Source organism: Dromiciops gliroides, chromosome X (genome assembly GCF_019393635.1).
Source record: "Dromiciops gliroides isolate mDroGli1 chromosome X, mDroGli1.pri, whole genome shotgun sequence".
Lineage (NCBI taxonomy): Eukaryota > Metazoa > Chordata > Mammalia > Microbiotheria > Microbiotheriidae > Dromiciops > Dromiciops gliroides.
In genome coordinates, this window is record NC_057867.1 from 27829524 (window position 1) to 27901268 (window position 71745).

Below are 71745 nucleotides of genomic sequence, written 5' to 3' on the forward strand. Positions count from 1 at the left end.
CAGGGTCACACAGTCAAGTGTCTAAGGCCAGACTTGAACTCAGGTACTCCTGAATCCAGGGCCAGTGCTTTATCCACTGTACCACCTAGCTGCCCCGCCCACTTCCAAGGGACCTTTTTATAGGGGAAAGTAAAAAGCAGAGGTCTCATGGAAAGAACTGGGCAACCCTTCCCATAGGCAGCCTCTAGGTAAGGCCCATCCTGTTCTCCAATGACTTAGAGTAGGGAGACACATGGGTCTGGATGCCAACTTAACCACCTTCTAGTCCTATGATCATGCTCTGGTCCAGGGCAATGAGGGTTAAGTGACTTGCCCAGGGTCACACAGCTAGTAAGTGTCAAGTGTCTGAGGCCAGATTTGAATTCAGGTCCTCCTGAATCTGGGGCCGGTGCTTTATCCACTGTGCCACCTAGCTGTACCCAGAAACTCTTGATGTGCACCCCTGGGTAGCTTCTGGCCTTAGCCTTGGGAGAGGTGGCAAAGTAACTTTCCAACCTGAGCCATAATTACCATGGAGAGGGGAACTCTTTTGAGAGGTAGCATGATAGATTGAATAGGGCACTGAACTTGGAGACACAAAGAACTGCATTCAAACCCTGTCCTTACTGACTACCTAGCTGTAACCTCCATGTGCCTCAGTTTCCTCATCTGTAAAATGAGGGGGTTGGAAGCCATGGCCTCTCAGGTCCTATTCAGCTCTATGATCCCAGATAGCCAGAGTGGCGAGAGATCTTGAGTCACAGTCACCTTAGATACAGGAACAGGGAGGTCCCAGGCAGTGCCCCACTTGGGTTTCCTGCCTAGCGCAAGAGTTTAGGAATCTAATGTTTTACCAAGAGAAGGGGAGCTCCTGAGCAGCCCAAACCTCTTGGATAGAGAAGATGAAATCTATGATTCCTGATGCACTGGGATCAATCATCATACTGGGGAGGAAAAGACCAGATGAGGTCCTCTGCCATCACCATATGTTATTTAGACACTGATGGTCCAATGAGACCTCTTAGAAACGCCCAAGTTGGGGACAGCTAGGTGGCGCTGCAGTAGATAAAGCACCTGCCCTGGATTCAGGAGGACCTGAGTTCAAATCTGGCCTCAGACACTTGACACTTACTAGCTTTGTGACCCTGGGCAAGTCACTTAACCCTCATTGCCCCACCAAAAAATAAAAATAAATAAATAAATTTTAGGGGCAACTCGGTGGCAGAGTGGATAAAGCACAGGCCCTGGATTCAGGAGGACCTCAGTTCAAATCCAGTCTCAGACACTTGACACTTACTAGCTGTGTGACTCTGGGCAAGTCACTTAACCCTTATTGCCCTGCAAAAAAAAAAAAAAGAAAAAGAAATGCCCAAGTTTTTTCTCCTTGGGGGGCATGAATCCAAATACCTTAGTGAAGTGCCATCTCCTTGGGTGTCACAATGGCTTCCTGGAATAAAATCGAACAGGCAGGTCAGGAGGTCATCTATCTCTCAACTAGGTACATCTCTCTTTTTTGGGGGGGGAGGAGACTCCAACCCCTAGGGTCTCACCCAAGTATTGAATGCAGTTTCAAAACCAATGGGTCTTTTTGGGGGGGCAGGGCAATGGGGGTTAAGTGACTTGCCCAGGGTCACACAGCTAGTAAGTTTCAAGTGTCTGAGGCCGGATTTGAACTCAGGTACTCCTGACTCCAGGGCCGGTGCTTTATCCACTGCGCCACCTAGCCGCCCCCAAAACCAATGTTTTTTTCCATCTAGAAGGTGTCCAACCCATAGGGTAGTGCTCTGACTCTACAGGACTTGAGGGCCCTGGGGGAAGGTGGGACTCAAGATAGAAGGAGGACAGTTCCATTGACTGGTACTTATATGACTTTGTATTTGCATTCCTCTACCACCAGGCAGACCAGTCCTATGGCACCGATATATTCATTTTGCCTTGAGAGTTGGGTCCCCTTTTACCCACATGTGTGACACTCAGAATCCATATTTGAGCTAGATTCTGTGATTTCCCAGAGTAAACTCTGGGTGGGAGTAGTCCAAACCCCAACACTGTTGATTTTGGGGTAGTCCCTGAGATCAAACCTGCTTCATGTAAGCCCGGGGTTCTTAACCTGGAGTCCATGGACTTGTTTTTCAAAAGGGATCTTGATAACTGTATTTCAAGGAAAAAAAAAACCCTGATGACCTCGGGGAGCCTACGCATGTTTTTTATGTATTTAAAAACCTGATTCTGGGAAGGGGCCCTAGAATTCCCCAGACTGCCAAAAAAATAAATAAATAAAATAAAAAGTAGAAGAACGCACCAAAAAGAGCTCCCAGATTAGCACCGAGATGTTGGACAGAAAGTCCCTTGTTAACTGTCAAGGGATGCAGAAACGTGAGCGGCTACTGCAAGAAAAAATGCATCTTTTTCCTATGCTTAAGCGTCTACAAAATTCTTGTCTCATAAGCCTTCTGTGAGGGAGGCAAGACAAGTATTGTTTGGACCATTTGAGCAGTGAGGGTCCTGAGGCTCAGAGAGAGACCATGGGCTTTCCCAGGGCCCCACAGCCATTGTGTTTCAGAGACAGGATTCGAACCCAGGTCTTCCTGGTTGGGAGGCCAGCTCTCTTGGTCACCCTGCCTCAAGGGAGGGGAGCCTAGCCTTATTAGCCCCATTCTCCGGCTGAGCAGCCTGCTATTTAGGTTAAGTGGCCTGGATGTGATCGCAGGGCTGGAAGGTGACCAAGCTGACACTCAAATCCAGATCTTTCCCTATTCTGGGTCTAGTGTTGTTTCTTTTTTCTTTTTCTTTTCTTGCTGAGGCAATTGGGGTTAAGTGACTTGCCCAGGGTCACACAGCTAGTAAGTGTCAAGTGTCTGAGGCCAGATTTGAACGCAGGTCCTCCTGAATTCAGGGCCGGTGCTTTATCCACTGCACCACCTAGCTTCCCCATCTAGTGTTGTTTCTTAAGGAAAACATGGATCTTCAGAGCACAGGGCCAGGCAGGTTCCAAAGGCTGGGTTAATAGGCACCAGGAAGAGGGACGTTGGGACCAATGGTTGTTATGAGGCTGTTTCTGGAGTTGGCTCCCATTGGTCCACTTCTCCCTGGGAAGGGACCAAATGGGTCATTCAGTCCAACCCTATCATCTTACAAATGAGGAAACTGAGGCACAGGATTAGAGGAAAGGACTTGCCCAAAGTTTCACATACATCTAGAGATCGAAGGAACTTCAGAGACCACCCAATACAATACCTTATTTGTGGGGTGACTAGATGGCACAACGGGTAAAACACTGGGCTTGGAGTCAGGAAGAAATAAGTTCAAATCCAACCTCAGACCCTTAGTATCTGTGAAACTCTAGAGGGGCAAGTCACTTAACTTCTATTTGCCTCAGCTTTCACAACTGTAATATGGGGATCATAGTGGCATCTACCTCCTAGTGTTGTTGTGAGAATCAGATGAGATAGTGCCTGGCACACAGTAAGCATTATAGAAATGTGAGTTAGTATTATTTATTTATTTATTTATTTATTTCTTTATTTATTTCTTTATTTCTTTATTTCTTTATTTCTTTATTTCTTTATTTCTTTATTTATTTATTTATTTATTGTGGGGCAATGGAGGTTAAGTGACTTGCCCAGGGTCACACAGCTAGTAAGTGTCAAGTGTCTGAGGCCGGATTTGAACTCAGGTACTCCTGAATCCAGGGCCGGTGCTTTATCCACTGCGCCACCTAGCCGCCCTGAGTATTATTTATTTTATATTGGATATGTCTATATGATATTTCTATCATATACATATATTATATGTGATATAGAATTATATATCGCCCATGTATATGACATGTCTTGCATATAAATATTTATATAATATATTTATATTTATACAGATTATATATTTTATAGATGAGAAACTGAGACCCAGAGGGGAAGTGACTTGTGTAGAGTCATATGGACATAAGCATCATTCAAACCCACTTCTTGTGATTTCAGGGTCAGTGGTCTTTCTCCCGTCTGAGATCTCATAGCTAGTAAACAGTAAGACTTTGACATCCTCCCTATTAGCTATGTGATAGTGGGGAAAGCACTTAACCTCTCTGGGTTTCAGTTTCTTCCTCTGTAAATTGGGCATAATCATGTCTGAAGTGTCTACCACTGGACAGTTGGCAGACTCAAATGAGATGTTGAGGGATTTTGTGAGTTGGAAGGTGCTATAGAAATCCTGGCCATTGTTGTAATGATTGCTTTCCTTTCACCATTTGAAAATAGACAAGAATGAATCTTCATCTTTACGCAATCGATCTTCCACTCGGGATGAGTTGCAGCCCTGCTATTCTTAATGTTCAGTGTTTGGTAAAGTCTTATTCCAGAGTGAAAAAGTAACTGATTTTTAAGAATTGAAAAATAGTATTGAGATGCAGGACGATAGTTTTGGTAGGCTGGACAAAAGTATCTTGGGACAATCAATCAATCAGTCAGCATTAAGCACCTACTATGTGCCAGGCACTGTGATAAACCCTGGCCATACAAAGACAAGAGACTAGTGACCCCTGGAGTAGAAGGGACAATGGGGGTGACACACAGGTATTTTCCCGCTCTCACCTGATTTTGTTTTCTAACAGTAGGGCTCTATATCTTGAGGTCTTTTCATTCCAAGTTATCATTATTGGTGATAACAATTCTCTTAACATGATAGGAGAGAGCTGGCCTTGGAATCAGAGAGAAGAGGGTTCAAATCTTGTCTCTGACACATATTGGTTGTATGACCTTGGCTAAGTCTCTTCATTCCTCGGTGTCCCAGAGAAGATGGAGGGACTCATTCTCCACCACTTCTCCTCTGGGAATTCCCCATACCAGTGAAAGTGCAGCCCTAGCACCTATTATTCTTTTTACTTTGTCTTTGTTGTTATTTAGTCAAAGGAGGTGGAGGTTGCATTTGAGATTGTTGTTTGTCCTTCATTTTGGAAGAGGACCATTACATTAGGACTCAACAGTGAATTGGATTTCAGTGAGGAAGGGCTGTGCAAAGTTACCAGCCTCACTCTCCTCCAGAGCCATCTGGGTCCAGGGGCAAGTGAAGGGAGACAGCCCATGGTGCAGTAAGAGACTTTGGCCTCTTTAAGTGAATTCCTCAAAGATCTGCCAGGGTTTAGGAGAAGCAAGAGAGATCCTGAAATCCAGAGACCCATATTCTCCCTGCTGGTATTGCTATTTGTCCTTCATTCTCTTTTTTCCTTTTGCAGGGCAATGAGGGTTAAGTGACTTGCCCAGGGTCACATAGCTAGTAAGTGTCAAGTATCTGAGGCTGGATTTGAACTCAGGTCCTCCTAAATCCAGGGCCGGTGCTTTATCCACTGCAGCACCACCTAGGTGCCCCCCAGTCCTTCATTCTTGAAGAAGACCACAACATGGGAGGTGATGTCATGACTTGCAGTGAACTGGATTTAGGTGAGGGAGGGCTGTGCAATGTCACCTGTCTCAATCTCTCTTCCAGAGTCATCTGGGTCCATTGGCAAGACATATATCAGGATGACTGGAGTTGGCCCCGGATGTTTGAGACAACTGGGGTGAAGTGACTTGCTCAGGTTCACACAGCTAGCAAGTGTCTGAGGTAAGATTTGTATTCAGGTCCTCCCAACTTCAGGGCCAGTGCTCTATCCACTGTGCCACCTAGCTGCCCCCACCCCATGAGTATCGAGTAGCCAGGAGGGATGGACCAGGCACATGAAGGTTAGTGGCATCTGCTGATAAGGAAGGTAGCCCTGGGCTAGCAGAGGTTTGACCCCTGTTCCTTTTCTATTTGGCCATCCCGACTCCTCCAGGTCCTTCAGGGTCTTTCCTAACTCAGGTCAACTACCACCTCCTGGGCCCCGTACGGGGCCCCAGAACAAGCATCGACCCATTGGCCCAGGAGTTCAAAGACTACTGAGCTTTGTTTCAAAGAAAGTCAATACCCCGGAGGGGGAGGAGGGAGGGGATGGCCTCCAACTCAGAGCTGCCTCCCTCAACCCCAGGGCTAACTCGCTCCCCCCCCACGCACCCTTATGACTCAACCTAGGAAGATAGGCAGTGGGACTGGGAACTGAGTGAGAGATAATAGGGAAGGAAGGAGAGCTGGCGAGGTACCAGACGCCGGCTTTGGACTCATCGGCACCAGGAGGAAGAAGGCAGCTGTGGGCTATGAATGCCATGGCGCTGTTCCTGGGGGTGGCTCTCCTGGCCCACCTCTCAGTCCATCTGAACGGTAAGTGCTGGGCTAGGGGCCCCGCTAGGCGTGCCGGCATCGGGGTGGCCAGGTGGGGTCCTGGGTGCTCTGTTCTCACTGGGCCAGCTCTTCGGCACAGGGAATCCTCTGGAAAGGGAAGCGGGCACCAAGGAGCCATCCAGCAACCCTGAAACAAGAGCTGAGCCTCCGGGGGTGTGGTCTGGGGCAAAGAACACCATACCTGGTGCCGGGAGAAGGGTCTCAGGTGCCAAGGGGCTCTGGGGCCATGCCCTCCTGGCCTGGATGCTTTTCCATCTAGAAATGGGGAGGAGGTACCATTTGGGCCGGCTTCTGGGGCTAGCTGGTCATTTTAATAATGTTCTAAGTCACTGCTGGAGCTGCCTATGGAAAGATCCAGAGATTGGGGGCCAAAGACCTAGAATGAAAGCTCAGCTTTACTACTCATTGACTGTGGGACTTTGGGCAAATTCCTTCCCCTCCCTGGGCCTCAGTTTCCTCCTCTGAACATTATTAAGACTACTATTTAGTCCTAGGCAGACTGGGTGACCCCTTAGGGATAGGGATTGGATGTGATAGCATCTCAGACTTGGAGCTGTGTGATGGTGGCCAAGTCACCTCGGTTCTGTTTCCTCTGGAAAAAGGGGGCTTGGACTCCATGACCCCCAAGGACCCTCCTTGGCCAGCTATGATCTTAGAAGTAGGTTGTTATTGCTATATGGAACTCCCGGGGGAGGAAGCTCCTTCCGTTAAAGCAAGTCAGCACCTTCTCTGAAACTCTGAGTCTTGCCGAGTTTCCTAGAGCACAGAGAGGTTGAGTAACTTGTGCAGGGTCACTCAGTGTCAAGAGGAGTTAAAGATGGGACTTGAGCAGAATCTTCTTGATTCAGAGCCCACTGAGCCTCCCAAAATGTTGAGCTTTCAGGAGATTCTGAAAGGTCTCCGTGCCTCTCCGTATTCCCGATGTGGGAAATTGACCCACTGGAGTTTCATCCCTTTAACAAAGGCCGTGATCCCTGTTAAAAAAAAAAAACAATCCCCCAACAGGGCTAACATTTGAAGCTGTTAGCTGTCATTGACACACAGGTGGTGATGAATTCTGTAGCATCACTGGGAGGTCTGAAGACTTTAAGCTGTAGTTCCAGTTGTTTTTATTACCTACTTGGACTTAGACAAGGTCCCTCTGTGCCTCAGTTTCCTCATCTCTAAAATTCTCCAGTTAGAGGACCTCCGTTGGACTGATTGGTTCATAAGGTCCCTTCCAGATCTGACTTTGTGTGTTCTATGTTCTAAGCGGCCCCCAGTGCTGCCATTCCAAGTTCTAAGATCCCTCCTAGTTCTGCCATTCCATCATTTATCATTGTAAATGGACATTTTGATAAAGAGGGAACAGTAGGGCATTTGGGAGCTGTTGTGAAGACTGTGGGGCTTCACTGGGTGGTAGAAAAGGGTGAACAAAAAGGAATCCATTGTTAGGTCTTCCTGGCAGGCTGGGGATGGATGGAGGTGCCCTCCCATATTTCTAGCAATTGTCCAGCAATGGTTAGTCCTGGGTCAAAGAGCCTACAGTTTTCCCCAGGCTCTCCCCAGACCACATTTGTGCCATAGGGAATGCCAACATTATTATCTGCCTTTTATAAGGTAGGTTCAGACAGGTGCCACATACGGCCACCCTATAGCAGGGCTGGCCTTGAGCCCTGTGGGACCCATCACCTGTCCTTTGTACTCTTCTTGGTCTTTTATTGAAATCAAGGACTCCACACCCAGGGCAAAGTAATGAAAAAGAAGCAGACCCTTGACTACATCCCCTCTGCTGGCCTTCCTATCTCTGGGGCTGCCCCTTCCTGCCCTTATCTGGGCCTGTTCTGAGAAAAGGACCTGCTCTGGGCCAATAATTGATCCCCATGGGTCTCCAGAGTAAGAAGACCTGCAGAAAGGGAGACCCGGACACTTTCCAACCTTACTTCTCTTTAATTTTTTTACATTTTAAAAATAATTACTGGGGGCAGCTAGGTGGTACAGTGGATAAAGCACCAGCCCTGGATTCAGGAGGACCTGAGTTCAAATTCGGCCTCAGACACTTAATACTCACTAGCTGTGTGACCCTGGGCAACTCACTTAACCCCCAATTGCCTCACTAAAAAAAATAATTACTTTAATAAATAGTTAATAACATTCTGGGCCGCTAGGTAGCACAATGGATAGAGCACTCGGCCTGGAGTCAGGAAGACTCATCTTTCTGAGTTCCAATCTGGCCTCAGACACTTCCTAGCTGTGTGACCCTAGACAAGTCACTTAACCTTGCTTGCCTCAGTTCCTCATCTGTCAAATGAGCTGGAGAAGTAAATGGCAAACCACTCAAGGATCTTTGCCAAGAAAACCCCCAAAGAGTCAAAGAGTCAGTCAGACACAACTGAAACAACTGAATAGCAGTAGCAACAACAAAAATGTACATATTCCATATACAAGTCCACCTTTCTTTAAACTACGCTTTCTCCCCATATAGTTTGGCTAGAAGGGCCCTAGAGCTGACTAGGGCCTTAGAGCTTAGAACGTCAGAGCTAACTGGAACATTAGAATACAGAACATCAGAGCCTAGAAGGGCCTTAGATTGTAGTGTCAGGGGTGGTAGGGATCTTAGAACAGGGAAGGACAGAGCCAAGGACCTTAGAAGGTAGGATCATGGAGGGAGGCAGCAGGCCCAGTGGCTGTTTCCCTGAAATGGTTTTATCCTGCCCAGATTTCCAGTAAGGTTAGGAGCATTGCTTAATCCTTACAGTTGCTCCCGAGCTCAGTCCTGGTTCTAGGTCACTGCTCTAAGAGAAGGTGACTGTCAGTTCTATTTCTGGTTTTTGTATTTCCAGCACCTAGGACAGTGCCAGACACACAAGGTAGTTCCTCACTAAATGTTTGTTGATTGATTGACTGATCTAGGGGAGAGAATGTCATTTGGTACAGAGCCACAGGTTGCCACAAGATAATCAGGCTCTCCTGCCAGGACCTTGGGAAAATCCCTTCCCTTCCCTGGGCCTCAGTTTCTCCCTCTGTAAAATGAAGGAATCAGTCTATATGGCCTCAGAGATTCCCTCCGGCTCTAGATCTAGGAGCCTACATTGGATGACTCCCCTCCCCTCCCTTCTCCTCAGTTTCTTCCTCTGTAAAATGAGGGGTCAGACTAGGTGGCATCTGATGTCCCTTCCAGCTCTGGCGACCCTATGAAGTCGGAGGGAGGGAGTCCCTACTGCTTTGGTCGTCATGGCTTTCACTCCTTGGTGATAGCCAGGAGAGAAGGATATTGGCTATTGAAGAAACTGTGAATGGCTGGAATGGGGGCAGGGGTGAAGAAGGCAGTGGGGAGGATAATGGTGAAGAGAACCATGGGGACCAGCAACTCAGTTAAAGTTCACACCTGCTGGGTTGCCCCAAGCTCTTCTCCTCCTGGCCATCATTTACCAGCTCTTGGTCATTCTCAAAAAGTCAATCACTCTTCAGGTCTTGGATGGTTGATTCTCAGTTCTCTTAAGCCATCACAGAGAAAGTGAGGTTTGAGATGGGGAGAGGGAAGAGAGAATAGAAAGTCTGAAGGGTGGAGTTGACTAAAGTTCTTGCCTGGGCTTTCCTGGTTCCTAGGAGAATAATAGGCAAACACTGAAAAAGCCAAGTGGCATAGTGGAAAGAGACTAGGCCTACTCCCAGCTGTCATTAGCTGTGTGACTTAGGGTAGATCACAGTCTCTCTGGTCCTCACTTTCGCCATTTACAAGGTATAACAGGGAACGATAATGCATTAGAGGAATGTTGGGTAGTATTATTATAATCATTTCTATACCCCATCTCCCAGCTGTCCCCACGTTGGATGGGCCTCTCAAGATGATTGGCCCCTGGAAAGGGAATCTCAACATCGCCTGCACCTACCGCCCCATGGAAGGTTACACACAAATCGTAGTGAAGTGGTTGGTACGGCAGGATGGTGACCCCATCACCATCTTTTTGCGGGATTTTTCTGGGGACCACATTCAACAGGCCAAGTACAGAGGTCGACTGCAGGTGAGCAGAGAGACCCCTGGAGATGTGTCCCTATCGCTGGAAACCTTGGAGATGGATGACAGGGGTCGATATGTATGCCAAGTAACCTGGAATGCCCCTGATGGTGGACAGCTTGTGAAAGAGAGGACAACAGAACTACAAATCCAGAAACGTGAGTTTGAGACAAGGGGGAAAGGACAAGGTTGAATGAGAGACTGGCAAGGGAACATGCATAACCTAGAAGAGAGGGTCTAAGTCTTGTCCCCTTAAACCCCCTCAGTTCTAACATTCTATATTCTAAGCCCCCTATCAGCTGGGACATTCTGTGTTCTTAGACCCCTCCCAGCTCTTACATTCTAGGTTTTAAGGCCCCTCCCATTTCTAAAATTCTGTTCTATATTCTAAGCCCCCTCTCAGCTCTGACATTTTTTGTGCTATAGCTTCTCCTACCTCTGTCATTCTGTGCTCTTTGACCCCTGTAACTCAAACTTTCTAAGTTCTAAGGCCCCTCCAACCTCAAACATAATACATTCTAAACCCCCATCAGCCCTTACATTTTTTGTTCTTAGACCCCCCCAGTTCTAAATTCTATTTTCTAAGCCCCCCTCTGCTCTAACATTCTATATTCTAGGCCCCCATCAGCTCTGACATTTTGTGTTCTTAGACCCCTCCCAGCTCTAATATTCTATTTTCTTTTTTAAAATTTTTTTCTTTTTTCTTTTTTTTTCTTTTGGTTGGGCAATAAGGGTTTAATATCCTATTTTCTAAGTCCCCCACAGCTCTATGATTCTATTTTCTAAGCCCCCCTCAGCTCTAACATTCTATATTCTAGGCCCCCATCAGCTCTGAAATTTTGTGTTCTAAGACACCCCCCTGTAAAATTCTATTTTCTAAGTCCCCATAACTCCAACATTCTATATTCTAAACACCCTATAAGCCTGACAATTTTTGTTCTTAGACCCCTCCCCAGATCTAATATTCTATTTTCTTTTTTTTAAAACTTTTTTTTCTTTTTATTTATTTATTTATGTTAGGATGGCCAATGAGGGTTTAATATTCTCTTTTCTAAGTCCCCAACAGCTCTAACATTCCATATTCTAAACAACCTATAAGCCCAGACATTTTGTGTTCTTAGACCCCTCCCAGCTCTAATATTCTATTTTCTTTTTTTTTTTATTTTTTTCTCTTTTGGTTGGGCAATGAGGGTTTAATATTCTATTTTCTAAATCCCCCACAGCTCTATGATTCTATATTCTAAAACCCCTATCACCTCTGACATTTTGTTTTCTTCGATCCCGCCCCCCAGCTCCAATATTCTATTTTCTAAGCCCCCCTCAGCTCTAACATTCTATATTCTTAGCCCCCTATCAGGACTGACATTTTTTCTTCTTAAACCCCCCTCCAGCTCTAACATTCTATTTTCTAAGCCCCCAACAGCTCTAACATTCTGTTAACCTGGAAATTAAGGAAACAATCAATATAGGAGAAATAAGGTCTTTAATCAGGGCTCCTGGTATTGCAAAGCTCAGAAGCTAGGAATACCCAAAGATGGGAACTGAGGACAGGGTTTTTATGGGGTAACAGAACAAAAAGGGAACCAAAAGATTGCTCCAGAGTCATGTACAACTACTTAATGCAAACGAACCTTTAGCAAAAGAAACAATAGAACTGCTAGATGCTACTAACTCTAAATAGAAACTACTTAATGTAGATGGACCCTTTTTACATATAAAGTCCAGGGAGTAAGGCAGGGATCATTTTGCTTGGGGGAGGATCCATAAGTCCATCAAGAGTATGGGATTGACAAAAGATTGGGTAGGCCCAGGCAATTCACCTGCCGGGGTAGGGGACACTGGATGGGGAATCAGTTCTAAGTAAATTTTGTAGTTATCATTTCCTCCTCTTGGTCAAGATGAATTCTGGGATTCGTAGATGACCAAAAATAGTCTTGGGGCTTGAAACAGCATTCTCAGGCCACTTCCAGGCATCTTGGGACAGCAGTCTACACTGATGCCGTCTGCTTCTTTTTCCTGGTCAGATGAAGTTTGGTATTGCTGGCAGTATGTCTGGCTGTTCATTCAGGCACTGGAGTCTTCTTCAGATGTGATAAGTGGATCCAGCTGTCACTTCCTTTCAGTTTATGCAGCCAAGGGGGTTGGTCAACAGCACTTGGAAGGGAATCCTTTTCCAGTAGACCCAGTCTCCAGGTTCCAACTGTAGGTTAGACTGAATTAAGATTGAGCAACTAGAAAATAACTGAGAGACAAGGTGATTAAGGTGATGAAGAGTTTGGGTGAGTCTTTCACAATAGGACAGAAGGGAGACCTTAATGGAGAGGGAGTCACTTGAGGGAAAAAAGAGAGGCAGAGGACACCCAGAGATGATTTCAAAAGGTGAAAGAGAATGGGTACCCTAAGGTTCAGAAGAACTAGGGGAAGGGCTTTTGGCCATGGTAGTAAATTCAAATCACCCATAAACTTTCCAAGCTGAACCTTAATGATCCCAATGGTAAGTTTTACCAAACCTGAGGATTGGGAGTGGTAAGCATAGTGTAAATGCTGAAGTACTGGCCAGGAAGCTAACAACTGGGAGACAACTGAACCAGTAAAAGAAGTACCTCAATCAATGTGAACTTCATTAGGAATTCCCCAGGTGGGAAAAATCTTTTCTGATAAGTGCTTGGCTACAGCTGTTACAATAGCTTTCCTATAAGGGAAAGCTTCTACCCAATGGGAGAACATGCAAACCATAAAACAAACTTATAACTAGAAAAGGGCGGAAGTTGAATAAAATCAATCTGCCAGATCTAAAAAGGGGTGAAGGAAATTTCCTAGGGGTAAGTTTTAAGGGCTTGCTTACATTATATTTAAGACAGATCTCACATTGTAGATAAATGCCGCATGCAGCTTATCTCAATTTTACCACCAGTATTTGCGGCCTAACCTAAGCAGTTTGTCAGGACTCCAGTGACTTCAAGAGTGAAGGTATTCCATCATAGGTCAATGGAAAGAGTTGGGAAGGACTGGGCATCCATTTGGTCCATACCAGAGCCCAGAGTTTTTATCCTTTTTACACCCTTCTAGGCTTTGCCTGTCCTATAAGGGAAAGGACATGGTCCTTTGGACTACAGCAAGCTTTCCTGGGGTCAATGTTAACTTGGGGCCAGGTCCAGGGGATGTAATGGAAGACAGACTAATAGGGAGTGGGGTTTCCTGAGCAACCTGCTTGGCATGTAGGTCAGCAAGGGCATTAACCCAGGCATGGGGAGAATCTTCACGGGAGTGTCCTGGCATTTTAACAATCACTGCTGCTAGCGACAAAAGGGAGTCAAGCAATCTCTAGATATGTGGGACTGCCAGAAGACATCGGGAACCCTTTATATTTCCATAACATCCTGAAATCCCCAACACATACCTGGTATCCAGTAAAAAATGGTCATTAGTTTTCCTCTTTCTAATTCACAAGCTCCAATCAGGACTTCAAATTCAGCCTCTTGTGCTGAGGAAACCAAAGGAAGGGGTCAATAACCTCTTCTGTGGTGGTGATAGCATACCCAGCATCATTTGAGACAGGAACCAGCAATATATCAGGAATAATCCGGGGTTTCTATCTCAGTTTTGGGTTATAGAGATCTCTAATCCTTCAAGACAGAGACTATTGTCTAATATCAGATGTCCTAAAAACTTAAAACCTGAGAACAAGATACTTTATGGCATGAGGTGAGAACAATGGAGTCAGCTTTTGAAAATTGGAGATCCAGGGAGCAAAGGAATAACTCATCCACATACTGGAGAGGGTGGAGCCTATAGGCAACTTAAGGTAGCAAGGTCTGCTTTTAAAATTTGTGAAAAGTAGGAGGCAGAACAGTCCAAGTGTACTGCAGGCCCTCCCAGGTAAAGGTAAAGTAACAAAGTAAAAACTGGCAATTCACACCAAAGGATCCACTGAAAAAGGCACTAGAGAAATCAAAGGTAAAAATAGTGGAATCATGGGAAATTATATTCAGGAGAGTATAGGCATTAGGGACCACAGATGCTCTAGGAATCACAGGAACATTCACTGCTCAGGTCATGGACAAGCAATACCATGAGCTCACAAAGAAGGACCAGAACCTAGTGTAGGGAACTAAAAGACCAGGCGATAGGTAGTCCTTAATGAGAAGCCTAATGCCTTCAATTGCCTCTAGAAAGGAAATACTGTGAGACTCAAGGAAGAGATTTAGAGGGTCCAAGGGAATCTGGATTGGAGAGACACTAAGAACCTTTACAATGTTAGAAGAGTTAACCCGATGGGATTTCTAGGGGTGGGGAAGAGCAGATTAAGACAAGAGCTGTCAGGGTATGGGGGAATGTAGAGAGCTTTACAGAAAGAGGGAGAGCTGGATATCATTATGGGGAGAGAATTAAATAGAGTTCTATATATCTGGTGAAAGTCATGGCCTAGAAGGTAGGGAGGCGCATCTTTTTACTTTTTAATTATTTTTTGGTAGGCAATGGGGGTTAAGTGACTTGCCCAGGGTCACACAGCTAGTAAGTGTCAAGTGTCTGAGGCCGGATTTGAACTCAGGTACTCCTGACTCTAGGGCCGGCACTTTAACCACTGCGCCATCTAGCTGCCCCCATCTTTTTACATTTTCATTAGAAATTAATTGTAACAGTAATCCTATCTTTCAGGAAAAAAATAGACTATACCTCATTAAGGTTGGTTCTGATAATTCACACTTTTTGCCTAAAAATACCATTAATAGTTAGAACAACATTTAAAAAGTAGATGAATGCTATGGAAGTTTGTAATCCTTGCAATGAAATAGAATATTAAGGGAAAGAGAAAGGTTAAAACAGCATAAATGTTTTAACAAAAACCAGATAGTAAAACAGATTCCAGTTGAATGTCCTATTTTGAAATAAAACTTACTCAAACATCTATCAATTAAAAGTTATTAGGGGGCGGCTAGGTGGCGCAGTGGATAAAGCACCGGCCCTGGATTCAGGAGTACCTGAGTTCAAATCTGGCCTCAGACACTTGACACTTACCAGCTGTGTGACCCTGGGCAAGTCACTTAACCCCCATTGCCCGGCAAAAAACAAAAAACAGAAAAGTTATTAAACATAAAAGCCATCATAATATTTGAATTGCTAGGAGTATGAAAACTTGAAAATACCTATGAAGCTTGAAGAAAGAAAACAGTAAAAGTTTAGCAAAGTTTTTAAAAAGTTATTAACTATTAACCATTATTTATGTGCGTAATTATTTCAACAGTAACTGCTTAACAGAGCTATTGAGAAAAACGATGAAACAGCACCACTGCTAAATGGAACAAGTTTCTCTGGCATATTAGGGAAACCTCCAGGTTTCAGAATTTTAAAATATGTTCTTGCTAGAAGCCAAGTGAATTTTCCCAGAGTCATACATTCATTAAACCTAGATAGGGCGAATCCCAGAGGAAAAACTTGAACAAAGACTTTGAGATCACCTCTTTGTGAATTCACAGTAATACTGCATTTCTAAACAAAGTTTCAAGTATTTGACATTCTTTTTTTGTTTGTTTGTTTTTTTAGTGAGGCAATTAGGGTTAAGTGACTTGCCCAGGGTCACACAGCTAGTAAGTGTTAAGTGTCTGAGGCCGGATTTGAACTCGGGTACTCCTGACTCCAGGGCCGGTGCTCTATCCACTGCGCCATCTAGCTGCCCCTTTTGACATTCTTTTAACAGTTGTACTTATAACAATTTATAAGCCCAAAAGAATACTCTATAGTTACCAAATATCCACATTACAAATTAGTAAACTAAAGTAACTTGCTTTAAGATCATGCAATGAACAAATTTCCAGATCCAAATTTTTAAACACTTTATCTTAATGCAAATCTCAAAATAAACCAACTTTAAAAACCTACACATCTTAGTAGAAGGCATATTTCACTTAAAATAAGACAAATAGAATTCAGTTATAACTGGAACTATTTCCATATGGTAAAATTCTCAATTTATCTGAAGCTTAATATTATCAATTATTATCAATAAACTCATTTTGCGTTTTTTTTTTGGGGGGGGTTTGCAGGGCAGGAAGGGTTAAGTGACTTGCCCAGGGTCACACAGCTAGTAAGTGTCAAGTGTCTGAGGCTGGATTTGAACTCAGGTCCTCCTGAATCCAAGGTCAATGCTTTATCCACTGTGCCACATAGCTGCCCCCAATAAACTCGTTTTTAAATGGTGATAAGCACTGAAGACTGAGAAGCCAGATAGTTCCCCAAATTTAAAAAGAACCCGATTAACCTTGATTTTGGGGTTCATAAAAGCTGGATTTAAACTATCTAATATTGAAGATCAATTCTCAACTAAAGTTTTAACAAATTTCTTAAAAACAAGTAAAAATAAAATCAAGCTATAGTCTCTCTAACTGCCTCTCTGTGTAAATTACCTTTCTGACAATTCTACTTTGAGTAGCAAAGAGGATTGCTAACCAAGTGCAAAATAAAGGACTCACACATACATATAAACAACATTTTAACACAAGTAGTATTCTACAAGTACAGACACAAAAACATTAAACAATGGTAAATATTCTTAAGAAAATTTGCCATGGGGCAACTAGGTGACACAGTGGATAAAGCAGCAGCCCTGGATTCAGGAGGACCTGAGTTCAAATCTGGCCTCAGACAATTGACACTTACTAGCTGTGTGACCCTGAGCAAGTCACTTAACCCTCATTGCCCCACCAAAAAAAAAATAATAATTTGGCATGCACAAATTAAGTCCTCCTCTACCTTCAAAGACATATTAATTTGAGCCAGATCAATTGGTCTCTTTTTTTTCCTTAAAAAATTAGACCTTTTTCTGAGGGACAAAATGTCTTATCAAAAATTCTATTTTCCTCCCCTCCCTTTTTTTTAAAGGGAGGAGGGTTCAGATTCAGATTCTCACTTAATTGATTCAAAATGCCATTGAAAAAGGAGAAAGAAAAAAAGTCCCACTCAGGGCCTTTAACTTTTGGACTGGCAGAATCAAGAGTAAACTCAAAAAGGAATGACCCCACTGTGGCCATCAATGTTGTGGGTCAGACTTGAATGCTGCTACCACTTGCAATCATGTAGTACATGATTTGAAAACAAAACCCGGCAGCCGTCCTTTCCAGGACCTGTCAGAGTGGCCACACGTGGTCCATAAAAACCTGCAGCCATCCCCTTTTGGGGGACCTGTCAGAACGGACCCATTACATAGTCATCCATGGACATAACCAGACCCCCAATTAGGAACTCATGAGAAAAGGAAGCGAGTTCTGAATTTGAGAGACCCTTACCCAGGCCAGGCCTCCGAATTTGAGTCCACACTGGAACACATAAGATTCCTGCTGGTTCCCAGCATCCAGAGGTCAAAAACAGTGGCTGGCTGGACACAGAGTCCTCAAATCCCAAAAGAGCCCCTATATGCAAACCTAGAAATTAAGGAAACAATCAATAACAATCTTTAATTGGGGCAGAAGAACTATAGTTGTGGTATCGAAAAGCTCAGAAGCTCTGACATTTGGTGTTCTTAGACCCCTCCTGGCTCTAATATGCTATTTTCTTTTTTTTTAATTATTTTCTTTTTTCTTTTTTTTCCTTTGGTTGGGCAATGAGGGTTTAATATTCTATTTTCTAAGTCCCCCACAGCTCTAACATCCTATATTCTAAGCCCCGTATCAGGCCTGACATTCTTTGTTCTTAGACTGCCCCCCTAGCTCTAAAATTCTATTTTCTAAGCCCCCCACAGCTCTAACATTCTATATTCTTTTTTGGGGGTGGGGCAACGAGGGTTAAGTGACTTGTGCAGGGTCACACAACTACTAAGTGTCAAGTGTCTGAGGCCAGATTTGAACTCAGGTACTCCTGAATCCAGGGCTGGTGCTTTATCCACTGTGCCACCTAGCTGCCCCCTAACATTCTATATTCTAAACAACTTATCTGCCCTGATATTTTTTTTCTTTGATCCCCACCTTCCGTTCTAAAATTCTATTTTCTTTTTATTTTTGTTCATTTTAAAATAGATGTATCTTTAATCAGAATTTAACGAACCCCAAATAAAATTAGCTTTTCCAGATGATGACAAACAACAACAGCAACAAAAAGACTGTACATAGAATCATGGTTCTCTACTATACCCAACTTAATTTTCCTTTGACTACATATATAATAAATTTAACACGTAACTTACTTTTAAAATAATTATTGTTGTTCAGTTGTTTTTCAGTCACGTCTGACTCTTCTTGAACCGATTTGCCGTTTTCTTGGCAAAGATACTGGAGCAATTTGCCATAAAATTCTGTTTTCTAATCCCCCAACAACTTTAACACTCTATATTCTAAACACCTTATCTGCCCTGATATTTTTTCTTCTTTGACTCCTCCAAGTTCTAATATTCTGTTTACTAAGCCCCCCTTAGCTCTAACATTCTATATTCTAAGCCCCAATCAGCTCTGACATTTTGTGTTCTTAGACCCCTCCCAGCTCTAATATTCTATTTTCTTTTTAAATTTTTTTTCCTTTTTTCTTTTGTTTTTTAAATTTTTTTTGGTTGGGCAGTGAGGGTTTAATATTCTATTTTGTAAATCACCAAAAGCTCTATCATTCTATAATCTAAACAGCCTATCAGCTCTGACATTTTGTGTTCTTGGATCAACCCCCAGCTCTAAAATTCTATTTTCTAAGTCCCCAAAAGCTCTAACATTCTATATTCTAAACACCTTATCTGCACTGACATTTTTTTCTTCTCTGACCCCCCTCAGTCCTAAAATTCTATTTACTAAGCCCCCCTCAGCTCTAACATTCTATATTCTAAGCCCCCTGACATTTGGTGTTCTAAGGCCCCTCCAAGCTCTAATATTCTATTTTCTTTTTTTTTTAAATTTTTTTCTGTTCCTTTTTTTTTTGGTTGGGTAATGAGGGTTTAATATTCTATTTACTAAGCTCCCCTCAGCTCTAACATTTTATTTTTAAGCCCCCATCAGCCGTGACATTTTGTGTTATTAAACCCCTCCCAACTCTAATACTCTTTTCCTTTTTTTAAACATGTTTTTCCTTGTCTTTTCTTTTTCTTTTCATTTTTTGGTTGGGCAGTGAGGATTTAATATTCTATTTTCTAAATCTCCCAAAGCTCTGTCGTTCTATAATCTAAACCCCCTATCAGGCCTGACATTTTTTGTTCTTAGACCACCCCCTAGCTCTAATTTTTTTTTCTAAGCCCCCAAAAGCTCTAACATTCTATATTCTAAACACCTTATCTACCCAGACATTTTTTGTTCTTAGACCCCTCCCAGCTCCAATATTCTATTTTCTAATCCCCACCCAGCTCTAAAATTCTATATTCTAAGCCCCCATCAGGACTGTCAATTTTTGTTCTTCAACCCCCACCTCAGTTCTAAAATTCAATTTTCTAAGCCCCCAACAACTCTAACATTCTATATTCTAAACACGTTATCTGCCCTAACATTTTTTCTTCTTTGATCCCTCCAAGTTCTAATATTCAATTTACTAAGCCCCCCTCAGCTCTAACATTCTATAGTCTAAGCCCCTATCAGCTCTGACATTTTGTTTTCTTAGACCCCTCCCAGCTCTAATATTCTTTTTTTAAATTTTTTATTTTCTTTTTAATTTTTTTTTTGGTTGGGCAGTGAGGGTTTAATATTCTATTTTCTAAATCCCCAACAACTCTATCATTCTATAATCTAAACCCCCTATCAGACCTGACATTTTGTGTTCTTGGATCACCCGCCAGCTCTAAAATTCTATTTTCTAAGCCCCCTATCAAGCCTGACATTTTGTGTTCTTAGACCACCCCCCTAGCTCTAAAATTCTATTTTCTAAGTCTCCAAAAGCTCTAACATTCTATATTCTAAACACCTTATCTGCACTGACAATTTTTCTTCTCTGACCCCCCTCAGTCCTAAAATTCTATTTACTAAGCCCCCCTCGACTTTAACATTCTATATTCTAAGCCCCCTGACATTTGGTGTTCTAAGGCCCCTCCATGCTCTAATATTCTATTTTCTTTTTTTTTCTTTTTTTATTTTTTCTGTTCCTTTTTTTTTGGTAATGAGGGTTTAATATTCTATTTACTAAGATCACCTCAGCTCTAACATTTTATTTTCTAAGCCCCCTATCAGCTGTGACATTTTGTGTTCTTAGACCCCTCCCAGCTCTAATACTCTATTTTCCTTTTTTTTAATTTTTTCTTTTTTCTTTTCGTTTCTTTTTGGGGGTTGGGCAGTGAGGATTTAATATTCTATTTTCCAAATCCCCCACAGCTCTATCGTTCTATAATCTAAACCCCCTATAAGGCCTGACATTATTTGTTCTTAGACCACCTCCCTAGCTCTAAAATTCTATTTTCTAAGGCCCCAAAAGCTCTAACATTCTATATTCTAAGCCGCCTATCAGCTCTGACTTTTGGTGTTCTAAGACACCTCCCAGGTCTAATATTCTATTTTCTATTTTTAAAAATTATTTTCTTTTTTCTTTCTTTTTACTTTTTTTTTCTTTTTGGTTGGGCAATGTGGGTGTAATATTCCATTTATTAAGCCCCCGTCATGTCTAATAGTCAATATTCTAAGCCCCCTATCAGCTCTGACATTTTGTGTTCTTAGACCCTTCCCATCTCTAATATTCTATTTTCTTTTCTTTTTTTTGGTTGGGCAGTGATGATTTAATATTCTATTTTCTAAATCCCCCAAAGCTCTATCATTCTATAATGTAAACCTCCTATCAGGCCTGACATTTTTTGTTCTTAGACCACCCCCCTAGCTCTAAAATTCTATTTTCTAAGCCCCCAATAACTCTAACATTCTATATTCTAAACACCTTGTCTGCCCTGATATGTTTTCTTCTTTGACCCCTCCAAGTTCTAATATTCTGTTTACTAAGTCCCCCAGAGCTCTAACATTCTACATTCTAAGCCTACTATCAGCCCTGACATTTTGCGTTCTTTGATCCCCTCCCACCTCTAATATTCTATTTTATTTTTTAAAAATATTGTTCTTTTTTCTTTTCTTTTCTTTTGGTAGGGCAGTGAGGATTTAATATTCTATTTTCTAAATCTCCCAAAGCTCTATCATTCTATAATCTAAACCCCCTATCAGGCCTGAAATTTTTTGTTCTTAGACTGCCCCCCCCCAGCTCTAAAATTCTATTTTCTAAGCCGCCAACAACTCTAACATTCTATATTCCAAATACCTTATCTACCCAGACATTTTTTGTTCTTAGACTCCCCCAGCTCCAATATCCTATTTTCTACTCCCCCCTCAGCTCTAAAATTCTATATTCTAAGCCCCCATCAGGACTGCAATTTTTTGTTCTTAGACCCCCCCCAAGGTCTTACATTCTATTTAATATTCTATTTTCCAACTCCCCAACAGCTCTATCATTCTATAATCCAAACCCCCTAACAATTCTGACATTTTGTGTTCTTGGATCCCACCCCCAACCTCCCCAGCTCTAAAATTCTATTTTCTAAGTCCCCAAAAGCTCTAACATTCTATATTCTAAACACCTTATCTGCGCTGATATTTTTTCTTCTCTGACACCCCCTCAGTCCTAAAATTCTATTTTCTAAGCCCCCAACAACTCTAACATTCTATATTCTTTCTAAACACCTCATGTACCCAGACAATTTTTGGTCTTAGACCCTTCCCAGCTCCAATATTCTATTTTCTAAGCCCCCCCCCCAGCTCTAAAATTCTATATTCTAAGCCCCCAGCAGGACTGCCATTTTTTGTTCTTAGACACCCCCACCCCAGGTCTAAAATTCTATTTAATATTCTAACATTTTATTTAACATTCTATTTTCTAAATCCCCAACACCTCTATCATTCTATAATCTAAACCCCCTATCAGCTCTGACATTTTGTGTTCTTGGATCCCACCCCCACCTCCCCAGCTCTAAAATTCTATTTTCTAAGTCCCCAAAAGCTCTAACATTCTATATTCTAAACACCTTATCTGCACTGATATTTTTTCTTCTCTGACCCCCCCCCTCAGTCCTAAAATTCTATTTTCTAAGCCCCCAACAGCTCTAACATTCTATATTCTAAACACCTTACCTGCACTGACAATTTTTCTTCCATGAGCCCTCCAAGGTCTAATATTGTATTTACTAAGCCCCCCTCAGCTCTAACATTCAATATTCTAAACCCCCTATCAGCTCTGACATTTTGTGTTCTTAAACCCCTCCCAGGTCTAATATCCTATTTTATTTTATTTTATTTTTTTGGTTGGGCCGTGAGTATTTAATATTCTATTTTCTAAATCCCCCACGGTTCTATCATTCTATAATCTAACCCCCCATCAGGCCTGACATTTTTTCTTCTTAGACCATCCCCCTAGCTCTAAAATTCTATTTTCTAAGCCCCCAACAGCTCTAACATTCTATATTCTAAACACCTTGTCTGCCCTGATATTTTTTTTTTATTTTTTGACCCCTCCAAGTTCTGATATTCTATTTACTATTCCCTCCTCAGCTCTAACATTCTATATTCTAAACCCCCTGTCTGCTCTGACATTTGGTGTTTCTAGACCTCTCCCAGCTCTAATATTCTATTTTCCTTTTTTTTTTAAATTTTTTTTCTGTTCTTTTTTTTTTTGACTGGGCAACGAGGGTTTAATATTCTATTTACTAAGCCCCCCTCAGCTCTAACATTCTATATTCTAAGCCCCCTATCAGCTCTGATATTTTTTGTTCTTTGATCCCCTCCCAGCTCTAATATTCTATTTTCTTTTTTTTTTTTTTGGTTGGGCAGTGGGGATTTAATATTCTATTTTCTAAATCCTCCACAGCTCTATCATTCTATAATCTAAACCCCGCATCAGGCCTGACAGTTTTTGTTCTTAGAATGAGCCCTAGCTCCAAAATTCTATTTTCTTAAGCCCCCAACAACTCTAACATTCTATATTCTAAACACCTTATCTACCCAGACATTTTTTGTTTAGACCCCTCCCAGCTCCAATATTCTATTTTCTAATCTCCCCTCAGCTCTAAAATTCTATATTCTAAGCCCCCAGCAGGACTGCCATTTTTTGTTCTTAGACACCCCCCAGTTCTAAAATTCTATTTAATATTCTGACATTCTATTTAATATTCTATTTTCTAAATCCTCAAAAGCTCTATCATTCTATAATCTAAACCCCCTATCAACTCTGACATTTTGTGTTCTTGGATCCCACCCCCAACCTCCCCAGCTCTAATATTCTATTTCCTAAGCCCCCTATCAGGCCTGACATTTTTTGTTCTTAGACTGCCCCCATCTCTAAAGTTTTATTTTCTAAGCCCCCAACAGCTCTAACATTCTATATTCTACATACCTTAACTGCACTGACATTTTTTCTTCCTTGAGCCCTCCAAGTTCTAATATTCTATTTACTAAGCCCCCCCTCAGCTCCAGCATTCTATATTCTAAGCCCCCTATAAGCTCTGATATATTTTGTGTTCTTTGAGCCCCTCCCAACTTTAATATTCTATTTTCCTTTTTTTTTCTTTTTCCTTTTTTTTTTCTTGTTGGGCAGTGAGGATTTAATATTCTATTTTCTAAATCCCCCACAGCTCTATCATTCTATAATCTAAACCCCGCATCAGGCCTGACGGTTTTTGTTCTTAGAATGAGCCCTAGCTCCAAAATCCTGTTTTCTTAAGCCCCCAACAACTCTAACATTCTATATTCTAAACACCTTATCTACCCAGACATTTTTTGTTTAGACCCCTCCCAGCTCCAATATTCTATTTACTATTCCCCCCTCAGCTCTAAAATTCTATATTCTAAGTCCCCACCAGGACTGCCATTTTTGTTCTTAGACACCCCCCAGTTCTAAAATTCTATTTAATATTCTGACATTCTATTTAATATTCTATAATCTAAACCCCCTATCAGGCCTGACATTTTTTGTTCTTAGACTGCCCCCCAGCTCTAAAATCCTCTTTTCTAAGCCCCCAACAACTCTAACATTCTATATTCTAAACACCTAATCTACTCAGACAGTTTTGTTCTTAGACCCCTCCCAGCTCCAATATTCTATTTTCTAATCCCTGCTCAGCTCTAAAATTCTATATTCTAAGCCCCCAGCAGGACTGCAATTTTTTGTTCTTAGACAACCGCCAGTTCTAAAATTATATTTAATGTTCTAACATTCTATTTAATATTCTGTTTTCTAAATCCCCAACAGCTCTATCATTCTATAATCTAAACCCCCTAACAACTCTGACATTTTGTGTTCTTGGATCCCACCCCCAACCTCCCCAGCTCTAATATTCTATTTCCTAAGCCCCCTATCAGGCCTGACATTTTTTGTTCTTAGACCGCCCCCATCTCTAAAGTTTTATTTTCTAAGTCCCCAACAGCTCTAACATTCTATATTCTACATACCTTAACTGCACTGACATTTTTTCTTCCTTGAACCCTCCAAGTTCTAATATTCTATTTACTAAGCCCCCCTCAGCTCTAACATTCTATAGTCTTAGCCCCTTGTCAGCTCTGGCATTTGGTGTTCTAAGACCCCTCCCAGCTCTAATATTTTATTTTCTATTTTTAAAAATTATTTTATTTTTTCTTTCTTTTTTCTTTTGGTTGGGCAATGAGGTTTTAATATTCTATTTACTAAGCTCCCCTGATCTCTGACATTCAATATTCTAAGCTCCCTATCAGCACTGACATTTTACGTTCTTAGACCCCTCCCAGCTCTAATATCCAATTTTCTTTTTTCTTTTCTTTTCTCTTTTTTTATTTGGTTGAGCAATGAGGATTTAATATTCTGTTTTCTAAATCCCCCATAGGTCTATCTTTCTATAATCTAACCCCCATCAGGCCTGACATTTTTTGTTCTTAGCCTGCGCCCCTAGCTCTAAAATTCTATTTTCTAAGCCTCTAACATTCTATATTCTAAAGACCTTATCTACCCAGACATTTTTTGTTCTTAGACCCCTCCCAGCTCTAATATCCTATTTTCTTTTTTCTTTTCTTTTCTTTTCTTTTATTTGGTTGGGCAGTGAGGATTTAATATTCTGTTTTCTAAATCCCCCATAGGTCTATCTTTCTATAATCTAACCCCCATCAGGCCTGATATTTTTTGTTCTTAGACTGCGCCCGTAGCTCTAAAATTCTATTTTCTAAGCCTCTAACATTCTATATTCTAAACATCTTATCTACCCAGAAATTTTTTGTTCTTAGACCCCTCCCAGCTCCAATATTCTACATTCTAATCCCCCCTCAGTTCTAAAATTCTATATTCTAAGCCCCCAGCAGGACTGCCATTTTCTGTTCTTAGACACCCCATTCCAGTTCTAACATTCTATTTAATATTCTAACATTCTAATTAATATTCTAACATTCTATTTTCTAAATGCCCAACAGCTCTCTCATTCTATATTTTAAAGCCCCTATCAACTCTGACATTTTGTGTTCTTGGATTCCCCCCCCACCTCCCCAGCTCTAATATTCTATTTTCTAAGCCCCCTATCAGGCCTGACATTTTTTGTTCTTAGACTGCCCTCTAGCTCTAAAATTTTATTTTCTAAGCCCCCAACAACTCTACCATTCTATATTCTAAACACCTCATGTACCTGGACATTTTTTGTTCTTAGATCCCTCCCAGCTCCAATATTCTATTTTCTAATCCCCCCTAAGCTCTAAAATTCTATATTCTAAGCCCCCAGCAGGACTGCAATTTTTTGTTCTTAGACAACTGCCAGTTCTAAAATTATATTTAATGTTCTAACATTCTATTTAATATTCTATTTCCTAAGCTCCCAACAACTCTACCATTCTATATTCTAAACACCTCATGTGCCCGGACATTTTTTGTTCTTAGATCCCTCCCAGCTCCAATATTCTATTTTCTAATCCCCCCTAAACTCTAAAATTCTATATTCTAAGCCCCCAGCAGGACTGCAATTTTTTGTTCTTAGACACCCTCTCCCAGTTCTAAAATTCTATTTAATATTCTGATATTCTATTTAATATTCTATTTTCTAATCCCCCCTAAACTCTAAAATTCTATATTCTAAGCCCCCAGCAGGACTGCAATTTTTTGTTCTTAGACACCCTCTCCCAGTTCTAAAATTCTATTTAATATTCTAATATTCTATTTAATATTCTATTTTCTAAATCCCCAACAGCTCTATCATTCTATAATCTAAACCCCCTATCAACTCTGACATTTTGTGTTCTTGGATGCCCCCCCCACCTCCCCAGCTCTAATATTCTATTTTCTAAGCCCCCTATCAGGCCTGACATTTTTTGTTCTTAGACTGCCCTCTAGTTCTAAAGTTTTATTTTCTAAGCCTCCAACAGCTCTAACATTCTATGTTCTACATACCTTATCTGCACTGATGTTTTTTCTTCCTTGAGCCCTCCAAGTTCTAATATTCTACTTACTAAGCCCCCCTCAGCTCCAGCATTCTATATTCTAAGCACCCTATAAACTCTGACATTTGGCGTTCTAAGACCCCTCCCAGCCCTAATATTCTTTTTTCTTTCTTTTTTAAAATTTTTTTCTTTTTTCTGTTCTTTTTTTTTTTGGTTGGGCAATGAGGGTTTAATATTCCATTTTCTAAGTCCCCCACATCTCAATCATTCTATATTCTCAACCACCTTCACCTCTGACATTTTATGTTCTTAGACCCCTCGCAGCTATTATATTCCATTTTCTATTTTTTTTAATTATTTTCTTTTTTCTTTCTTTTTCTTTTGGTTGGGCAATGAGGGTTTAAGATTCTATTTACTAGTCCCCTCTTGTTTCTAACATTCAATTTTCTAAGCCCCCTATCAGCTCTAACATTTGGTGTTCTTAGACCTCTCCCAACTCTAATATTCTATTTTCTATTTTTTAAAATTGTTTTCTTTTTTCTGTTCTTTTTTTTGATTGGGCAACGAGGGTTTAATATTCTATTTACTAAGCCCCATCAGATCTAACATTCTATATTCTAAGCCCCCTATAAGCTCTGACATTTTGTGTTCTTTGATCCCCTCCCAGCTATAATATTCTATTTTCTTTTTTTTCTTCCTTTTTTTTTTTGGTTGGGCAGTGGGGATTTAATATTGTATTTTCTAAATCCCCCACTGTTCTATCATTCTATAATCTAAACCCCTTATCAGGCCTGACATTTTTTGTTCTTAGACAGCTCCCGTAGCTCTAAAATTCTATTTTCTAAGCCCTCAACAACTCTAACATTCTATATTCTAAACACCTTATCTACCTAGACTTTTTTTTGTTCTTAGACCCCTCCCAGCTCCAATATTCTATTTTCTAATCCCCACTCAGCTCTAAAATTCTATATTCTAAGCCCCCATCAGGACTGCCATTTTTCATTCTTAGACCACCCCCAGTTCTAAAATTCTATTTAATATTCTAACATTCTATTTAATATTCTGTTTTCTAAGTCCCCAACAGTTCTAACATTCTATATTCTAAACACCTTATCTGCACTGACATTTTTTCTTCCTTGAACCCTCCAAGGTCTAATATTCTATTTCCTAATCCCCTGTCAGCTGTAACATTCTATATTCTAAGCCCCTATCAGCTCTGGCATTTGGTGTTCTAAGACGCCTCCCAGCTCTAATATTCTATTTTCTATTTTTAAAAATTATTTTCTTTTTTCTTTCTTTTTCTTTTGGTTGGGCAACGAGGGTTTAATATTCTATTTACTAAGCGCTCCTCAGCTCTAATATTCAATATTCTAAGCCCCAATCAGCTCTGGAATTTGGTGTTCTTAGACCCCTCCCAGCTCTAATATTCTATTTTCTTTTTTTTTTTTTTTGGTTGGGCAGTGAGGATGTAACGTTCTATTTTCTAAATCCCCCACAGCTCTATGATTCTATAATCTAAACCCCCATCAGGCCTGACATTTTTGTTTTTGTTTCTTTTGTTTTTGGTGAGGCAATTGGGGTTAAGTGACTTGCCCAGGGTCACACAGCTAGTAAGTGTCAAGTGTCTGAAACTGGATTTGAACTCAGGTCCTCCTGAATCCAGGGCCAGTGCTCTATCCACTGCGCCAACTAGGTGCCCCGACATTTTTTGTTCTTAGACAGCCCCCTAGCTCTAAAATTCTATTTTCTAAGCCCCCAACCACTCTAACATTCTATATTCTAAACACCTTATCTGCCCTGACACTTTTTCTTCTTTGACTCCACCAAATTCTAATATTTTATTTACTAAGCCCCACTCAGCTCTAACATTCTATACTCTAAGCCCCCTATCAGCTCTGACATTTTGTGTTCTTAGACCCCTCCCAGCTCTAAAATTCTATTTTTCTTTTTTTCTTTTCTTTTCTTTTTTGGTTGGGCAGTGAGAATGTAATATTCTATTTTCTAAATCCCTCACAGCTCTCTCATCCTATAATCTAAACCCCCTATCAGGTCTGACATTTTTGGTTCTCAGACCACCCCCCTAGCTCTAAAATTCTATTTTCTAAGCCACCAACAGGTCTAAAATTCTATATTCTAAACACCTTATCTGCCCTGATATTTTTTCTTCTTTGACCCCTCCAAGTTCCAATAATCTATTCACTAAGCTCCCCACCCCTCACCCCTTCAGCTCTAACATTCTATATTCTAAGCCACCTATCAGCTCTGGCATTTTGTGGTTTTGGATCCACCCCCCAGCTCTAAAATTCTATTTTCTAAGCTCCCTATCAGGCCTTACATTTTTTGTTCTTAGTCTGCTCCACCTAGCTCTAAAATTCTATTTTCTAAGCCCCCAAACATTCTAACATTCTATATTCTAAACACCTTATCTGCCCTGCTATTTTTTTCTTCTTTGACTCTCCAAGTTCTAATATTCTATTTACTAAGCCCCCCTTAGCTCTAACATTCTAGTCAAAGCCCCTTATGAGGACTGACATTTTTTGTTCTTAGATCACCCCCATTGCTATGAAATTTTATTTTTTAAGGCCCCAACAACTCTTACATTCTATATTCTAAAAACCTTTTCTGCCCTGACATTTTTTCTTCTTTGACTCCTCCAAACTCTAAGATTCTATTTGCTAAGCCCCCCACAGTACTAACACTCCATAATCTACACACCTATCAGCCTTGACTTCTTTTTTCTAAGACCCCTCCCAGCTGTATAAATCTATTTTCTAAGCCCTCACATCTGTAACATTCTATATTTTAAATACCCTATCAGCCTTGATGTTTTCTGATCTTAAGACTCCTCCCAATTCTAATATTCTATTTTTTTTTTGGCTGGGCACTGAGGCTTTAATATTCTATTATCTCAGGCACCCACGGCTCTAACATTCTCTATCCTAAGCCCCCTATCATCTCTGATATTTTGTGTTCTTAGACCCCTTCCAGCTCTAATATTCTATTTTCTAAGCCCCGCTGAGCTCTAACATTCTATGGTCTAATCCCTCCCTCAGCTCTGTCTGTATTCTTAGACCTCCAGCCAGCTCTAACAATCTGTCTCAAGGCCCCGCCCAGCTCTGACATTCTATGTTCTCTGGCGCCCCCTACCTCTGACATTGTCTTCTTAGACTCCTCAGAGCTCTAATATTCTATGTTCTATGTTCTAAGACCCTTCCCAGCTCTAATATCGATTTTCTAAGCCCCCCAGAGCTCTAGCATTCCATATTCTAGACCCCCTATCAGCCCTGACATTTTGTGTTCTTCCACACCTTGCAGCTCCAATATACTATTTTCTAATTCCCCCCTCAGTTCTAACATTCTATATTCTAAGCCCCCATCAGGACTGACATTTTTTGTTCTTCGACCCCCCTTCAGTTCTAAAATTCTATTTTCTAAGCCCCCAACAAGTCTAACATTCTAGATTCTAAACACCCTATAAGCCCAGACATTTTTTGTTCTTAGACCCTCCCAGCTCTAAAATTCTATTTTCTAAGCCCCCGACAGCTCTAACATTCTATATTCTAAACACTTTATCTGCCCTGATATTGTTTCTTCTTAGACCCCTCCCAGCTCTAATATTCTATTTTCTAACCCCCCTGAGCTCTAACATTCTATATTCCAAGCCCTCCCTCAGCTGTCTTTCTGTGTTCTTAGACCTCCCCCAGCTCCAACAATCAGTCTCAAGGCCCCGCCCAGCTCTGACATTCTATGTTCTCTGGCGCCCCCTACCTCTGACATTGTCTTCTTAGACCCCTCCCAGCTCTAATATTCGATTTTCTAATCCCTCCTCAGCTATAACATTCTATATTCTAAGCCCCCTATCAGGACTGACATTTTTTATTCTTTGACTCCTCCAAGCCCTCCACAGTACTAATGCTCTATACTGACACCCCTATCTGCCCTGACTTTTTTTTCTTAGACCCCTCCCAGCTCTATAAATCTTTTTTCTAAGCCCCCCACGTCTGTAACATTCTCTATTCAAAACGTCCTATCAGCTTTGATGTTTTCTGATCTTAGACTCCTCTCAATTCTAATATTCTATTTTCTTTTTTTTTCTTTTTTTTTTTTTTTTTTGGTTGGGCACTAAGGATTTAATATTCTATTTTCTCAGGCTCTCGCAACTCTAATAGGGTCAGCTAGGTGGCACAGTGGATAGAGCACTAGCCTTGGATTCAGGAGGACCTGAGTTCAAATCCAGCCTCAGACACTTGACACTTACTAGCTGTGTGACCCTGGGCAAGTCACTTAACCCTCATTGCCCTGAAAAACAAACAAACAAAAATATTCTATATTCTAAACACCTTATCTGCCTTGACATTTTTTCTTCTTTGTGTTTTTGTTTGTTTGTTTGTTTTTGGTGAGGCAATTGGGGTTAAGTGACTTGCCCAGGGTCACACAGCTAGTAAGTGTTAAGTGTCTGAGGCTGGATTTGAACTCAGATCCTCCTGAGTCCAGGGCCCGTGCTCTATCCACTGCGCCATCTAGCTGCCTCCATTTTTTCTTCTTTGACCCCTCCAACCTCTAATATTCTGTTTACTAAGCCCCCCTGAGCTCTAACATTCTATATTCTAAGCCCCTATCAGCTCTGACATTTTGTGTTCCTAACACCCCCCCCCCGGCTCTAATATTTATTTTCCAAGCCCCCCCCCCAGAGCAAACCCCCTATCGGCCCTTACATTTTGTGTTCTTCGACACCTTCCAGCTCTAATACTGTACTTTCTGAGCCCCCAACAGCTCTAAGATTCTATATTCTAAGCCCCCTCCCACCTCTGACATTCTGTGTTCTTAGACCCCTCCTAGCTTTAACAGTCTATTTTCTAAGGTCCCCTCAATTGTAACAATCCATATTCTGGGGGCGGTTGGGTAGCACAATGGATAGCGCACCGGCCCTGGATTCAGGAGGACCTGAGTTCAAATCCGGGATCCGTCACTTGACACTTACTAGCTGTGTGACCTTGGGCAAGTCACTTAACCCCCATAGCCCTACAAAACAAACAAACAAACAATCCATATTCTAAGCCCCCTCTCAGCTCCGACATTCTGTGTTCTAAAACCTCTCTTTGTGCAGACACTTTTTCTCCCACCTTTGACCTCTTCTTCTCTTGGGTCCCTGGCATCTCTGTCTTTGTTGATGAATTCCTTTCTCAGTATGACTATGTCCTTTCTGCATTCTTCCAGCCCTCTCCAGCATCTTTTTCCGTTTTCTCTGAGCCCACAATCTCCCTTTTTCTTTGGGTTTTCCCCTTCAGCTCTCCAGGCTTGTGCCCCCATGTAGCTGTCCAGCCCTGCCAGCACCCTCTTTCAGTCACCTTGCAGACATTCCCCTGAAGCCTGCCCTCAGTCCTTGTATCCTTTCCCCTGCCTGACCCTCTCTCTCTCTCTCTCTCTCTCTCTCTCTCTCTCCTGTAGTTCCAGCCTCCAAGCCCTTGGTGACTTCAGGCTCCGACTACGGCTTCAAGGTTCCGCACGGCATGAGGATCAGTCTTGTGTGCCAGGCCAATGGGTCTCCACCTATCACCTACAAGTGGTACAAGGGGAAGCCAGAGGGGAATCTGACTGAGATGACTTCTTTTGGTACACTCTTATTTAAGCCTGCCCAGGTGTCTGACTCTGGGATGTACTTCTGTGTAGCCAAGGCTCGTGTTGGCCCTGAGCAGATGAGTGACCTTGTCCACTTTGTCGTCACAGGTGAGCTGCCACCTTCATTGCCTGCTTTCCCTACTTGTGGCCCACAGAGGGCCCTGGGGGGCAGTTTCCTGTGCCATAGGGAAACTTGGGTTCTCTCTTTTTTTTTCTTTTTTTGGGGGGGCGAGGGGGGTGGGCAATGACGGTTAAGTGACTTGCCCAGGGTCACACAGCTAGTAAATGTCAAGTGTCTGAGGCTGGATTTGAACTCAGGTCCTCCTGAATCCAGAGCTCGTGCTTTATCCACTGAAGTGCCACCTACCTGCCCCCTTGGATTATCTCTTTGATCTCCCTTTGTTTGCTGTGTGATTTTAGCAGGTCTCTGAAGCCAAACTTAAGTATGGGGAAATGGGGCTGCTAATACCTTCTCAGAAACCCTAAGCATTATACACATGGAAGGGATGCTAATGGTCAATCTATCAATCCAGAAGCATTTCTTTTTTTTTCCCTTTTTTTTTAAGTGAGGCAATTGGGGTTAAGTGACTTGCCCAGGGTCACACAGCTAGTACATGTCAAGTGTCTGAGGCTGGATTTGAACTCAGGTACTCCTGACTCCAGGGCCGGTGCTCTATCTACTGCGCCATCTAGCTGCCCCCAGAAGCATTTCTTAAGTGCTTACTGTGCCACAGTGCGGGACTAGTGACCCAAAGTAAGGCAAAAACTCCAAACCTTTCCTGCCCTCAAGCAGCTTACAAGTGAATGGTCACATTTGGCCAGTGGTAAAAATTATTTGGGGAGGTCGGGGCAGAGGTCAGTGGGATGGAGATATAAGCATGGCTGGTTTAGCTAATTGAAGACAGTGTGTCATCGTGGAAAGGACACTGAATATAAAATCAGAACTGAGCTTTGAATCTCGCCTCTGACACTCACACATCTTTTGTAGGAAGTCACTGTAGTTCTCTGGGACTCAGTTTTCCCTTCATAAAATGGGAATGATGGCACTTGTACCACGTACCTCTCAGGGCTCTTTTCAGGACTGGATGGAAAGTACTTCAGTTATTGTTTCCATGTTTGGAAGAAAGCACATAGGGGTAGCTAGGTAGCATAGTGGATAAAGCACCGGCCCTGGATTCAGGAGGACCTACTTGTACCACGTACCTCTCAGGGCTCTTTTCAGGACTAGATGGAAAGTACTTCAGTTATTGTTTCCATGCTTGGAAGAAAGCACATAGGGGTAGCTAGGTGGCATAGTGGATAAAGCACCGGCCCTGGAGTCAGGAGGACCTGAGTTCAAATCTGGCCTCAGACACTTGACACTAGCTGTGTGACCCTGGGCAAGTCACTTAACCCCAATTGCCTCACTAAAAAAAAAAAGGAAAGAAAGAAAGCACATAGAACCTCATAGTCATTCCAGAATCTGCTGGAACCAGTTGGAACCTACTAGAACCTGCTAGGATCAGAGACACAGATGAGGAACCCGAGGTCTAGAGAACAGAAAGGGGATGAAGCTGGGATTCTGGTATCTTCTAACTCTAAGGCAAAACAATGCTCTTGACCCTGGCACCTGGAGACCTCAAAGATCAGAACTGAATCAGAACCTCACAGCTAGGCAGGGCTGGAAGAGGTCATTTCCCAGGTTAAGGGACTTGACCGAGGCCAAAGGCAGAGATGGGAGAAGAGATGGGGATACTTCGGGTCTGGGTCCGACAAACCTCACTAGTCTAGACCAGACCCTTGATCCACAGCAGTTGTCCATGGGGTGGGGGATGGGGGGAAGGGAGAAAGAAGGAAGGGGGAACAAACATGATGGTAACTGGGTCTCCTGTCACCTCCCCTTGCAGACTCTTCCAGGAGGCCTACTTCACAGGTGCTGCCTGGGGAATTGACAACCAGCACACCCCCCTTTGAAGGTGAGTCCCCCTGGAGACCGAGGGCAGGGGGGTTGGGGGGAGGGGATGAATGATGCAGGAAGGGCATTTACAGAGAGGGCATCATAGATGGCAGTGCCAGGGTACCAGTGGCAGAAATATAAGCTCTGCCAAGTTACTAGGCAGGTGAAGCTGAGCCTCAATACTCAGACTTGCAAGGCTCTCTCTGAATGCTAGAACTTGAAGGAATTTTGTGACGAAATTGTCTTGTGAACTGTCAAAGGGCTGTTGTTATGATGCGTACCTCTGCAGTCATTAGGTTCACATTGGTAACAATGCTTACCTCAGGGATTAATCTAAAGGGGAAGTCGAGGCTGGCACCTCGGGCCATACATCCTCTGAGAAAGGCCTTGATGGGGAGCTATGGGGCAAGCATGAGAAGGCCAAGGGCATCTCCTTCAAAGAGCATATTTCATTCATTTGGTCAAGCATTCATTTAATATGATCATGGTGTGCTAGGATCAAAAGAGGAAACTGAGGCCTGTGACTCGCCCAAAGTCATACAGGTAGAAAGTAGCAGAGCCAAAATGTAAACCTAGGCCTTCTCTGTAAAATTATGGGATTGGATAGATGGCCTCTGAGGGCTTTTCCAACTCGGTATCTGACCAGCCTAACATCACTTCAGACTGGGTGGTCAGAGTAGGTTCCCATTTGACTTGGGTCTTAGAGGATGGGTAAGATTTTGACAGGCAGAGATACAGAGGATAGAAGAGTGAGGGCATTCCTAGAAGAGGGACTTGTTTGAGCAAAGGTATGGAGGTGGGAATGCTCAGTGTATTTTGAAGTGATTGGAAGAGATTTGGGTTTGATTGGAACACAGAACCCGAGAAGAGGAAAGACGCCTAAAATAAATGATGAATTATTATGCAGTGACAGTTTTGTCATCAGAGGTTCTCTATGCCAGTGAAATCCCAAGTCCAGTCCTTATTCAGAATTATTTTTTGGAATAGTTTTGGAGATTCTGTTTGTGCTGAGGACACCAAAGAAGCCCTTTGGAAAAGGGAGGTGGTAGTTTGGGGCTTAGGGTACCATCTGGTGTCTGCCCCCGACATAACAACATGACTCTGGGTGGGGGGGGGCTGGAAATGCCACCTGATCTGGTGCTACAGCTGTGGTCAGGAGACTATGACCTTTCTGACCTCTGGGGTCTTCATCTGCAAAGGGGAATAGGAAGATCTTTGGTGTCCACTTGGTGCTGAGTATTGCATCATCTTGCTCTTCTTACTCTACCCCATGCTTCCTCTCATATTTTAGTGTTTTCCATTTTCCCCCCACAGGATCTTCTTTATATATTTCTGTTTATGGCCATGAGGGCCTTGGTGGACAGCAAAAAGCATGAAGCTTGGGGCAGCTAGGTGGCGCAGTGGATAGAGTATTGGCCCTGTAGTCAGGAGTACCTGAGTTCAAATCCAGCCTCAGACACTTAACACTAGCTTTGTGACCCTGGGCAAGTCACTTAACCCCAATTGCCTCACTTAAAAAAAAAAAAAAAAGCATGAGGCTTAAAAGTCCTCAGTCCTGAGTTTGAGTCCCAGCTATGGGACTTACTGGCCTTGTGGCTGTGTCTGGGTCACTTGAATTTCCCTGGTCCTCAGTTTCCTCACTTGTAAAACAAAACTAATAATGCTTGCAGTACCCACCTCAATTTGGAAATCATATAATCCACAGCCCATACCTTTAGCCTTTGTTGTCACAGGTGACACAGGCCCTTCAGTGGAAAAGAACACTGACCCGGGGTCAGAGAGCTTGAGTTCAAATATTAGTTCTTCAACTCTCTAGGCAGAGGTTATGTAACCTTAGGCAAGTCACTTATTTCCCTTCTTCTGGGCCTCAGTTTCCTCCTCTGTGAAATGAGAAGATTAAGCTAATTTCTTGAGTCCCCTCTGACTGACGTCCTTGGCACTATAGTCTCTCGGTCTGCTGGCCTCTAATCTACCCTTGAGAAATCTGTTTTCCAACTTCTTGGATACCTCCATTGTCCTTTGACCCTTCTCTAACTTCTCAGTACCTTGGCTGAACACAGAGATGACAAGGTAGAGGGAAGGCCTAATCATTTGGGGGGATCAATCAATTAACCCAGTATTCTCCACGTGACATGTTTGATACAGACCCAAGTTTCCTGTTCCTGTGAGGCATGATCTCTATTCTGGCTATACTGCATGGCCAGGTTGTGATCCATCCTGACCCTCAGAGTGTTTTCTGCCTTAGTGTCACATGGAATCAGCCATCAACATGTGAGGGTCCCCCCAGCAGCATATCCAGATTTCCCCTGATCTCATTTCCTTGTTTGCATAGTAATACACCCGTCAACCACAGTGATCCCATCTAGAGACCAGACGTCCACAACAGGTGGCTTCTCGGGGGCAACCACTATTGGGCCAGGTAAGGGCCAGATCAGGGCTTTGCCCTGCTCCTTCTATTTCCTTTTTTTGTGGGGCAATGAGGGTTAAGTGACTTGCCCAGGGTCACACAGCTAGTGAGTGTCCTTGACACTTAGGTCCTCCTGAATCCAGGGCCAGTGCTTTATCCACTGCAGTGCCACCTAGCTGCCCCGCTTCTTTTTCTGAAGCACCCTACCTGTGCTCCCAGAGGCCCAAGGTAGGAGAGGGCCTGGAGCAGAGTGGGTAGTAATGTCCTCACACTTGCGTGGTGCAGGGCTCAGCTCCTCACTGAATGATGCCTTAATCTTGGTTTTCTGTTGCCATAGCAACGCATGGCGCTGCTACACAGATGTCACCTGGGGAGCAGACAACCATGGAGGCCGGCCATGCTGGGGGAAGCGGTAAAGGTCCAGGTGAGATCAACAAGACTTTCTTTCCATTTGCAGACCCTCACGGCCTACCCCCACCCCCACACTTGGCCAATGATCTTCAAGTACCTTTTGGATATACAGTGGAGTTTCCTCCCCCTCCCCAGAGCTTCAGGGACTTCGGACTGCATTAGAATGACGACCTTCCCTCTCCATCTCCCCTTCCGGGCCCAGTATGTTAGGGACACCTTCTCCAGCCAGCATCCCCAATGTGTCTGTCCCTGGCTTTGCATTTTCCTCTCCAGGGCAGCATGGCCCCTTGGCTGGCTTTGGCACCAGTCAATAGTGGCAAGAGGCCTAGCTTTGGGGCCTGCCTCTGCCTCTCCCTCTCTTCCTCAGTTTGTTTTAGTTAACCTCTATAGCAAAGCTTCTTAAACTGGGAGTCGCCACCCCATAACTTAATGGTACTCAAACATTTGGCAACAATAAAAGGTTACCTATTGCGTTAAGCATTTCTTGGGCAAAAAAGGTGTCACGAGTGGGAAAAGTTTAAGAAGCCCTTCTCTAGATAATAGTGCTTACTTTGTGACAGCCACTGTGCCAACAACTTTACAATGAATATTTCATTTGTTCCTCACAACCCTGGGAGGTAGATGATTTTATTATCCACCTTTTAGAGATGAAGAAACAGAAGCAGACAGAGGTTAAGTGACTTGCTCAGGGTCACATGGCTAGTAAGTATCAGAGGCTGGATTTGAACTCAGGGCTTCCTGAGTAGAGGCCCAGCTTTAACCACTGCACTGCTAAGTCTCTAGGCCCCAGGTCAGCTGGAGTGCTATGGACTCATCCTGGTGGCCATTGCCACCTCCCTCCTTTGACAGGCAGTAGTATGGGATCTCCACCAGGACAAGGGCGGTGAAGGGTTCAGCATGGAGGGGTGAGGGGTATAACCTGGGTGGGGAATCAGTGGGTCCTATTTCTTATCGGGCTTGGCTTCTGGGCCCTAGGGACTGCTGGCTGACAGTGGAGGTGTGTGGATACCCCACACATAACATCCTCGGCCATTGAGTTTTGGCTTTCTTTCCTTTTTTTTTTTCGGTGAGGCAATTGGAGTTAAGTGACTTGCCCAGGGTCACACAGCTAGTAAGTGTCAAGTGTCTGAGACCAGATTTGAACTTAGGTCCTCCTGACGCCAGGGCCGGTGCTCTATCCACTGCACCACCCAGCTACCCCAGGTTTTGACTTTCAAGGCCCACCCTTCAGCCAACAATCCCAATGCTGATTGGGCAGCAGGGCTGTCTGTCACCAGGCCCTGCTCATAAAATCATGATTTATATCACTTTTGATGGTCTCATGCCACATCTGGGGTCCCCCAGTTTGACTCCAGGGGGCAGGATGCCCATCATCCCCACATTCACTAAGTATGGAAACACTAGGCCAGGTGTCCTACTGCTATCCAGATTCAAGAATCACAGAATGCCATAGCTGGATGAGACCATAGTGGCAGCTCAGATGAGATCATGGATGTCAAGTGCTTTGCAAGCCTTAAAATGCAACCCAAAGGGCAGCTGGGTGGCACAGTGGATAAAGCACTGGCTCTGGATTCAGGAGGACCTGAGTTCAAATCCAGCCTCAGACACTTGACACTAGCTGTGTGACCCTGGGCAAGTCACTTAACCCTCATTGCCCCAGAAAAAAAAAAAAACCTAAAACGCAACCCAGAGTTGTTTATTATAATTATTATTACCTAGTTCAACCCTTACATATTACAGAAATCCAGAGAGGGAAGGGACTTGTCCAAAGTCACACAGTGACTAAGTGGCATAGGCAGGATTTGAATCTGGGTCCCCTGACTCTGCATGTTGGTCTATACCACCTTGCAAAGACCACAGACCACCCCCATGTCCCCCTCCTTGTAGGTCCGACTTCAGGAGTTGCATTGAGGGACCAGGGAAACGCCAGCAAAAGAACAGGTAGGAGTGGCTGAGGTGGTGGAGGTGGGAGCTTGGGGGAAGGAGGTGTCCCAGAAAGCAGATGGTCAGCCATCCCATGTGCCTGCGCGGCTCTGTGCTTGGCTGCATCCATTCAGTAACCAGCCAATCAACAAGCACCTATGTACCAGGCACACTGCTACCCTGTGACCTTTCCCAGGCTTGAGGTTTAGCTTGGCTGAGGGGGGAGGGGAGTGGGGCTGGGGGCCGCCTCTATCCCAAACATTGAGCCTACTGTGTCAGGACTGGTCCTAAAGGCCCAGGGGGAGGGTCCTATAGTTACTGTGTCCGGGGTGACTGTGTGGTGATAGGCTATGACGCATAGCACATGCGCAGCAAAGGAAGCGTCCCTGGGCCCTGTTCTTGGCCTTCCGGGAACGTGACTGGGACCGGACCAATGGTTGGGCTCTTGGTCCAGAGCACGGGGCGCCAAGTCCAAAAGTAGTGGGCCATTCTCCCTCCCGTGCCCGTTCCTAACCTCCTTTCCCTTTTCCTCTCCTTCTCTGTCCCCTTCCGTTTCCTTCCCTCCTCTCCCCTCCCCTCTCTCCTCTCTCCCATCTCCTTCTCCCCTCCCCTTTCCCTTCCTTCCCCTCTCTTCTCCCTCCCCTCTTCCCACTCTCCTCTCTTCTCCCCTCTCCTCTCCCCCCTTCCCTCTCCTCCCTCCCTTCCCCTTCACTAGATCTCTCTGTGTCTTCAGGGACTAGAGAGCAGACTCTGAGTATGTTGAGTGATCCCTAGTTAAACCACAGGACCGTGTTCTTGTCTTGAGCCTGAGCCTGAGGCTGTGGCCAATATAGAAAATGGGCGCATGGGAGAAGCTAAAAGTCCAGGGACCTGGCCTTGGGGGAGCGGCTGGGAGAATGGCAATCTGGCTGCAGGTGACTGCTGCCCCCCACCCCACCCCAAGCAGCATTTCCAAAGCCCTCTGGAAATGTTTCCTCTATTAGGCAGACAAGGCCTGCCGCTCTATGCCATCATCCTCATCGTCTTACTCTGCATCGTGCTGGTCTTTGCCACGGTCTTTGGCTTCTGCCGGAGGAAATCTCAAGATGGTGAGTGTGGCCCAACTTTGTGTTTGTGCATGTGTGTGTGTGTGTGTGTGTGTGTGTTTCCTCAGACCGTTATTCAGTCTTGTAATCTCAGAGCTAGAGGGGACCTCAAAAGTCAATTTGATCCCCCTCCCTCTACAGCATCCAGGCTTGGCTTGAAAATCTCTAATGACGGTGAACTCACTACATACTTAGTACCTGGGACAGCTCCAGTTGGCAGGAAGTTTCCCCTTATATACAGCCTCAATCTGCGCCACTACAACATCCCCTATTGCTCCTGGTTCTCCTCTTTGGGGCCAAGCTCAACAAGGCACGTGCGCGCGCACACACACGGCAGTCCTTCATAGACTTGAAGATAGCTCAATATCATGACACCTCCTGGAGGTGTCATGATATTGACACCTCTGTCAGACCTGGAGGTGTCATGATATTGACACCTCTGTCAGGCCTGGAGGTGTCATGATATTGACACCTCTGTCAGGCTCCCCAGTCCCATTCACTGGTTTTCAATGATGTGGACTCAATGTCCTACATCGTCCTAGATGCTTCCACTTGGCTGATGCCCCTCCTCACCTATGACACCCCAAAGTGAACAAAGCCCTCAGTCTTACCAGGACAGACCTGTCAAATGGGTCATTCACTTACTCAACAATATCTGCCCCACACCCAGAGAATGAGATGACTCAGTTTCTGCTCCCACAGACCCTATAGAGGGTCAGAGTTTGGAGGGGCCCTTGAGGATTGTCTAGTCTAGTGCAGTCTCTTCATTTTACAGAGGAGGAAACTGGCTTAGAGAGGGGAATGATTTGTTCAGGGCTCTTTCTGCAACTGAATCAGGGTGCTCACAGTCAGCTTAGGACATTAGAGTCCTCCATGGGAATCATTTAACTGGTACCAACTATCAGTCTCTACAAGTGATCCGTGAAGCAACAATCATATTCTAGGAGGTCGGGAAAGGGAGAAATACAGGGAAAAGAACCCAGGTTCTGGAATCAGGGAGAAATAGCACTGAGCTTCAGTTCAAGACCCTGGGGTGAACCACTTACTATCTAAGGCATAGAATCAGAGTTTTGGAATCAAAAGCGGGGGCCATTAGGTGACGCTGCAGTGGATAAAGCACCAGCCCTGGATTCAGGAAGACCTGAGTTCAAATCCGGCCTCAGACACTTGACGCTTAACTAGCCATGTGACTCTGAGCAAGTCACTTAACCCTCATTGCCCCTCAAAAAAAAAAAGGGACCTTCGAAGTCATATACTCTCATTTTCCAGATGGAATAACTGAGGTCAATCAATAGGTAAAGTGACTTACCCATGGTCACACATAGATAGTGGCAAAGGTAGGATTTGAACCCAGGTCCTCATTACTCCAAATCCATCAATAAATTAGCAAGCATTTTTAAGTGCTTCCTCTATATTAGGTACTGTGCTAAGCAGTGAAGATACAAAGAAAGGTAAAAATGCAGCTATCCCTTCCACATCACAGGGGGTTAAGGGGCATGGCACCCCCACCATCTGGAAAATCCATTAAAAAAATTTTTTTTCAGAGCAATGAGGGTTAAGTGACTTGCCCAGGGTCACACAGATAGTTAAGCGTCAAGTGTCTGAGGCTAGATTTGAACTCAGGTCCTCCTGAATCCAAGGCCAGTGCTTTATCCACTGCAGCACAACCTAGCTGCCCCCCATGTAAAATTTTTTGGCTCTCCCTGCATACCAGAGAAGAAGTCGGAATTATTATGGTAGTAAAAGATAAAATATGTTGATATTATATAACACTATACATATATTTTATGCATTTCTGAGTTTCTATCAAAAGCATGATGGGGAAAGTCATGATGCAGAAGGGAAAACAGTACAGTCCCTGCCTGCAGGTAGCTTCCATTCTAATGGAGGATATAACATGTCAATTATTAGGCACATCCAAGATTTATACAGAGGATATGGAAGGCAGCCTCAGCAGGGAAGACACTAGCACCTGGATGCTGGGGAAAGGCCTCTTGGGGAAGGGATTAGAGCTAAGTCAATGCCTTTTTCACTGTACTAGACTGGATGTGACTTTACCTCTACAAGTCTCATTTCTCTATCTGTAAAATGAGGAAAATGGACTGAGTAACCTTCGATGGTACCTTCTACTCTAAAGCCATGATACAGGAGGAGGGAGGGATCAGAGGCATTTCTAGGCAGTGTGGGGCAGTGGTTAGAATACAGTTCTTAGAGTCAGGAATAACTGGACTCAGGGATCCCGGGCAAGTTATTTATAATTTCTGGATCTCGGTTTCCTTCTCTGTAAGATGGACTTGATGACTTTTAAGGTCCCTTCAAGCTCTAAGTCTATGAACCTATGAATTAGCAAGAAACCAGTTTGACTGGAGTATCAGGTACAAAGCAGAGAGAAATTGAAAACTGAGCTGTGAAATCTAGACTTTAGCCTGTTGGCCATTGGTGCTTGATATGGGAAATAGCATTTTTGTTGTTGGTCGGCACCATGGAGCCTTTGGAGGAGGCTGGGGAGGAGAAAGGACAACCCTTCGTGGAGGGTCCAGTCCTGCTCTGTGTTTTCACATCAGAAGCACCTGTTCCTTCTTCTGGTCCTACCTCCCCTCCCACAACAGCCTGGCTCACACTTACCCTTGCAGGGCCAGAGTAAAAGGGATTGCGGAGCTGTTCAAGTCAGTCTGGCAAAACAGCAATAATATCACACCATCCCCATGCTCTATAACTTTCATTGATTCTCCATTACCTTCAGGATAAAGTCCAAGCTCATCAGTCTGGTATTCAAGTCCCACCATGCTTTGGTCTCTTCTTTTCTAAACTTCTAACCTAGTTGTATTTATATCAGTGATTCTAGGATGGTTCAAAATTTGGAAAATAATTTAAAAATTATATGATTATGGGAGCAGCTAGGTGGTGCAGTGGATAAAGCACTGGCCCTTGGGTTCAGGAGGACCTGAGTTCAAATCCAGCCTCAGAGACTTACTAGCTGTGTGACCCTGAGCAAGTCACTTAATCCTCATTTCCCTGCAAATAATAATAATAGTAATAATAATATGATTATACCACTAGATGCAAAATGGCCTTTGATGAGAAACAACACTCACCTATGGTAAAAATCCTAAAATTTATAGGCACGAAAGGGGAAGGAAAAGGCATCAGCATTTAGATAAACACCTACTATGTGCCAGATATTGTGCTAGGTACTTTACAGATATTATCGAATTTTGGTCTTCACAATAACCCTGAAATGTAGGTGCTATTATTATCCCCATTTTACAGTTGAGGAAACTGAGGCAGACAAATAATAGGATCAGAAGTATATATTTTTAAGCCAACAGCTAAAATTATCCACAATGGTAAAATAATGAAAATTTTTCCAATAAGCACAGGGGTAAAACAAAGAGGCGTCCCTTTTCCCCACCACTATTTCAGAGACCATCCGGCCTAAAAAATGCTCCAAATTTTTTTTTTGGTTTTTTTTTTTTAGTGAGGCAGTTGGGGTTAAGTGACTTGCCCAGGGTCACACAGCTAGTAAGTGTTAAGTGTCTGAGGCCGGATTTGAACTCAGGTACTCCTGACTCCAGGGCCAGTGCTCTATCCACTGTGCCACCTAGCTGCCCCTCCAAATTTTTTAATCCTACTCCCCTTCCTGCACCCTGTGCTCTAATCAGACTATCATCTACACACAAATGGTCCCCATTGCTCTCTCCTGCTGAAATGTCCTTTCCCCTTCTTTCCCTACTTCCATATCCCCTCCATGCATAAGTCTAGCACAGATCCTCCCTCCTCCCTCTATTTCCACTAACCATGCCCAGTGTTCTTCCCCTCCTCTGACTTTCCCAAAGCAAACTTGCTTTTCATCATGCCATTCTCCCACTCAACCACCACCAGCGACTCCACAAAGAAAACATCACTGATTCCCAAATTTGTTCTTTCTCATGGCACGATATTCTTCGACAGGAGGAACCAAGGCGCACCAAATGTTTAGATTGGCAACTCTGGGGGAGAATCAGGAGCCTCTCACATACGCAGTTTCCCCTCAATAAGAAAAAAACAGCTGTTTTACCCAGTTCTTTGCTAGTTCAGGGTCTGACCCATTTTGAAGTTGGTGTGTATGTGTAGGGCGTATGAGTAATAGGCGAGTTCTACTTATTTTCCAGATACTGTACTTACAGTTTGGTGTGGTGGGAGAACAAGGTTTATATTACCCACACTTATTTATACATTTTCTTCTATCTACAACAACTTCGAATTCAAAACTTTGTGGCCTTCCTAGTGATGCTCACTTTGAGAACCTTGGATAAAGACCAGACTCAGGTTCTAGATATGACCCCTTCCTGCCTTTTCCATTTCTCTCTCTTCCTATGGCCCTTCCTATGCCCTCTGCTAAGGTTTGGCTCTCATTGTCTTCAAGCATTGCTGGTATTATTGTTGTTGAAGTCTTATATGGTTAATTATATTTTCAGATGTGTGAGTCTTATTTCTTGGACTAGACTAGGTGCTCCCTGAAGGCAGTCAGGGAGTGTGTCTTACACCTTTCTGTCAAGAGTCAATGACCCAAGGGAAATGTCTCTTCTCCCACCCCTACCCCCCACCCCCAACTTGGATTTTCTCTTCTCAAAAACTAGAAAATTTACTGAATTCCTAAATTTGGCTTCTGTCTCCTAGAGTTTAAATGAATTTATCGATTCCTAATGGACACTAAGTATCCACTCCCTCAGTAAAAATGTGTTCTCCTTGGCCCCAGAAGGTGCCAGGACCGTGCTGAGTGTGTCAGGATAAACCATAACAATTAGAGGTGTCCAACTGTGGAATGGGCTGCCTTGGGATGAAATGAGTTCCCCATCACTAGAGGTATTCAAATGGAAACTGCCTGCTGGGGTTGCTGTGAAAGGGATTCCTGCTCAGATAAGGCCTCTGAGGGTTCCTTCCAACTCAGAAATTCTGTGACTCAGTCATAGAATTTGAGACCCAGACAACTTGGTCCAGTCACCTCATTTTATGGAGGTCAGATGACTTGCTCAGGATCACACAGTCTTCTGTGGGCTTGGCCCAAGAAGTACCTGGAGGAGATGGCTGAGGTAGGAATGGAGTGAGAGGTAGCTTCTCTGGGCCCTCCATAGCAGTGGTGTCTTGCTCTCTGCTGCCCATTACAAAGCACCTGCTATTGAACTGAGCCACACGACAACCCTGTGGGGCAAACAGTGGAACTAGGATTATCCCCATTTTACAGATGGGGAAACCGAGGCTTAGAGGAAAGTGACTTATTCAGGGTCACTTCACTGAGACAACCTAATAGAATGGGAAGGGTACTGGGTTGAAAGGCAGGCATTATGCCACTAACTTGCTGTGTAGTCCTTTTTCTCCTCAGAACCTCTTTCCTCATCTGCAAAATGGGAATAGTCACTCTTGAATGGGGGCAAAGTACTTTGTAAAGCATCAAGGGTTTTCTAGAAATTCTGCAGTGATAGGGCTGGATGGGCAGGGGGCTTGTGGGCTCAGATTTGTCCCCCTCTTCCTTCTCCCAGATGCTCCCTAAGCCCCTCCCTACTTGGACTGAGAGGGGAGATGCCCTCCCCCAACCTCCCAGTGCCTGCCCCATGAGTCGTGCCCAGACCTGTCTCGATCCTGACACTTTGTCTTCTTTTACAGAGCACACCTATGAAGTGGCCAGGTGAGATTCTTCCCTTCCTTCCCTCCCCACTCATCGGTCTCCTAGGGACTGGCTGGCAGACATTAGGGCAGACCAGGCCTAGGTTTCATTTGAAGGGTCACAGACTTGAGAGCTTGAGAGACCATCTGCTTGGATGTCCTTATTTTGTGGAGACAGAAACTAGGATTCAGAAGTGATTCTACAACCTAGAAGTGACCCAGCTGGGAACCGAGCCTAGGTCTCCCAACTCCCCTTCTGGGGATGAGAAAATAGCTCATTTAGTCACTAATCATTTCTTAGGCACCTACTGTGTACCAGTTGTGATATTGGACACGGGGGATCCAAGATGAAAATGCTTATGTACTATTGAGAGGAACAAGACGAGTTTGTACAAAATAGATGAGCAACATTCCCAAGGTGGAGGAGGGCCCCTGGTAGGAGTTGGGATTTAAGATGGCCCTTGAAAAAACCGAGGGATTCTATGAGGAAGAAATGAGGAAGTTGGTATCACAGAGGGGGGCATGGAGATGGGAAATGGCAACGTAGATGAGCCCGTCTGGACTGGAGAGCAAATGAAGAAGGGGAATGTATAGTAGCCTGGAACTAGATTGTGAACTGTCTCTAAAGGCCTTTATCCTAGAGGCAAGAAGGAGCTACTGATGTTTGTTGAGAGGGGAAGTGGCCTGATTGGCAAATTTGGTGGCTGTGTCAGGGATGGAGAGGATGGGGAGTAGGGAGAAACTAGAGGTAGGGAAACCAGTTAGGAGACTATAGTAAGGAGAGGTGACGAGGACATGACCTGGGTCGGTAGTTATGTGTTATGGAGACAGAGACAAGGACAAGGGAGGTTGTAGAGGTGGAAATGGACAACGTTGGGCAACTGATTGAAAATGGAAGGGGGTGACGGAGGGGAAAGGATCGAGGGTAACTGAGGCTGTGAACCTAAGTGACTAGGAGGATGGGGAGACCCCTGACAGAAACTGGGATGGAGGTTGGGGAGGCAGGGAGTGGACCTGGGATCTCATTGACAAAGGGAATTCCTGGAGGAGGGAACTCCCTCTGTCAGTAAAAATAGCCACCTTCTTAGAGATCTGCCTAGAACAACGAGAGGTTAAGCAACTTACCCAGGGTCACACAACCAGGATGTGTCAGAGACAGGATCTGAACCCAGAGCCAGGAGGCAGCTGAGATGTCGCAACTTGAGGCTGTCATCAGGGTCAGGAAGACCTGTAATAATGAGAACACTGGAGTCATAACTGAAAGGGATCTCAGAGGTTGGCTTTTTCATTGAGCAAATAATGGCTCATTTTTTAAATCATTCCCTTTTTTTTTTTTTTTTTGGTGGAGCAATGAGGGTTAAGTGACTTGCCCAGGAGATCACTCACTTTTAAATCACTTAAATACTTGAAGGTAGAGTGGAAAGACCACTGCCTTTGTTGTCTGAGGACTTAGCTTCAAATTGCCCCTCTGACTTGACCTGCTTGACTTGAGCAAGTCCCTCTCTCTGAGCCTCAGTTTCCCCCCTCTGTAAAATGAGGGGGTTGGACTAGAAGGCCCCTGAGGTTCTTTCCAGCTCCAGCTCCAGGATCCTGTCTGTGATCTTTCAGGTCCTTTCTCCTCTCTGGGCCTCCCCCTACCGAGGGGGAACTCTGTAAAATGAGGGGGTCCGATTGAGTAGCCTCTGAGAGCCCTGCCAGTTCCGGACCTAGGGTCCTTTGTGTGACCTTGGACAAGTCCCTTCCCCTCTCTGGGCCTTAGTTTCCCCCTCTGTAAAATTAGGGGGTCAGATTAGGTGACCTCTGAGGGCCCTGCTGGCCTAGGGTCCTTTGTGTGACCTTGTGCACAACATTGTGAGTAGATTTTTCTCCATTTTATAGATAGGAAAGAAGAGGAAAGGCCTCAGGCTGAGGGATCCTGGGTCCTGTTCTCATCCCTTCCCAGCTCTCCCTAAACCCCTTCTTCCCCTCTATTCCCTTCTCTACCTTGGCTGTTGTTGGCTACAGGATGAGTACAGGAGATGTGCCCAGGGTCGCCATCTACTCAGAGGGCACAGCAGAGGTAGCCGCCCACACCAGGGCCCTTAAGAATGAGTATCACGACGATCCTACTGGGGTCCAGGATTACCAGATCATCACCCAGGCCAACAGTGACTACGCCCGGCTTCTGTGTGGGAGCCGCTCCGATGAATTAGAGATACAAGAGAATGGAAAACCCAGCTGCTGAGGATGATGGTGCCGGGTGGGGAGCCAGTGGGCCCTGCTGCCACTGGCCTGGCTTGGCCTGCCTTCCCTTCCTCCCTCTCAGAGATAGGAAGGGTCCTCCCCAATCCACTGCTGTTTGTACCTCTGCTGCATCCCTTCCCTGCCCCATCCCATCTCCTGATGCAGACCCCTTAGTTCCTGGCCAATGGGACCTGGGGTTTCTGGGAGAATCGGCTTTTTAGCATAGAAAGTTGCTATTGTAGGTGCTAGTTTTGCTCTCAGTGTTAGGCCTCCCTATCTCCCCATCCTGACAATACAAAGAAACACCAGTGCCAGGTTTGGCAGGCAGGGGACTAGCGATATAGACTGTCCCTCCATATTTCTTTGGGCCTCCAGGACAGGGTGTTGAATTGCGATGACTAGGACACTGGGCAGAGATGGGCTCTCCTCACTGCCCAGCACATTGTTGGTGCTCAATAAAGGTTTGTTAATGAGAGAGCTTTGGAAGTCTATTGAGTCGATCCCAATGATCTCTCATGGTGTGGTACTCTGCTTCCCTTCTTCCAGTATCTGATCTCAGTGATGTGGGTACTTCCTGTTCACCCTGAGCCACTCAGAGCCATGTTTTGCCATGAATCCCTCAAAGTGACTCCACCTTCATTTGCCTCTTTGGACAGCACATTTGTTGTCATCCCTCACTCTTCCATCATGACTGCCTCACCTCCTTTCCCACAATCCTATATTTCTTGTATGCTGTCTTGCATGGAACTTTTTGCTTTCTAAGACATCACTGGTGATATGCTGCCGCCTACCTTGTGTGCCACACATTAAAGGACTGCAGGAATTTCAAGCTCAACAGGAACTTAGAAGTCCCCTAGTTCAATCCCCTCAGTTTCTAGGTGGGGAAAACTGAGGCCCAAGGAGAAGGGGCTTGCCCAAAGACACATGTAGGAACCCTCCTTTAGAACCCTATAGAATGGCCTTCAGAAGCCGTCTAGTCCAACCTGTTCATTTTGCAGAGAGGGAAACTGAGGTACACTGAAGGTCACATAGCTAGTGAGTGGTCAGGTTTGGATCCAAGCCCAGATCTCCTAAGTCCTATCCTAGTACTTATTCCATTATATCACATCTTTCCATCATCTGCTAGGTCACTTGTAATTTTGATTTAAATGATAGCGTGTATTCATATAGTACTGGAAGGTTTGCAAAGCACCTGATAAATGTGATCTCTTTTGATCCTCACAACAATCAGGAGAGGTAGGTGCCACCATTATCCCCGTTTTATTTTTATTTTTTTTCAGTGAGGCAATTGGGGTTAAGTGACTTGCCCAAGGTCACACAGCTAGTAAGTGTTAAGTGTCTGAGGCCGGATTTGAACTCAGGTCCTCCTGACTCCAGGGCCGGTGCTCTATCCACTGCGCCACCTAGCTGCCCCTTCCCCATTTTACAGAGAGGGAAACTGATGCACAGAGAGGGTAAGTGACCTCCCCAGGGTCACACAGCTAACAAGCATCTGAGGTCGGATTTGAACTCTGCTTGTATCCATAACAATCTATGATTAGTGCCATTGTGACGTCCATGGGAGACTTGCTATTCTGCCTCAGCCCTCAGTTCCAGGCCCAGCCTCCCTCCCACTGTCAGTTCTGCAAGGCTCCCACACAAAGCTGTCCTTGATATCTTCTACCCAGGCCATTTAGGGCCCAGCCCCTTGTCCTGCTGCCAGGCTTGTCTTAGCTATAATACCAAGAGTAGCTCATTGTTATGGAGTAAGTTACAAAACACTTTCCTCACAATGGTTCTTTGAGGTAAGGAATTAAGTATTAGTATCCCCATTTTCCAGATGAAGAGAGATAAACCCATGCCCCGAATGGTAGACTCAGTGCTCTAGGTTATTCCAACCCTGATAGCTTAGTAACTGTGTGCTCTTGATCAGGTCACTTGAGTTGGACTAGCTGGCCTCTGAGGGCCCTTCTGGCTCTAGATCTAGGAGCCTAGTGTGACCTTGGACAAGTCCATTCTCCTCCCTGTGCCTCAGTTTCCTCCTCTGTAAAACAAGGAGGTGGGACTGGATCGTCTCTAAGTTCCCCCTCACCTCTAGGTCTAGGATCGTATGTGTGACCCTGAACAAGTCCCCTCCCCCTCCCAGGGCCTCAGTTTCTTCATCTGGAAAATAAGGTGTATGGGACTAACTGGCCTGTGGAGTGTATGATCCAGTGATCTCATCCCTTCTCCTTTCTCTTCTCACCCTGATGAGAAGGTAATTCAATATCAGCCCTTCACATTTCCTGATTACTAATTTTCTCCATAAACAAGGTAGAAAGCTAAAAGGCAGGAGTTTTTGCAGAGGGGCAAAAAGCTCAGAGAGGAAGGCATGAAGTCTGGGGTTCTAGGCAGGGCACAAAGGGAAAGGAGTGAAGAAGTCCCCTCCCACCATCTGTTACTTAGACCCCTGCCCACTGACCCTCCCTCCTAATTTTGTGAGAGGAAGGAGAGGTGGGATGTACAGGGGAAGCAAAGCAAGGCTCAGAAGGGGAGATACTGAGGTCGTAAGGTCGTGCCCATCCCAAACAGGCATCAGACTACACGCACCAGCTCAGCTTGGGCAAATTCTCGATGACAAAGGTGGTGCCTCAGTTTCCTCCTCTGTAAAAGAAATGGGGGGTAGATTCTTGATTTCTAAGACGCTTCCCATATCAAAGGTCATGTGATCTTGTGATTGGTACCAAAGAGCCCCAAATCACAGGCAAGGTCAAGGACTATGTCAGGGGCAGCTGCTTCACTGCCTTCCCCTCCACTCCACCTTCTGATTGGACTGACGTGTGGACTCTGTATGGCTTGATGTGGGGGAGGGAGGGCACAGGGTGAAAGGCCAAGAGAGAATTTACTAAGAGGAAAATAAAAATGAGAGGAGGAGGGGGCATCAGGAGAGAAAGGAGATCAAGGAAGTTTCAGGGAGAAGACATCTCCCTGGTCTGGCCCTCAATCCCGCTTTGGGATGACCTTGTTGTTCACCCTAGGCAGCTAGGTGGCGCTGCAGTGGATAGAACACTGGCCTTGGAGTCAGGAGGACCTGAGTTCACATCTCCCCTCACTTACTAGCTGTGTGACCCTGGGCAAGTCACTTCATCCCAGTTGCCTTAAACATCTGGGGCCATCTCCAGTCATCCTGATATATATCTTGCCACTGGACCCAGATGGCTCTGGAGGAGAAAGTAAGGCTGGTGACTTTGCATGGCCCTCCCTCACTTAAATCCAATTCACTGCAAGTCATGACATCACCTCTCCAACATCATGGTCCTCTTCAAAAACAAAGGATAAAAAACAACAACTGTTGTTCACTCTAGGAGGTCTCTGGGCCTCAGACTTCCACCCTCTTTAGAATGGTCACTGGAGGGACTTATCTCTCCTCAACCACCAAGCAGGCTTTGCCAAGCACAACCTTACCATCATACAACTGATTGAAAGATGGAAAGAACAGAATCTCCCACTGGGCTAACATTTGTATCAGGGACCGCTTTGGTAAAGCAAAAGCTTGTCTTAAAGGTGTTCTTCCTACAAGGTGTCAGTCTCCCAGGCATACATCAAAATTAGCCAGGGTCGGGGCAGCTAGATGGTGCAGTGGATAGAGCACCGGCCCTGGCATCAGGAGGACCTGTGTTCAAATGTGGCCTCAGACACTTAACACTTACTAGCTGTGTGACCCTGAGCAAGTCACTTAACCCCAATTGCCTCACTAAAAAAAAAAAATATTAGCCAGGGTCTCTTAAGAGATGGAAACACAGAAATAACCTTATTTAATGACCCTCTGATCCTAATATCAAGCAAGCCATAAAACAGGGAGGCACAGAGCCCGCAAGGGTGCTCGTTGTGGTCACAGAGGAGATCCAGCACAGAGTCCAACAAGGAGAGGGCTTTCCTAGGGATGGTGACATCCTTGGGAGACTCGTTGCATCAAGTTAGAAAAGACCGCCCATTCTTTCGCACACAATTCCGAAGTCCTCAAGGATATGGCTGAACTACAGTTATCCCTTCCATGTCACAACTTTCCCCATCATGTTTTCAATATATGATGGGTTGGCATAAGAAATTATTCAATTCTTTTTTTTTTTTTTTGTGGGGCAATGGGGGTTAAGTGACTTGCCCATGGTCACACAGCTAGTAAGTATCAAGTGTCAGAGGCTGGATTTGAACTCAGGTACTCCTGAATCCAGGACCAGTGATTTATCCACTGCACCACCTAGCCGCCCCCTGCATAAGAAATTAAATGGGGATTTGGGGGGAGTTTGGGGGAAGCTGCAGATGACATAGAAAAGTTTAGAAACTTGGAAATACATAAAATATACATAGAATATTATATAATATGACCATATTTTATCTTTGAATACCATAATAATTTGGATTTCTTCCCTGGTACAAAGGGAGGGCCAAAAATGTTATGCAGATTTTCCAGATTGTAGGGGCACTTCCCCCCTCCCTCTGAGATGTGGAAGGGATAACTGTATACATGCAGGAAAAGGCAGATGGATAAAGAGTACCAATTATCGAGGTGATGGCATGCCTTTAAGTGCACAGCTCACTCACGATGTTCACCAGTAAGTATGTTTTTACATCTTGGACAGTGCCATCAATGGACCACAAGTTAGATCCTGAATTAAATAGGAGAAGGACGCTGGAGGGACTTGCCTTTGGGGAATTCTAAAGTTCCTTTAATGATGCCGAACTTCTGCTGGAAACCCAAGGCTCATCTTTTTTAATATAAATGTGCAATCGATGGTGATTTTTGGGTGTGCATCATGGAACCCAACAGTCTCAGAAGAGCACAGAGGGTCAGATCTTAAACAGAGTGTTGGAATGTGAAAAGATCTTAGAATGTAGAATAGCTCAGTTGAAAGGGATTTCGTGATATAGAATATCAGAGCTGGGGAGGTATGGGGTTAACACCATAAAATTGCCCACTAAGAAGGAGACTTACAGAACATCAGCATATCAGATGTGGAAGAGACCTTAGGACCTAGAATGTCAGAATTAGATGGGACTTAGATCATAAAATGTCAGAGTTGGGAGGGCCCTTTTTTTCTTATTGAGTCGTTTCAGTCGTGTCCACCTTATTGTGACCCCATTTGGGGTTTTCTAGGCAAAGATACTAGAGTGATTTGCCATTTCCTTCTTCACCTCATTTTACACATGAGGAAAATGAGATAAACAGGGTGAAATGATTTGCCCAGGGTCACACAGCTAGGAAGTGTCTGAGGCTGAATTTGAACTCAGGTCTTCCCGACTCCAGACCTGGTGCTTTATCTACTGCACCACTAAGCTGCCCTGGAAAGATAGAATTTACAATAGAAGAGCTGGAATGGACATTGGAGGTCATCAAGTCAAATCCCCCACAAACTAAGGCCCAGATGGGAGAAATGACTTGTCTGTGGTTTTATATGGTTACTAAGTATAGGGGATGAAGATTGAACCCAGGTTTTTTGCTTCTTAGCTCAGCATTCATTCTTCCTTTTCCTTTCTCTTTCTTTCTTTCTTTCTTTCTTTCTTTCTTTCTTTCTTTCTTTCTTTCTTTCTTTCTTTCTTTCTTTCTTTCTTTCTTTCCTTCTTTCTTTCCCTTTTTCTTTTTGTCTTTCTCTTTTTCTTTCCTTCTTTATCTTTCTCACCTCCTTGCTTTCCTTCTTTCTCCCTCTTTCTCTCTTTCTTTTTCCCTTTCCTTTTATCTTTCTGTTTCTTTGTTTCTCTTTCTTTCCTTCTTTCCCTTTTTCTTTCTTTTTCTCTTTCTCTTTCCTTATCTTTCTCACCTACTTGCTTTCCTTCTTTCTTTCTCCCTCTTTCTCTCTTTCTTTTTCCCTTTCCTTTTCTCTTTCTGTTTATTTCTCTTTCTTTCTTTCTTTCTTTCTAATTTAGGTTTGTTTTCACTTAAGGTTGATGTTCATTCCATGGCGTGTTTCACTAAGAATGACACAGATTCTGTATCTGTGGCTCTGGGCAGATCTCCAGGGCCACAAATTAGCTTCAAGTTACACATACTGAATGAAAGAAGTTGAGTGAGTGAAGGAAGGCAGGGAGGAAAGGGGGAGAAGGGGAGGGGGAGGGGAAAGAGAACAGAAAAAAGAAGGAAGCACAAATGGGATCCTTTCACTCCACCTTCAATGGGGACCTGCTTTGGGGGAGAGACAAAGTCAGCCAGAAGGAGCAGGCTGGGATTGCTGAGCACTGGCCCCCAGTGCTGGGCATTTCAGCCACATTTCAGCCCTGCTTGGAAACACTTTTTATAGCAAAGCCACTACAAGAAGTGTTTGGACACATCATGTAACGGCAAGCAAACACCCCATTCGTTTTCACCCTTTGTCTGACAGTTGGTGTGAGGCCCTAGAAGAGGAGAAAGGTGGCCGCCTGGGTGATGATCCTGCCTCCCCATCCCGGGCTAATGGCCCCTGGCTGGAGCATCCATTTCCTATGGTTGTCTTGGCACATGTGGCACAGGGACCATCCAGCGCGCTGCTTCCCGGGGCCTCAAACCATCCCTGTAGGTCACCAGTGTTCTTTCCATTAGAAAACCTCAGAAGCCACAGTCAGCCCCACAAGCTGTTAGGAGGGAAGAGAAGCAAGCACCTCTGCTCCAGGCCATCTGCTTCCAATTTTCCCCTGAACAGCAGGACCACAGCCAGGGCTGATTTGTGTAGGGTCATGGAGCTAGTAAATGGCTAAGGTAGTTTTTGAACCCAGGTCTCCCTGATTCTGAATCGTGTTCTCTCCACAACACCATGCCGATTCTCCATCTCACACAGTGCAAAGTGGGCCCAGGATTGTGGGCAGTAGCTGAGGGCTCTTGCTCATGGGCTGGAGTGAGGACATCTACCCAGCTATTCTAGGCTACCTGGATGCAGAACCAAGTTCTGATGGTAGCAGATGTGGAAGTGATAAGATCATATATAAATGGAGAACAACCTTCCCCCCCCAAAAAAACTGAACTCTCTGTAGAGTTATCCCTTCCGTATTGTAGGGGTTAGGGGGTACAGTGCCCCTACGGTCTGGAAAATCCGCATTAAATGTTTTGGTTTTCTCTTCCTACCAGAGAAGATGTCCGAATTATAGTCTTAAAAGAGAAAATATGTTGATGGTATAAAATACTCTACGTATATTTTATGCATTTCTGAGTTTCTAAACATTTTCTGTCACCTGCTAGCCTTACATGTTACCTGTGGTTTCTGCAAAGCTCTTTCAAAATTCCCATTTAATTGCTTATGCTGACCAGCAATATATCTAAACCATGATATGGAAAGTCACAAAGTGTAAGGAATAACTGTATTTATAATGATTAATCTTGACCTTAAAGAAAAGGTGAGAAAATTCACATCCCTCTATTTGCAGTGGTAGGGAACAATGGGTGTCGATTAATTTTGCTGAATTGCTTTTATTCCCCTCTTTGTTTCTTTTTCTTCTTTATTACAAGGGGGTCGCCCTCTGGGTCCACTGGGGGGATATATATTTGGAAATTAAAGTGATTTGTAGATAAGGTATCATTAAAAATTCGAAAAAAATAGAGAATATCTTAAAATAAGGTGACCAAGGGAACATCAGCAACCATTGGCCACTACAGAGATGTCCCCGTCCATAGAAAATGTGCATGAGAAGAACCTAGATGCTGGTGGGGGCCATTGTGGCTGATGACAAAGCAGGCTTTGACAAGCAATCCCACAGCCTTACACAACTGATTGAAAGATGGAAAGAGCAGAAGCTCCCACTGGGCTTACATTTGTATCAAAGTGACTGCTTTGGTAAAGCAAAACCTTGTCTTAAAGGTGCTCTTCCAACAAGGCATCTCCCAGGCACACATCAAAATTAGCCAGGAGCTCTTAAGAGATGGAAACACAGAGATAACTTTATTTAACGACCCTCTGATCCTTAATATCAAGCGAGGCATAAAACAGGGAGGCAGAGACCCTGCAAGGGCACTCTCTGTGGTCGCAGAGGTGATCCAGCACAGAGTCCAAGGAGGAGAGGGCTTCCCTAGGGATGGTGACAACCTTGGGAGGCTCATTGTAGAGTCTTCTGCACTAGATCCAGAAGCCCACAAGGATATGACCTAATTGTACACACAGGAAAAGTCATATAGTTAAAGAATACCGATTATTGAGATGATAACATGCCTTTAAATGGACAGCTTATCACACTTACCAATGAGTATATGTTTTTATCTTTTTTTTTTTTTTGGTGAGGCAATTGGGGTTAAGTGGCTTGCCCAGGGTCACACAGCTAGTACGTGTCAAGGGTCTAAGGTCGGATTTGAACTCAGGTCCTCCTGAATCCAGGGCCAGTGCCTTATCCACTGCACCACCTAGCTGTCACCAATGAGTATATATTTTTACATCTTGGACAGATGCAGCAAACACACCACAAATTGAGTCACAATGTGGTTAAAACTCAAACCCAGGTCTTGAGACCTCAATTTCTTTCCATTCCATTTGATTATTATTTATTAAATTGCAGATGGAGACTAAGACCAGGGCTCGTTGGGTTATTGTCTCTCGTGTTTTCATTCAGTCATTTTAGCTGTGTCTGACTCTCCATGACACCATATTGGATTTTCTTGGCAAAGATGCTTGAAGAGGTTTGCCATTTCCTTCTCCAGCTCATTTTAAAGATAAGGAAACTGAGGCAAAGAGGGTAAAGTGACTTGCCCAGAGTCACACAGCTAGTAAGTGTCAAGTGTCTGAGGCCGGATTTGAACTCAGGTACTCCTGAATCCAGGGCCGGTGCTTTATCCACTGCGCCACCTAGCCGCCCTTCCAGCTCATTTTAAAGATAAGGAAACTGAGGCAAAGAGGGTAAAGTGACTTGCCCATGGTCACACAACCAGCAAGTGTCAGGAGGCTGGATTTGAACTCAGATCTCCCTGACTCCAGGCCTGGCACTCTATCCACTGCACCACCTAGCTGCCCATCTCATGCAGTGAAAGGTAGAAAGTAGCTAATAGAGTGGGGCCAAGATTTTGGCTTGACTCCTTGTCTAGCCCTATCTTGGAGGAAGCATAGAAGGTGAGCAGAGTGTGCAAGAAATTTGGAGTTAGGGGACACGGGTTCAAATCTCAACTCTCAACTTCTCTGTGTGACAATAGACAAGTCCTACAGCCCTGAGAAGAATAATCTCCAGTCCTGTTTCCTTATCTACAAAATAGTAGTCTTAGACTATATGATAATCTCAAATGTTCCTTCAAGCTCTAATAATTATTATTATTCGTAGGAATATTAAGGATGAAAATGAAAGGTGAGGCTTTGGCAAAGAACATCAAGGTTTCTAAGGTGGGATGAGTAATGTCAGTTCCCTCGCTTCATTACCTAAAATATGGTCTCTATTGGCCATGGATCTAAGAGTTTGATCTTCAACAACATGACACAATTATTCAATCAATCCACAAACATGTATTAATCACCAATAGGTGTTGGGCACAGTACTAGGTGTGGGAGAAATAAGGGCAAAAATCAGTCTCTATCTTTGAGGATAGGGACCACTAGGTGGTGCTGCAATGGATAGAGTACTGGGTCTGGAGTCAAAAAGATTCATCTCCCTGAGTTCCAATTTGGCCTCACACACTAAGTAGCAGTGTGACCCCGGGCAAGTTACTTCACCCTGTTTGCCTCAGTTTCTTCATCTGTATGATGAGAAGGAAATAGCAAACCACTCCGGTATCTTTGCCAAGAAAATCCCAAATGAGGTCACAGAGAGTCAGACATTACTGAAAAACAACTCAATGGCAATCCTCACAGAGCTTATGGGAGATAACATGTACATATGAGGAAAGGGATTAATTAGACTTGTGACTTCATTGCTATGAGAGACTCCCAGAAGAGGAAGCTCCCTCTACAATAGCAGATGGGCACCCTTTCCACAACTTAGAGTCTTAGTTGCTTAAGACAGGAGAGGTTTGAATAACTTGCCCAGGGTGACACAGTTTGTATATACAAGATATATAAGATATGCAGATTAAGTTTTTGTTTTTTGTTTTGTTTTTTAGTGAGGCAATTGGGGTTAAGTGACTTGCCCAGGGTCACACAGCTAGTAAGTGTTAAGTGTCTGAGGTCAGATTTGAACTCAAGTACTCCTGACTCCAGGGCTGGTGCTCTATCCACTGCGCCACCTAGCTGCCCCAAGATATATAAGATATGTACTCATAAAATATATTATATGTTTGAAATGAATATGGGTTTATTTTAGGGGTAGGAACTAGAATCTGGGGTGAGCAGAATTGAGTTCAGGTGGAAGGTAGCATTTGAGCTAAGCTTTGAAGGAAACTGGGAATTCTAAGAGGTGGAGGGAAGGAAGGGAGGGGGATGTATCTTGCCTTAGATACCATGCCCTTGCCATGGCAATGAGAAATGAGAGATGGAATACAATATGGGAAGAAGAGCAATGAGACCGATTTGTCTGGACATCTTGGAGTGTGGGAAGGAGAGTGATGCCTGGACAGGTAGATGATTTTAAAGAGCTTTAAATGCCAAATAGAGGAGTTTGCACTGGGTCTTAGAGTCAATAGAGAATCACTGGAGTTTATTGACCAAATGAGCAACATGGTGAGCCCCAGGCTTTGGGAATATCACTTTGGAAACCATGGGAAGGATGGATTGCATCCAGAAAAAGACTTGAGACAGCAAGATCAATCAGGAGGCTGGGGAGATGGTTCAGGTGAAAGACGATGAGGAGTGGCTGTGTGAGCCACTGTGATAAGGGGGCCCAAGTGATGGATGATGGGTAGGGCTTGAGTGAGGGATAATGGGCAGGACCTGAGTGAGAGATGATGGGTGGGGTCCAATTAAGGCATGATGGGTAGAGTCTAAGTGAGAGATGATGGATAGAGTCCAAGTGAGAGATGATGGATAGAGTCCAAGTGAGGGATGATGGGTAGAGTCCAAGTGAGGGATAATGGGTAGGGCCCAAGTGAGGGATGATGGGTAGAGTCCAAGTGAAGGATTATGGGTAGCTCTTGAGTGAGGGATGATGGGTAGAGTCCAAGTGAAGGATTATGGGTAGGACTTGAGTGAAGGATGATGGGTAGAGTTCAAGTGAGGAATAGGGCCCAAGTGAGGGATGATGGGTGGGGTCCAAATAAGGCATGATGGGTAGAGTCCAAGTGAGGGATGATGGGTAGAGTCCAAATGAAGGATTATGGGTAGCTCTTGAGTGAGGGATAATGGGTAGAGTCCAAGTGAGGGATAATGGGTAGGGCCCAAGTGAGGGATGATGGGTAGGGCTTGAATGAGCGATAATGGGTAGGACCTGAGTGAGAGATGATGGGTGAGGTCTAAATAAGGCATGATGGATAGAGTCCAAGTTAGGGATGATGGGGAGAGTCCAAGTGACATTATGGGTAGGGCTTGAGTGAGGGATGATGGGTAGAGTCCAAGTGAAGGATTATGGGTAGGACTTGAGTGAGGGATGATGGGTAGAGTTCAAGTGAGGGATGATGGGTAGGACCCAAGTTAGGGATGATGGACAAGCCTTGGCAAATGAATGGATATAAAGGGTGAGGGCAAGTCAGGAGCCTATGATGACACTGTGGTTGTGAACTTAGATGACAGTACCCTCAATAGCAACAGGGGACTTAGGAGAGGAGTAACTGTGCTCATATAGGATACCAACAGATCTCTGGCATCCTAAGGACACATTAATGAGGTAATCTATCAACAGGCATTTATTAAGCACCTACTATATTCCAAGTACAGTAACAAAAACAAAGCAATGTCTGCCCTCAAGGAGCTTCCATTCTAACAGAGAATGAGTAAAGATGATAACAATAATGTTAACTCCCACTTGTGTAGCCCTTTTTAGTTTGGTTCTCCCAACAGCATTGAGAAGTAGGCAAGGCAGGGATTAGCATGTCCATTTGACACCTGGAGAAGTTTTGTCTTAAGGTGAAATGACTTTGGCAAGAGAACACAGATCCAGAGTCAAGGAGTGGACTCCTCCATCCCAATGTGGGGGACCATCAGAATTGGACGACCTTTACAAAGCCTGCTGGGCCTATCCCCACGAAGTCAGCTCATTAAATAGTGTCCCTGGGGCTGGGACCCTACCTTTTTCCTTCCCCTTAGGATAGAGTATTTATTCCACGGCCCTCAGGGTAGTCTGTTTCTGGGCCCACAAAGCTCTGTGACCTGAGCAACGCCCAAAGAAGCCTCCAGCTCCTTTGGAGAGTGGCCACTCCTAGAAAGGGAGGTCTCAGAAGCCTTGGGATGATTAATAGCAAACTTTTATTTAGTGCTCTACAATTTACAAAGCACTTTGCATAAATTGTCTTATTGGTTCTTTTTTTTTTTCGGGGCAATGAGGGTTAAGTGACTTGCCCAGAGTCACACAGATAGTAAGTGTTAAGTGTCTGAGGCCGGATCTGAACTCAGATCCTCCTGAATCCAGGGCTGGTGCTTCATTCACTGTGCCACCTAGCTGCCCTGTTTCATTGGTTCTTCACCAGAGCCTATTCAATGAGTGTTTCAACTGAGGAGGGAATGGACTCACCCAAGGTCATGCAGCTAGGAAGTAGCAGAGTTGGGACTTAAGCTTAGCTTTCCTGACTCCCCCTGCTCTTACCATCTCTGAGGACCTTTCTCCAGCCACTTCCAAAATACCTTAAGTCAAGCTGAAAGCACCGCCCACAGCTGTCCCCTTGATACAGTTGGCATCTGCTTTCCAGAGGTCTGGGCGTGGAAATCCAAGGCTGGCAGAGACAGTCCATCGGTCATCCAGGGTTGCTGGGCAAATGCCTCACTTGGGGTATTTGACAAACTGACACTCTACCACACGGAGTGTCGGACTCAGCTTGTCAAATACACGAAGTGCGGCACTGCAGGGCCATGGTCAGAGGAGAGGCCAGGGAGCTGGAGGCAAGGGGTGATCCTGCGGGAGAAAGAGAAACAGACAGACAGACAGGCAGGCAGGCAGGCAGGCACAGAAAAACTGAGACCGGCTCAGACACTGACAGAAACAGTGAGAGATAGAGAAAGGAAAAAAAGGAGGAGGAGATGGAGAGGAGAAGGAAGAGAGAACAGAGTATCATAGAGTTGCTGCTGAAATAGAGAGAGAGAGAGAGAGAGAGAGAGAGAGAGAGAGAGAGAGAGAGAGAGAGTGTGTGTGTGTGTGTGTGTGTGTGTGTGTGTGTGTGCCCGTGTGCATTTTCTGGCCTAAGTACAACCTTCTGTTGCAGAAGAGCTGCCCCAGGACCCTCCTGGGAGGGGGCAGCTTTCTTGGGTCTAGGGCCTTGAATCCTCAGCTCCATGCCTCAGTGGGCCCCTCTGTACAGTGGAAAGAGTAGTGTGTGATTCTACCCCCGCCTCCCAAGGGACTTTCCCATGGTCTATGAGTCTGGAGATGAGGGATAGAATCTCACCTTGGAAGTGGCTTTGGATAAGTAACTTGACCTCAGCTTCCCCAACTATAAAACAAAACTCCCTGCTCAGCTCTGATGCTTTGCAATCCTGTGGTTCATTTTCCAAAGCACTACCCCCTCCCTGATCCGATTGGATCTTCACCACCTCCTGGGGAGGTAGGAACAGGAAGCCTGGAAGTCCAAAGAGGGAGGGGGGTGATGGTGACAGAAGGAGATGGGGGAAAGGCACCACATCCTGTGGTGACAGAGGGAGATAGTTTCTTCTCCAGAGATCACTAAGCAGGGTTTGATGTGGGAGGGAAAAGGGGAACTAGTATGGGTCTCTTCCTCTCCTCTCTCTCCTCCACCCATAAACCCATCTGTCCAGACTCACGGAAGGCTAGGGAAGAGCAGGAGAAACTGAGGCCAGAGCTAGGAGGTAGCCTGAGATGCATGTCCTCAGGAAGGGACCTGGATGCTTCCCCTCTTGTTCTGCCCCACCCTGAAGGCCAAGAGTAATTCCTGCCCCCCCCCCATGTGCACACTTGCACCTGTTCAGCCTTCTGCAGGGGGATGGGTAAACTGACCTCCTCCACTGTAAGATTTGGCTTCTAAAATTCATGTTCATATAACTTACAGTCTGGCATGTCAGAGCTGGAAGGAGTCTTCAAGATCTTGTCATCCCACCCCCTCCAATTTCCATAGGAGAATACCGAGGCCTCTGGACTTTGGTGGCATCTGCCTTGGGAAGCAGGGCTGGGTTGTGAAAAGATGGGCCCCAGGAGCAGTCTAAGCCATCTTTGACTGGGGGTGGAGAGCAGGCACTGATCATATGGGGAGCTTCCGGGAATGGGAGTGATTCTCTGAGTAGATGGGTAGCTGCCTTGGGCATCCAGGGAATGGAGAGATGGCTGGGAGGTCATAAGACCACTTCCTGCAGGCAACCTGTGGAGAGCTGGGAATTCTGGGATGTGGTAGAAGGGGTAGGGAAGCAAGAAGAAGGACCTGTTGGTCTCTAAAACCAACGAAGAGGAGAGGAGCCCCCAGATCCATTGAAACAAATCCCTGAGAGGTTCTCAGAGGTGGGGGACTCAGGTCACAGCTCAGGGTGGGAACCTGGTTAATAGCAAGATCTGGCAATTATAAATAGATCCTATCCTGTCCCCACCCCTCCTCCCAACACTATTTGGAAACTTGGGGGATCACTCAGAGCCCAAAGTGACTCTGAAATTGCCTCCTCCCTTTCACTTCCTCCCATTCTCTCACTCCCTCCTCTCTCAGGCCCTGTGCTCCCAACACAACTCCCATACTACCTCTGCCTTTCCAAACTTCCCCAACCTGAGTCCCCCAGGGCTCCTCAGGGCCCTGCCTTCTGTTATCCGATGTCAGAACTGAATTCATCAGAAGGCTTTCATAGTTGATTAGTTCATATCTCTCCCTCCCACATAGAATATCAATATGTCCCCAAGGCCCTTCGAGAGACAATAACGTGACCTCTGGGGATGTTCTGTAGGTCCCTTTCAGCTCTAAAGCTATGATCCTATGATATAACCCTCTCATCCTCCAGAGGAAGAAAGTGAAACCCATAGAAGCTGTGACTTACTTAAGGTCACAGAGATAGTAAATGGCAAAGCAGGGACCCAACCTCAACTTATCTAATTCCAACTCCAGTGATCGTCCCAGACTCCCTCTACACCAGACTGCTTTGTCTCTAGCACCAGCGTCTGGGGGTCCTTGATGGGCTGATAGGGGCAAGATTTGGTTCCAGTCCCCTGGCAACTACCCCCTCCGTGTAGGTGGCCACGAGAAGGAGCAGTCCAGCCCAGGCTTGGACTGCCATTTTTATCCTGTGCTCTCCCAAGGGAGCAGCTCCAGTCCAAGGGGTCAGGTTAGATTGGAAGCCTTCAGGGACTCCAACATCGAAAGGAGCAGTTCTTGAGCCTCTTCCCTACCTATATATCCCCTGCCAGCAAACCTCTGGTAGGATCAAAGGCAAAGAATGAGGACGGACCCCCCCCCCCCCCCCACACACACACCTATTCTCAGCTCAAGTGGAGTCCCATGACTCAAGGCCAGTTGTGCTGCTTAATGTCCTCACAATCTTGACCACGTAACTTTCCCTCCCTGGACCTCAGTTTCCCTTCCAGCTCTAGGTCTAGGAGCCTATGGTCTTCTGACTCCAAAGGACGTTCTGTAGGAAAAGTTTCCCCCATTGCAATGCCCTGGTGTAGGAGGTTCAGCCAAATACTGTACCTGAAGTGCTGAGGGTCGGAGGGAGCAGGAGCTGGGGCCATGGGGCAAGCCAGAGCTTGCCAGGAGAAGTTCCCTGAACCAAGGAGAGCTGGGCACTGAGACTGCTGGCAGGAAGGTTGGGTGTTTTGAAGGGCCCCTGGGCTCCTGCAAGAGGAAGCCCAAAGCAGGAAGATAAGGCTGAGGTTGGCCAACGGAAATCTGGATGGGTCATGACAAAACTCCCCAGTTGTGAAACCCCCCCCCTCCTTTCCCCCCCCCCCCCGCCCCCTCTTCCCGCTCGCTCCAGGAGCAGCCGTGGACTCTGGCTTTTGGTCTCCCTGGGGCAGCCGGCTCTTTTCCTCCCCTTCCCCCTCACCTATGGGCCAAGGCTTGAAGTCCAGTGGCCTCCACCAGCCAGGGTTTCTCCTCTGCTTCTTGAGGGGCCCTAAAAGATTCTCAGTCAAGCTGTACTTACATCATGCGAGACGGCATAGCACAGTGGAAAGATTGATGACTTTGGAGTTCGAGGATCTGAGGCCCAATCCTAGCTCTGTCATCCATGACCTGGGTAACTTTGGACAAGTCCCTTCCCCTCCCTGGGCCTCAGTTTCCCCCTCTGGAAAATGGGAGGGTTGGACTTGAGGGCCTCTGAGGTCACCTTCAGCTCTGCTTCTTCTCGGAAGCCTAATCCCACTCTTGCCATGATCTCGTCTAGCCCCTAGGCCTGGCTTCCCCAACCCTGGCGCCCACTCCTCTCTGTTGGGCTTCTAGGATAGGGCTGATGCTGTCACCTGGGAGGCCGGGATGGCACAGGGAGGGACCCTGAGAACGAGTGGATAGACAACATCCCTGAAGTCAGGGAGATCTCTGCTTCACTGGAAGTCCCCAAGCAGAGGCCAGAGGCCCACTTGGCAGTGACGTTGAAACCTGTGATCCCTGGAATGGAAGTGATTGGCCTCACTGCCTTCTGAGGGGCCTTCCAAGGCCCAGCTTCCCCTACTCCTCAGGCTGCAATCTAAGTGACTCCCTAGGCCTTCCATAACCTCTTCCCTACTTTCACCCCTGAGCCAGGCCAGCCCATGACAGTGGAGAGAAAGAGTCTGGGCCAGGGCCAAGACCAGGGCCAGGGCCAGGGACTTTGCCTTGTTTGCTGCCTCCTGCCCTCAAGAGAAGAGCTAACAGTCCTTGGAAACTTTCAGGCTCAGAGAGGCGCACCAATGGAAGGGGCCCCAGAAGGCTTAGAGGCAGTTTGGAGCTATTAAAGCTTAAAACTCCATTAAAAGACTTGCAAGGTGGAGCAACAGATAGAGCACTGGCCCTGGATTCAGGAGGACCTGAGTTCAAATTTAGACTCAGACACTTGACGCTTACTAGCTGTGTGACCCTGGGCAAGTCACTTAACCCTCATTGCCCAGAACCCCGCCCCCAAAAGACTTGCAAGGCATCTTGTATATTATGCATATATGTATATGTCTATATCTGGGGGCGGGGGGGGGGCTTTCCTCATCTATAAAATGAACTGGAGAAGAAAATGGCAGACCAGTCCTGTATCTTTGCACTGAAGAATACGATTGGGAGGAGTCTGTAGACTCCCCCCAGACTGCCTGTCCAAGGGGTCTGTGGTACAAAGAAGGTTCAGAAGCAGGTGAAGATGTCAGCAGTAAGACTCCCTTTCCCTTAGGCCCCAATCACCCTCCCTCTGTTCCCCTTCCTTCCTCCCAGCCTGTGACCTTACACCTGCTCCAGCAGCTCACCTTGCCTCAACCCCCTTCTCTCCCTAATTGCCTGGCCTCATTCCCCACCTCTGTGGCCTCTGGACACACTTGAGCCCTTAAAACTCTTTATTTGACCCCATTGCCTCTTCAAACTACCATCCGATTTCCCTCCTCTTTCACATCAAACTCCTAGAACAAACAACCATCTGATTGCTTCATCTTTTTTCCTTTTCACCCTGTTCCCCTTGCTCTCTGGCTTCTGACCACACCACTTGATAGAAACTAGTCTCTCTGGGGTCACCGCTGATCTCTTCATTGTTCCATCTTATGGCCTTGTATCCATCCTCATCCTTCTTGACCTCTCTTCAACCTTTGACGCTGTTGACTGTCCCCTCCTTCTCTGGGTTTTTGTGTCATTGCTCTCTCCCAGTTCTCCTCGTACATGTTGGACCACTCCTCAGTCTCTTCATCATCCTTCACTGCATCCCCAGCATCTGTCCTGAGCCCTTTCCTCTTCCACCTCTCCACTGCTTCTCTGTGGCCTGGATTGATTCGCTCATGGACTGAATTCTGGTCTTTCTGCATCTGACTCCCAGATCCATCTATTCAGCTCTGGGCTGGCTCTCAATGGCCCCACATCACCAACTATCTCTTGGACATTTCATAGGCATCTCAAAGTCAAGTCTAAAAGCTATCTCCTTCTCTCCCTGTTCCCCAAACCACCCCTTCTACTAACTCTCTTTTTCTGTCCAGGGCACGTCCATTACAATGTAAGATTCTCAAGAGTAGAAACTGTTTCCTTCTTTGTGTTTGTACACCTAGATGCTAGCACAGTGCTTAGAGCATAGTAGGCAGTTAATGAATGCTGACCATTTGCTTGCTTGGTTCCAGTCACCCCCACTTGCAATCTCCATATTCCTCCCTAGTCCTCACTCTTTCTCATCACCTTAGCCATTCAGTTGCCAAATAAAACATCTTTCAACTACATCCCCTTCTCTGTACTTCCACATTCTCTACCTGGGCTTAGACCCTTATCACCTCTTGACCATACTTGCAATGGCTTTCTGTTTTCTATTTCCAATATTTAGAATTTTCTTTTCCCAAATTACATGGAAAATACAAATTTTGACATCAATTTTTAAAACTTTGTGTTCCAAACTTTCTTCCTCCCTCCTTTGCCCACCCCAAGAACTCAAGCAATTCAATATAAGCTATACATGACCAGTCACGCAAAACATTTCCACATTAGCCAGGTTGTGAAAGAAAACAGACAAAAACAAAACTTCAGATAAAGGAACTAACAAAAAATTATGCTTCAATCTGTATTCAGATACCATCAGTTCTCTCTCTCTGTAGATGGATTGCATTTTTCATAAGACCTTCAGAATTGTCTTGGATCATTGTATGCAATGGCTTCCTAATGTGTCTCCTTGCATGCAGTTTTTCCCCCTCTCCAGGTTCTTATCCTGGCTTGGCCACTGAAAAGTGGTGTGACTTTGGACAAGTCACTTCCCATCCATGGGACTTACTTTCCCCATCTAGAAAATGAAAGGGGGCCAGCTAGATGGTACAGTGGATAGAGCACTGGCCCTGGATTCAGGAGGACCTGAGTTCAAATCCAACCCCAGACACTTAACAATTACTAGCTGTGTGACCCTGGGCAAGTCACTTAACCCCAATTGCCTCACACAAAAAAATTTTTTAAAAAATTATAAAATAAAGAAAATGAAAGGGTTGGACTAGAAGATCCCTAAGGCCTCTTCTGGCTCAAAATCTATGGGCCCATGACTGTGCACACACCAAACTTAAAGTTTCTCAGGGACAGGGAGCTCATTACCTCCAGAACCATACAATTCTAGACTCTCGGAGTTTGAAGCATCTAGTCTCCCCTGGCCATGAGCAGGACTCCCCTCACCAACAACATCCCCAACCAGCCCATATGTAAAGGCTTCCCGTGAAGGGAAGGTACCAAAGCAGCCTTTTTTGCTTTGGGATTGCTCAGACTGTGAGCAAATTTCCCTTTCAATTAAACGAAGATCTGCCTGCCCTCTGGTGCCAAGTAGAGCAAGGTAAAATCCCCTTTGCTGCCCTGCAAATATATGAAGACATGAAGATGATAATCCCAATTGTCTCTTCCCCGGACCAAGTCTCCTCAGTTCCTTCACCTGATTCTCACATGGCAGCCCTGCTTTCCAGTTCCCTCCCCATCGTGGCCACTCTCCCCCGGTTGGGTCAGAATTGGTTCCTGTTTCACTATACCTTCTGACTAAACCCTAGAGACTTCTGGGAGTTGGGTTTTTTTTTGCCAGGCATCTACCTTCCCAATAGAAAGATCCAAATACCACCCCCCACCTTCCTTCTTAGAGATGGGAGTAAGATAACGTATCTCTCCTCCAGTTTTGCTTCCCTGGCATCCCCTCCCTTTCCAGGTAGACTGCTGTATTTGGTTTTTAGCAGGGGCTTTGTGGAGACAAGATTGTCACAAGTCACAAACAATACTAATAACTCACATTTCTAGGGAATTTGAAAGCTGTCAAAGTACATCTATTAAAGCCTGTCTATACCTAAAGCCTTTGGCTAGACAGGGAATACAAGGCAGGATATCACACAAATATTTCCTTTGGAGAGCTTAGGGGCTAATGTCGGAGAAAGGCATGAGAATAATTCCCATTTCTTGAGCATTATTGCAAAGTGCTTTTCTCACAAGACAATCTGTGCAACGTAGAATGAAAAGATGTGGTCTTATAATGTTATGGGTATAGGGAGCGCTCTGTGTGAAAGCTCCCTCTACCAAGAGAGACCAGCAGATACCTCACCACTGATAATCTTAGAGAGTCTTCCCAGAGTCACACAACCAGGTTGGTGGCCAAACTTGAACCCAGGTATGAGGCTGGCCCTCTGTGCCACTCTTCAAAGCTTATTATACCTCTTTCATAGATTAGAGAAGCACCATGGGATAGAGTGCTGGGCTGAGTCAGAAAGCCCTGGGTTCAAATCTTGCTTTGGACACTTGCTAGCTAGGTGACCTTGGGTAAGTCATTGAATCTCCAAATGTCTCAGGCCCCTCCCAAGAACTACTAAGCTATAGAGAGTCAAGAAAAGACCCCAGATATTTGTGCACAGATGAAGAAATTGTGTCTCCCAGATGAGGTGTCCAAGCGAAGGCTCAAGCCACTAGGACCAACTCACTTCCCATCATGTCTCACTGCCTTTCCCCACAGTCAGGGTTTTCTAAGTCAGTCTATAGCCCCAGGGATCTGTGGCAGTTTAACACCCCCTACCTTAGAACACAATGTGAAAACTGGAAAGGACCTTACAAGATGGGCTGTCAGAGTAGGTCCATTTTAGTAAGAGCCTACTATGTGCCAGGCTCTCTGCACTGAAGATGCAAAGAGAGGCAGATGAGAGTTCCTGCCTTTGGGGAACTCACAGTCTGATAGGGAAGACCATGTACAGATAACAATGTACAGACAAGCTATGTCCAGGAGAAATAGGAAATAATAAGCAGAAGGAAGGCACTGGAATTAAGGGGGATTGGGAAAGGCTTCTTATAGAAGATTCGATTTTAGCTGGGACTTAAAGGAAGACAGGAGGTAGGAGGAGGGAGAGCATTCTTCTAGGCATGGGGGAAACAGCCAAGGGAAAAGCATGGAGTCTGGAGATGGAGTCCATTTCAGAGAGGCTAGGAGAAGTTAAATGACTTGCCAACACTGTCAGGATTTGATTCTGGTATCAAATTCATGGCTCTTTCTACATCACCTCTCCACATAGACCCAGAACCTTATGAGCCTGAGGGTCACTTGTCTTCTGTAGGCCTCAGTTTCCTCTTCTCTAAAACAAAGGGTTTGGGGGCAGCTAGATGGCACAGGGCATAAAGCACTGGCCCTGGATTCAGGAGGACCTGAGTTCAAATCCACCTTCATATACTTGACACTTGCTAGCTGTGTGACCCTGGGCAAGTCACTCAACCCCAATTGCCCCGAAAAAACAAACAAACAGAAAACAAAAAATAAAACAAAGGGTTTGACCTAGCTCAATGTTTCTCAAACTCAATTGGTTCCAGAACAACTTGGGGGGACAGGGCTTAGAAATTTTTGTTGGAGCCATAAATGCTGTTGGAGGGGATCAGGAGGATGGAGTATCCCCAGGGTACCCAGGAGGGACCAGGGAATTTTTAGAGCAAAATAAAAGAAATTGAGCTTATTTTCATACTGGAAAATCACTGAGCGTGCTAAGTATTTTATGCAGATATGATTTCATATTTGATATTTTAAAAGGAAGGTCTTCTTAGTATTGAAAATTCTTCCTGAGGCCTCACTCACACAAGAAGGAACCCAGTTTGACAAAACCCAGTTGAACTAGATCATCTTAGAGGCTTAACAGTCCACAATCCCTTCTGGCTCTGACTTTCCACATTCTCACTCTTCTGTTATGTTCTCTTCCTGTCCTGTTATGGACTGGCCTGTTCCATTCCACCCTTGGGTCCTCCATGCCCAGCCTGAGCCAGTCAAGATGGCCCATTGGCCCATTGGCCGCCATGTTCCAGGGCCTCCCCAGATTCTGCCAGAGTTGTCACTTTTGCACCTTTCATGGCCCCCGCCCCTCCCTATCCTCCAGGCTACTTTGAGCAAGGACCCTGTGGGCCAATTGCCGAATTCAGCCCACTTCCCTTTGCAACAGGCCAGTGTCCACATATCCCATCTCTCGACTAACAAAGACCATGCAACTTCACGTGGTGTTTCCTGACAGTGCAACTCTTTGCTTGTAGAACTTCCTGAGGTCTGATTGCAGTGGGCTGCCCGCTTGATGTGGATTTGAATTCTTGTTCTGCGATGGGGGCAGCACGGTTCAGTAGAAGAGTCTCTGGAATCCGTGGACCTGGGTTCAACCCTCACCTCTGACCTTTCCTATGTGTGTGACCTTGGACTTCCCCTCTCTGGGCCTCTTTCGTCCTCTATAAACTTGGAGGTTGGACTCAATGACCTCTCCTCAGAGCTCTAGATCTAGGATCCTATGTGTGAACTTGGGCAAAGTCACTTCACTGTGCTTCAGTTTCCTCTATAAAACAAGGGGGTTAGACTAAATGAAGTCCTTTCTAGCTCTAAATTTGTGGCTTTATGCATGACTTTGGACTGGTCACTTCTCCTGCCTGGGGCTCAGTTCCCTCCTTTGTAAAATGAGGAGATTGGACCAAATCAATGGCCTCTGTGGTTCCTTCCAACTGTGGATCGAAGATGACTCACTAGCTGTGTTGACTTAAGCAACCCCTTTCTAAAATAATAACCTCCCCATCTGTAAAATGGGGACAGTAAGATCTCCATGTACCACATCACCAGGTTGTAAGTTTATGATGTTCTATTACTGAGAGTGTTATGTTAAGCAGTTGCCATTAGGAGTTGAATTTAATGAATATTCATTAAGTATCTTCTTTGTGCAAGACACTGAGCCTTGGACCCAGGAGATCCAAAGATGGCTCTCAAACGGCCAGTTAATTCATCAGCCTCATCTCTTTGCCTCGACTTCCTAGACAAGGCATTCTTGGCTGTACTATTCATTAGTTCTGTGACATGAAAAGGATGGACTAGATGATGTCCGAGATTCCTTTCAGCCCTGAATCTATGCCTCTGCGATGTTGTTGTTGTTTGTTCTTCATTTTCAAAGACGACCATGACATCGGGAGGTGATGTCATGACTTGCACTGAATTGGGTTTAAATGAGGGAGGGTTGTACAAAGTCACCAACCTCACTCTCTCTTCCAGAGCCATCTGGGACCAGTGGCAAGATATAGATCAGGACTGGAGATGGTCCCAGATGTTTAAGGCAACTGGGGTGAAGTGGCTTGCCCAGGGTCACACAGCTGGTAAGTGTCTGAACTGAGATTTCAACTCGGGTCCTCTTGACTCCAGGGCTAGTGCTCTATCCATTGCACCACCTAGCTGCCCCTACCCTTTCTGTTATATGATGGTGACAGCCTCTTGAATCATCTCCCTGCCTCTCTATTACCTCCCTAACCTCTTCTCACTCATGCAATCAGGTCTGAATCTGTTGCCTCTAGAATTATCCTAAAGCACAGGTCTGATCACATCACTCTCCTCCTCTAAAACCTTCCATGGCTCACCAAAGGCTAAAGGAGCAAAGTATGAATTCCTCAGCTGGGCATTCAAAGCATCCTATAACCTGATTCTGGCTGTGTCAACCCTGGGCAAGTCACTTTAACCCAATCTGCCTCAGCTTTCTTCATCTATAAAAATGGGAATGATAATAGCACTTACTTCCTAGTAAGTCATTGTGAAGAGTTTTGGAAATCTTAATTTTTTGTGTGTGGGGCACTTGGGGTTAAGTGACTTGCCCAGGGTCACACAGCTAGTAAGTGTTAAGTGTCTGAGGTCAGATTTGAACTCAGGTTCTCCTGAATCCAGGGCCAATGCTTTATCCACTGCAGCGCCACCTAACTGCCCCGAGTTTTGGAAATCTTAAAGGACTATATAAAGAGTTATTATTATTATCTTTCTAGTCTTATACTTTGTGCCTTTGCTTACCATGTGTTAGATTGGATTGGATACCTCGATGAATACATGCCCTGTAAAATGTCTTAAAAAGTGATTTCTCCTTGATTGAGTGTGTTGGACATTTCCTCCATATTAATCCTTATTGGATGCTTGTCATGTCACCTGGAGGTTTCT

The 71745-nt window shown here is 44.9% G+C and overlaps 1 protein-coding gene across 2 annotated transcripts; it reads left to right on the top strand.

Moving 5' to 3' along the window:
* The first annotated feature begins 5919 nt into the window (after window positions 1–5919).
* VSIG4 (V-set and immunoglobulin domain containing 4) lies at window positions 5920–48256 on the top strand. 2 transcript variants are annotated; one of them, XM_043974946.1, is made up of 10 exons: window positions 5920–6207; window positions 10027–10383; window positions 31981–32259; window positions 34038–34106; window positions 36420–36506; window positions 36832–36918; window positions 38793–38846; window positions 39812–39916; window positions 45557–45578; window positions 47561–48256. In XM_043974946.1, the coding sequence occupies exons 1-10, from the start codon at window positions 6144–6146 to the stop codon at window positions 47778–47780; spliced, it is 1344 nt and encodes a 447-aa protein (XP_043830881.1). In that variant the 5' UTR covers window positions 5920–6143; the 3' UTR covers window positions 47781–48256. The 2 variants fall into 2 exon arrangements, with proteins under 2 accessions (XP_043830881.1, XP_043830882.1); XM_043974947.1 differs by lacking the exon at window positions 36420–36506 and having other exon boundaries at window positions 5921–6207.
* The last annotated feature ends 23489 nt before the right edge of the window (window positions 48257–71745 follow it).

Bases quoted from the DNA above. Each gene is read 5' to 3' on its own strand.
- VSIG4 (XM_043974946.1), top strand. From the start codon at position 6,144: ATGAATGCCATGGCGCTGTTCCTGGGGGTGGCTCTCCTGGCCCACCTC. The intron at 34,107-36,419 runs GTGAGTCCCCCT...TTGTTTGCATAG, and splicing joins CAGCACACCCCCCTTTGAAG to TAATACACCCGTCAACCACA. The intron at 39,917-45,556 runs GTGAGTGTGGCC...CTTCTTTTACAG, and splicing joins CCGGAGGAAATCTCAAGATG to AGCACACCTATGAAGTGGCC.